General features: G+C 37.2%; 5 protein-coding genes and 1 pseudogene across 20 annotated transcripts in view; 3 read left to right on the top strand and 3 right to left on the bottom strand.

Moving 5' to 3' along the window:
• Nucleotides 1-4604, top strand: part of LOC112197799 (sulfate transporter 3.1) — a 6635-nt gene extending 2031 nt beyond the window's left edge. The window contains exons 2-12 of the mRNA XM_024338655.2: nt 97-812; nt 918-1125; nt 1372-1543; nt 1694-1759; nt 2382-2495; nt 2591-2713; nt 2829-2955; nt 3061-3538; nt 3640-3725; nt 3811-3887; nt 3983-4604. Coding sequence (XP_024194423.1) covers nt 488-812; nt 918-1125; nt 1372-1543; nt 1694-1759; nt 2382-2495; nt 2591-2713; nt 2829-2955; nt 3061-3538; nt 3640-3725; nt 3811-3887; nt 3983-4171 — 1965 coding nt within the window. The 5' untranslated portion in view covers nt 97-487 and the 3' untranslated portion in view covers nt 4172-4604. The remainder of the gene's footprint in view (nt 1-96; nt 813-917; nt 1126-1371; nt 1544-1693; nt 1760-2381; nt 2496-2590; nt 2714-2828; nt 2956-3060; nt 3539-3639; nt 3726-3810; nt 3888-3982) is intronic.
• Nucleotides 4605-5334: 730 nt separating this feature from the next.
• Nucleotides 5335-10510, bottom strand: LOC112197800 (stress-induced-phosphoprotein 1). Its single transcript, XM_024338659.2, has 8 exons — nt 10218-10510; nt 8752-8845; nt 8560-8610; nt 8273-8446; nt 7741-7917; nt 7373-7492; nt 6500-6633; nt 5335-5875 (listed from the first exon to the last, which is right to left on the bottom strand). Exons 1-8 carry the CDS (start codon nt 10367-10369, stop codon nt 5800-5802), a joined length of 978 nt encoding a protein of 325 aa, XP_024194427.1. The 5' UTR covers nt 10370-10510; the 3' UTR covers nt 5335-5799.
• A 6049-nt stretch (nt 10511-16559) lies between these two features.
• LOC112200512 (leucine-rich repeat extensin-like protein 6) lies at nt 16560-17846 on the top strand. The gene has a single exon (XM_024341551.2). The coding sequence runs from the start codon at nt 16598-16600 to the stop codon at nt 17678-17680; it is 1083 nt and encodes a 360-aa protein (XP_024197319.1). The 5' UTR covers nt 16560-16597; the 3' UTR covers nt 17681-17846.
• A 6014-nt stretch (nt 17847-23860) lies between these two features.
• On the top strand, nt 23861-26139 carry LOC112200662 (40S ribosomal protein S3a). Its single transcript, XM_024341678.2, has 7 exons — nt 23861-23973; nt 24061-24108; nt 24221-24326; nt 24920-25057; nt 25153-25338; nt 25467-25667; nt 25860-26139. Exons 1-7 carry the CDS (start codon nt 23963-23965, stop codon nt 25947-25949), a joined length of 780 nt encoding a protein of 259 aa, XP_024197446.1. The 5' UTR covers nt 23861-23962; the 3' UTR covers nt 25950-26139.
• Nucleotides 26140-28987: 2848 nt separating this feature from the next.
• Nucleotides 28988-38483, bottom strand: LOC112196975 (disease resistance protein RUN1). Of its 16 annotated transcripts, none has more exons than XM_040518473.1 (13): nt 37689-38483; nt 36459-37560; nt 35960-36247; nt 34695-35835; nt 34366-34649; nt 34127-34171; nt 33727-33905; nt 33096-33218; nt 32708-32836; nt 31309-31412; nt 30774-30988; nt 30630-30695; nt 28988-29471 (listed from the first exon to the last, which is right to left on the bottom strand). In XM_040518473.1, the coding sequence occupies exons 1-5, from the start codon at nt 38234-38236 to the stop codon at nt 34531-34533; spliced, it is 3198 nt and encodes a 1065-aa protein (XP_040374407.1). In that variant the 5' UTR covers nt 38237-38483; the 3' UTR covers nt 28988-29471; nt 30630-30695; nt 30774-30988; nt 31309-31412; nt 32708-32836; nt 33096-33218; nt 33727-33905; nt 34127-34171; nt 34366-34530. The 16 variants fall into 16 exon arrangements, with proteins under 16 accessions (XP_040374407.1, XP_040374395.1, XP_040374398.1 ...); XM_040518461.1 differs by adding an exon at nt 33483-33593 and having other exon boundaries at nt 34366-35835; nt 37689-38481; XM_040518464.1 differs by adding an exon at nt 32155-32228 and having other exon boundaries at nt 31309-31432; nt 34366-35835; nt 37689-38481.
• A 245-nt stretch (nt 38484-38728) lies between these two features.
• Nucleotides 38729-50596, bottom strand: LOC112198613 (annotated as a pseudogene).
• Nucleotides 50597-71925: the final 21329 nt, after the last annotated feature.

Here is a 71925-nt window from a genome sequence, read left to right as displayed (position 1 = left end):
TGGGTCCATATGCTTGTGATAATAGTATCGTCGACTACGAAAAGTGCTAATTATATAAACCCAAACTAATTTTCGAATCTTCTTCCCTAAATCCAGGTCACAACTTCTCGCAGGTGCCCCAGACCATTGACCTAACACATGTCTTGTTGCTGTTGCTGTCTCTTCCGCTAGCTCTCTGTAGTCTGTACATATATGGTTTCTATCAATTAGTGTTGTTGAAGATATACAATTACGTGTGAGTCCACTTGTGGGTTCCACTACCCACTCAAAGATCCTTTCCTCTATCCTTCCCCTCTAATCATCTTCAACTTCGCCTTCACCCCTTATATACACCCAGCCCTCCAATATTGAGTTTCATTGCAGAGCTTGAGTACGCCATAGTTGTCTCCGAAGAAAGCTTAAGCTATCTCCTGCTATCTTCTAGTCCATAGCTTTAAAACCAAAGAGCTTTAGTACTATATATATTTCCTACTGAAGTGACTCGAAAATGGGAAACGCAGATTATGATCATCAGTATAATCCTCAACGAGTTGAGATTCCGCCTCCGAAGCCACTTTTAACTGCTGTGAAGTCGTCAGTGAGAGAGACTTTCTTTCCTGACGACCCTTTTAGGCAATTTAAGAACCAACCCGCCACCAAAAAAGCAGTTCTGGGTTTGCAATACTTCTTTACGATCCTCGAGTGGGCTCCTCGCTACAATTTGGGTTACCTCAAGTCTGATCTCATCGCCGGAATCACCATTGCCAGTCTGGCAGTTCCTCAGGGGATCAGCTATGCGAGCTTGGCTAACGTACCCCCAATCGTTGGCATATGTAAGTAACCAAACATAGTTGTGACATTTTACATGTTATGTTATCACACTATCTACGTGATTATTGTACAAGAATGTGATGGTGTATTTTGGTAAATGAGTGTAGATGGGAGCTTTGTACCTCCGATTATTTATGCGATTTTCGGAAGCTCAAGGGATATTGCAATCGGACCGGTGGCTGTTGCATCGCTTCTGTTAGCTAGTATCTTGGCGAAGGAAGTTAGCCCTACTGACAACCCTAAACTCTATTTCCAGATGGCTCTCACCTCCGGCTTATTTTCTGGAATTCTTCAGGCTTCGCTTGGCTTCTTAAGGTATGAATAAAAAGGACTGTATATTATGACGTTATATGACAAGTGGTTGATATTATCTCTCCAGGCTAGGACCGGAACTTCTTGTTTCTGAGACTCTTTCTATTAGTTAAAGCAGAATCAAAGACTTTCTATGACGGGCAAAGAATTCCAAGGAATCTTTTGAAGAAGAAACAACTTTAATTAACTAAGTAATATGTATGAAACCCCTGATCTTTGTATTGTTTGTATGTAAATTGGTGCATGCAGACTTGGTTTTGTGGTGGACCTTCTTTCCCATGCAACAATATTGGGTTTCATGGGGGGAGCAGCGACTACTGTGATTCTTCAGCAGCTTAAAGGGGTGTTAGGGATAAAACATTTCACTCATAAATCAGATGTTGTCAATGTCCTCAAAGCGGTCTTTTCCCAATACCACGAGGTATATATTTCTCTATCTTTCAATCTGGAAAATTCTACAGCACATACCCTGTTCGAACTGTCTCTCTTTTTATATATCTCTTTGGACATCAATTTATATAGAATTAATGGAGTGGTGTTGACCCGGTTCTTACGTGGTTATATATTGCAGTGGAAATGGGAACCTGCTGTGATGGGAATCGGTTTCCTCGTCTTTCTCTTAGTTACTAAATACTTTGTAAGTAGATGTCATCATTCGAAGCTCTAAGTTTTGCCTCAGTACTTTTTATTTTATTTTATTTTATTTTCCCAACGATATTGGGAGGAGGGAAATTAGAATACAAAAGTGTGTGCGCGTGCGATACTGTTATTAAGAGAAGAAGATTTGTTAGCCAAAACAGAAGAAATGTACCAAAATGACCTTAAAATATTAAAAAATTATAAAACTCATAAAACAGATAGGGGTAATATAGTCAAATTACAAAATAAACAGAAAATATAAAAAAAAGTGAAAATAATAAACAGATAATCAAACTACCCACTTCTATCATTCCATGAAAATCTACCTATTCCTGTAAATAACTTCCCACTCCCTATTAATAAAAAAAATTCAATTTTCACACACATAGTGTGTGGGGCTATCTAGTATACATAAAAGAAAAGGTACTGTAGCACATGAAGTTTGAATCATCCAAAGAAAATAGCTTATCCATCTATTCATGTACATAAAGCGGTGCTTTGTTAAAAAGTTGGAAGAATTTTCTGTCCAAATATCCATGTATGGCCTTCTCAAACAAATTAAGTTTAGGTAATTGTATGTATGGTGATGATTGTTTATGTTTGGTCATGACAATGAACAGGGCAAGAAAAGACCATCTTTCTTTTGGATAAGTGCACTGTCGCCATTGTTCTGCGTGATCATTGGGAGCCTTATGGCTTACCTAACGCATGCCGAAAAACACCACATCGGAGTGGTAAACACTTCGCTAACTATTCACTGATTAAGAAGATAACAGTATTAATTGCATGCGTGTTTAGTTCAACTCTACTTATCTGTTTGTTTTTGTAGATTGGGCACCTTAAAAAGGGGCTGAACCCTGTAACCGTGTCTGACCTGACAGCGGTTTTTAATTCGCGTCATCTTGCCGTCTCCATTAAAGCTGGGTTCATCTCTGGTATTATTGGCCTTGCTGTAAGTCGTGAGCTCCTCGCAAATATCTAACAACAATTTAATAACATAACATATCATATTTTTGAAAAATTTAACGTTTTAATTCAATCGGCCTGGCATGGTGGTGATTCTACAGGAAGGAATAGCTGTTGGAAGAAGTTTTGCCACAGTCAAGAACTATCACATCGATGGAAACAAAGAAATGATTGCTTTTGGATTGATGAACATTATAGGCTCTTTCTTTTCTTGCTTCTTGTCGGCAGGTACAAGCCACTTTCAACGCCGTACCCGACTCTGCCTACATAAATAACAGTCTTCAAATATAATCCATTCGTTAATTGTTATTATTACTTAATGTATACTCGTAGGACCATTTTCGAGAAGTGCGGTGAACTTCAATGCCGGATGCAAAACTCAAGTCTCCAACATAGTCATGGCGTTTATTATGATGCTGACACTGCTATTTATGACACCATTGTTCCAGTATACACCACATGTGGTCCTCTGTTCCATTATAATGATGGCCATGATCGGCATCATGGACGTCCCAGCCGCCATCCACCTCTGGAAGGTAGATAAGATCGACTGTATGATATGCCTGGGTGCATTTTTGGGTGTTAGCTTTGGCAGTGTTGAGATTGGCTTATCCATTGCGGTCGTAATTTCATTGCTAAGACTGATCCTGTTCATAGCGAGACCCAGGACTCTCAATTTAGGCAACCTTCCAAACACATCGACTTATAGAAGCATTGATCAATACACAGCTGCAAAGAATGTTCCAGGAGTTCTCATTCTTCAGATCGATTCACCCATCTACTTCGCCAATTCTAACTATTTGAGGGAAAGGTAAAATGTGTACGTGGTTGAATATGTAGAAGAATGTTATATCAACATGAGCTATATATGTAGAGTACTAATATGGGATTTGCTTCTAATTTTGTGCTCAGGATCTCAAGGTGGGTATATGAAGAGGAAGACAGGATAAAATCTTCTGGAGAAACAAGCTTACAATACATTATACTAGACATTAGCAGTAAGTATGAAGCTGCAGCAGTCTCAAATTAACATCTAGCTATCTCACCTTGCAATTAGTTGCTAACATTAACATCAAATTACAGCTGTCGGAGGCATTGATACGAGTGGGATCAGCATGCTAGAAGAGGTCAAGAGAAATTTAGACAGAAAGAGTATCCAGGTATGATGTTGTATTCATTTTTAACTTTTTCTTGTTGTACATTCATACATTTTGATACAAGCTAATTAGTTTCCTTCTTTCTTTGGATCCATTAGCTTGTATTAGCAAACCCAAGAAGCGAAGTGATTAAGAAGCTGGATACGTCAAAGTATATTGAAACAATTGGTCGGGAATGGATGTTTGTTACTGTTGGAGAAGCTGTAGAAGCATGCAACTTTCTACTGCACAGCAGCAAACTCAGTCCAGGAGAAGAAAAGGCCAAGACACCGGAGGACAATGTCTAATCTATAAGGAATTAAGGACCAATCAAGCCAGATGAAACTTTTTTAGTTTGTCTAACCATTCAAAAAAAGGTTTTGAATGTAGATGACTAGATGGAAGAGAGTGCTAATAAGTATTGGGCTTTGGAATTTAAAGTACACAACTGTGGCTGAACATGTAGGTGATGTTTGGTAGGTGGTGCGTTTTTCTGTACCGCCTGAGGGCCTTGGGTGCATCTTCAACTATCAGTGAGCTACATAGTTTACACTGAAATGCAGTCATATTCCCCTAAGAATCTCTAGTCTTAAATCTTACTGTAAATCTAGGGTACGTTCATAACCAAGTTTATGAAGCTATGTTTCTAGTGCTCTGCCGGTTCTCTTCGGCCCTTTTCTTATGTGCACTGTTGTCCGGTATACTTGCTTTACATATAAGGCTGTGCTTGGTTTTTCTTTACCTTTGTGTTACACATTTTGGTATATATCGCAAGTAGAAGTATCCCATTTTGCAGCTGCTCAGAGAAGAGTTGATCGGTATAACACTAGATAAACTAGCTTCCTGTGAAAAGAGATAAGTTTCAATTACACTCACATGACTTTGGCAAATAATCCAGCACTGAAATGGACTGGTAGTCATATTCACCACTACACAAAAAGCAAACTTGACTATTTGGCATTACCAAAAAAAAAAAAAAAAACATTGAGCATTTGGTAAAAGCTCAAAACAATCTTCTATGTAACAGTAAATGTTCCACGATAACCGCAACATAGGTTCAAGACTCCTATGAGGTTTCTAGATAATTAGAAAGAAAATGAATTTCTCTAGTGCTCCAACTGCTCCTCCTAATCATTCCCTCACCTCAAATCACCCCGGGCAGGTACGTCTGCTAACATTAAACTAGATACCGTATTGGGTATGTGTGTGTATGCAGTTTGCAGTTTTGCACAGCCAAATAAAGGGCCAAATCTTCAATCCAACAGGAATTGAAACAATTTACAGTTTTTCAACAGGAGACATCATATAACAAAATGTGATCCTGTTTACCCACACGATGATTTATCTAGTTTGTAAATGATGTGCAACTAGTGCGGATAGAATGTCATTAATGCTGGATCATGCATCCATCACCAGAACTCATTACATCATAAGAACAGTATAGATCTTCATGCTTGATAAAAACTATTACTGCAGTCTAGAATGACCTTTTCAACAGTTATATATTGCTATTTAGACGATTACAGAGGAAATATAGCACCAAGTTTCAAGTCTTTGCAGCACCATACAAGCAACATATTAGCGTATATATATTGGAAACAACCCAGCAAAATGCTACGGACAAAATCAGGATAGGCAATCTCACAATAAGGAACCTCTGTAAAGGTGCAACATCCTTTGAAAAAAAATAAAAGGAGAAAAATAGAGAGAGAAAACCGCCACAATATTCTTAGGGGAAAAGAAAAACAAAACAGAACCTCTGGTAAATGCACGGAATGATTAGGTAAAGCAACTTCCTTCAAATCACCAGGGCCAAAGCAGACCTTACATCTGAGATTCTGAGTAAGGCAAAAGCTGGAATCAGTGCTGTCTGCTCTTTAGAATACCACTAAAGTGGCCCTGAGATTTCTGTCCAACAACATGCAAATGAAGGTGCCTATGAATTGGAGGACTTCACTTTGAATAGGCGCGGAATTAATTCATGGGCACTGATGTCTAAATCTTCCGGATCCCTGAAAGCGGCACAAATATTCAGATTTACCTAGCTCCAAAAGAAATATTATATCATACAAAGACTTATGTTAAGAACCATAGGCATGCTTAAATGAATTTCTAATGAAGAACCCTACGATTTCTTACTGGCATCCCGCAATATTCTAAGAAAATCTGCTGCTATAATTTAAACAGAGTATCCTTCTCCATAGCTGTATAAAGTGTGATATTTTCACCTTGATGTGTTTTGAAAACTTTCCATTTCTTCATTCTCTTAAACAAATGAGGGCCATGCTTGTTCACACTTTTAAGAGAAAACATAACATCATAGCTAAAGTTTCAATTTTGGAAGATATGCAGATACCAAATATAACCCAAGTACGGATACAGGGTAGAGTATATTACAAGTGATACAAGTGATAGCACTGATGCCCCAGACTTTGCAATATATTCTTGGTATATATATGTTTATAGAAGATAGAAAAAACAATAAAGAACCAATTTGAAAGGAAAAGAACAAAAGCTTTTAGTCTTCCACACTTGAACTTGCATCTAATGCAATACCTCATGGATATTGCATGCATCCATGGGTTTGGTGGGGATGTGTGTGAGTGAGTGAGTGAGTGAGAGAGAGAGAGAGATACCTGCACAATGTCTGGCCCAATTCATTGGAACTAGGAATAAACCACAACTTTCGCAAGAAAGGTGTCTCAAACTGAACAAAGAAACCATCCTGTTGCCCATGTTTCCATTTCCTTGATCCTTGACCTTTCCAAACCTGCAAAAAGCAATTGATCACTGAAACCTCTTTTTTAACTACAAATTCCATTTCTTATTAAGTCATTATCCACCCTCTATTTAGATCATAGATTAGGCCCCACAAATATTAGTTGGATTTAGCAATTTGTAAGAACAGCTGGAGCTAGTGATTCTGTGATAGATCAATAACCATACACAAACTGCACAAAAAGAATCAACTTGTTGATTATGTCCATGCTAGGCAACTTATTGGCCCATATGCAGTCTGAAACCAGTGCAACATTTATATTAGGAAAGAAAATGCAACAACATTTATATCAGACAAGGACAACTTGAATTCTTGAACCCTCATAGAGGTAAACTGTCCACAGAGGCTACATGGAAGACTTTGGCACGTGCTACCAAACTTAAATGTTCATAAACTTCTTAACAATAAGCGACTTAAACAGATAATGATAAAAAATCCATGACAGAAACTTGTTGGCACACCTCAAAAGCATCTGTGAGCTACATTATTCTGGGCCGTTGCAAGCATACAAGTTGGTAAATTACAAATGAAACAGAGACAGGTGCATTTTAGGAAAGCATTCAAAAACTATCATCTATCCAAAGTTTTATCATGTCACACATGATTTTTTTTTTCACCTCAGATGATTGAATTTACGCCATTGTAAAACACAAGTGAAGGTATTTAAAAAAAAAAAAAAAAAAAAAAAACCACCCACACACACACACACACAAGTGAAGGTAAAAAATACCTGTGGGTAAGACATGATACTCTTGGGGGTCACCAAGCAAGCTGCTCTGGAGAAAGAATCCTCAGCATACTGCCTAAGAAAAGGAAAACAATTTCTGTGCGTATCGGGTGATTCAAAGGCCTGAAACAACAGGCAAGCATTGATTAGGTAAGACGTTTTCACGTGTTAGTATGGTTAACAACAGCAGAGAACAATGGCTCATGGCTTGAAGAGCATTTACTTAACATATGAGACAAAAATCTTAGTTGGAATAACAAATTTGTCGTAACAGGGAAAAAAAAAAGGCTCGTAAGACCTAATACTTAGAAATTATTTTTCAATCAACAAGCAAAAGGTTATATTTGCAATGACAACCTAACACTCAGTACCTTATCAATATTCACAACTGGAGCATATTTTTCAGTGTCTGTTTTTTCGTTATCAAGGAGAAAGTAAACTCTAGCCTCCACTTTCGAAGTTTCGTGCCACGATTTTACAGCCGCCTCCATTGTCTCAACCAGAAAAGAAAAAACATCTTCATGTTCTTCAGACCCACACTTTCCAGACTGCAAAGAGAAAGAGACTTAATCCTTCTTATTAGCAGTGATTGAAACAATCCAACCGCAGGTGATCCATTTAGAATCTCTATATAAGCTGCTGAGATTTAATGAGTTAATTCTTACCTGCAGTACACAGTTCAGGGAGCTAAGAAAGTTTACAAGTGTGATTAAATGAAAGTCAGAAAGTCCTACATTTAGGCAAAGAATAAAAAAGCTAACAGAAACAGAGACTGACATATATAAATGACTGAGGAGTTGCATATCTTAATTTGAGATGATATATAGCATATGACAATGCACAACATTATGGAGGAGAAGTGATACAGAAAATCATGACTCCTGGCTTCATGAATAGACTCACCATTTCAGATTTCAGTTTATCCAAATGTTTTGCCATATCAATATTTGATCTCATTGTCTCCACCTCTTCAGCACGTTTTTTATCTCTCGCCAACTGAAAAATTCTCTTCATCTTTCGTGATACTTCTACACTTTTTGGGTTATATTGCAAAGCTGTCTGGAAAGCAGTCAGAGCCTACACGACATGTGATGAACACTAGGAATATCAGCAGTGGACCAAAAATCATGTGGTCTTGCCCAGAATGCCACTAGAAACAATGGAAAGAGTGAAAAAACTTCAGGACATACATCATCATATTGCTCCATGGCCTCTAATATGCATCCTTTCCTGAAATATCCCTGGAGGTGAATCAAAATGGTACATTTAGAAACCTCTATACTTCTTTGGGGGGAGATAACAATTAAAGAAAATGAGAGTATCAATTCTCAGTAACGTTTGCTGACACCAAATGAAATTTGTTTGAAGACAGAGAACAATACCTTTTCCCACTTGGGGTTCAATGTAATTGTTGTTTCTGCATCAGCAAGGGCTTTGTTAAGCTTAACCAATTGCAGAAACGCAGCAGCACGGTTGCTGAAAATTGGAACAATTAATAAGAAAGAAGATTCATCATATGGCATGCATGCTTTGTTACACGTAGAAATTGAACATATATAGCTTATTCTTTTGACAGTGCTAGTTTGTTTAGTACAAGCATTTTACTTCATATGAAGACTATTCTATGTTTTGCATGAACATCCTTAAAATTCAGCCAACAAGAGAAAAAATCCTAGCATATTACGGAAAAATAAGAATACATAAAGAAGGTCGAATATTTGTCATTCTGCAACTATCCCAAAACAACAACAACGACAACCAGAGAGAGAGAGAGAGTGTGTGTCCACCTATTGGCTACCATAAACCCCCTCCACGTTTTTAACAGAGCAGCTCATTTTCTTAACTAATGCTAAAATGAAAAAAATGTGATAGCAGTTGTTGAAGCAGAAACTGTATATAACAGAACCTGAAACCTCCTATAGCAGTCGACATAAGGGAGCAGGTCTATCCAAACACATTGCATGAAAATAAAAAGGCCATATTCACAATTTGACAGTTCGATTGTGGTAGCAAGGTGGATATTCTTGCCCCAACAAAAAAAAAATTATACTTACAAATGCATTTATTCCCCATGGCCCCTTTTTTCTTTCATAAACTTTGCCTCACAATACTTCCACCCAATAAGTAAAATTGATGCCAAAACCTGACCTTCTACAAGGAAACAGTACAATTTCTTAGATCAAATACCAAGATTGTACAGTCTGGGTTTCCCCCCTAAGTATATGTCAACTGAGGCACCTAACTCCAGTTTTTGATGCACTTACATCCCATACTATTTCAGTTAGAAAAATTTATCCCCACAAAAGAATCCCTCAAACCTGTATCTTCTTCACCTAGGTGCCTAATTTTCTATCGGTAAGGTTGAAGGGGTGACCCTTTTGCTCTCAATTTCTTATAAGCATAACTAATGTAAAATCTAAACTACCAACAATAGATTTGTACATCAACTCTCGACCCCTCCAAGTTCATAAAGTAACAAAATGCCAGAAGCAGCAGTCTGAAAAGCAAAACTAATCCGGCACAATGCATTATAATAAACAACGGTGCAAATTAAGAACGAAAATGCCGCCTTTCTCCTCAGAGGATTCAAAAGAGCATTCATAAACAACATCAACAACACAAAAACAAATCAAATGAGTTTCTACATAAGCAAAGCATACAACTTTAAACTCCCTAGGACATTAAACTCCACAACATGAGATATAGATCACCAAAATGTTCATAAAAAAACACAACCCATGTGAATAAACCAAGTGAACTGCGTACTAAACCAATCAAGATGGCATTTTGATTAATATGCCAAACTTAAAAACCAAAAAAGCTGAGAACTTTGAAGTGGGCAAAGTACCTATAGAGAGTGGGGTTTTGAGGGTCTTGCTTGATGGCCTGAGTGTAGAGAGCGGCGGCTTTGAGGTAATTCCCAGCTTTGAATTGCTCATTTCCTTTGTCTTTCAGAGACTCACCAGACTTCTTATCTGATCCTCCTTCTGCTTCTGCCATTATTAATGCTTGGTTTTACTGACTCTTGGTATCAGTAGGGTTTATGAGAGGGGGAGAGAGAGAGAGAGGAACAACAAGTACTGTTTACTACAATGTAAGCTTGTGTGCCTCTAGAAAAGCCCCTTTGTTTCTTTGAACCGTTTCGTCCAGACTCAAACCACGAAACGAAACGTGATTCTGAGCCATGGTATTGGTTAATGAGTGTGAATTGGGTCGGGCCATTTTATCCAAATTTAGTCAAATTTGGATTCGAATCAAATTAAGCCTTTCTAGGGCACCTCCAACCCTTTAATCAAGATGCATAGTCATTTGTAGAAAATCATTACTATTCATTTAAATTTTGGATCTCCAACCTCCTTTAGTTAAAAGCTATAGCCCAATTCAGAATTTTAATCATTTTAGATAACTATTTAACTACAATATGAATTTATATATATCATACACAATTATCTATTTATACTATTATTAAGATAAGAGAGTAAACTCTCTTATAATTGATTTTTTTACCAATTTACCCCATATAATAAAATACTTTGAATTAGAAATAAGCAATAAGGATAATAAAGTCAATTAACAAAATAAAAAAATAAAAACAAAAATTAAATTAGTGGTGGGTGGAAAATTCCACTATTTTTAAATACCTCCACCACACACTCTTAAAAACAAAAATAAAAAACCAACATTCTTACAGACACCATGTGTATGCCAATACTAGTTTTATACTTTTATATAATATATCGTCATTAATTGAACTTTAAAATATTTTTTTTATTTTTTTCCTTTAGAACTTAATTACTTTATTATTAACCGTTGATTTTGATCCATCACATTTTTCTGACCGTTAGATTAGAAATTGAGTAATTTTATTTTTTTATTTTTTTATTTTTGGTACTACTTAATCTGGACCTTCCATTTTAAATCGAATTAATAAGAGTGAATCTCAACCATTGATTTTCTTAGTGGACCATGGGACCCATCTCATCTCCCTTCTTCTCCATTTTGGCTTTCATTCTACAAAGCTTAGTCATTTTGATTAAGCTCTTGACTCAGGGGTCATTTTGACTATCTTTTCTATTGGGTTGGAGATGCTGGACTTAGATTGGGGAAGCCAAAATGGCTTTTGATACTAGGGTTGGAGATGCCGTAAGACCATCTGCCATCGTAGAGCATAACTCCATATATGGGGTATCATCACCTCCCACCGTAAGGCATCTCACGTTTTTCCAGAAAAAAAATTTACCGTTTGGCAATAGGTTCAAGCCATATATGGCATTCAACTTGGTAAGGTATAGCCATATAGCACTTCAATTTTTTATTATTTCTTATTTTGTTCCGGTTTTGTCACTCTACATTGAACTCACCTTATTTTTATTCCATGTGTATCCTTTATTAATTTTAATTACACTTCTTTTTTCTTCTAAAATTTTATGCTTATAAATTTGTTAGTAATAAAATTTATACCATTATGAAGATCACAATGAGATCTTTGATTTGAGTCTAATATTGAATATATTTGGACTAAATTATCTTAATACAAAATAATGAATTATACCACTTTTTTCAATTATGCCTTATGGCTTTTGGCTTACCGTGGGAAACTTTTGCTATGCTATTTAAAGGTTTCAAGGAATATTCCTTGATGGTAAGCCATATAAGGTGATATAGCAGGCCAATTATAGCTTGTTGTGGCAGATGCTCTAAGAGGTAAATGGTTAGCCCAAAAAATTGGGCTGTTTTTAGCCGAACCAAACCGAATCACCTCAGTTTCATGATTTCCGACATTGTAACAGTAGAAAGGCCAAAAATTAGCCAGAATCCAACCAGTAGTTGTCGCCTAAATCAATTATCATTACTTGAGAACTAGTTGCATCCATAACAAATTAATGTAATATGATTGATAGTAGACGTGTTTTTCATAATTTTCAGCGTTGAAACTCACGCATATGACGTGATCAAAATCCACATATTATAGGGCTACATGTCATATGGTTGAACTTCAAGGCATGGTTAAAGATCCCACGGATGAATGCAGTATAACTAATGATGTCTGAGGTCTAAGAATTGGTTACATCCATAGCATAGGAATGTAATACAATTGACAGGTAAGTAAACTTTCATCTGTATGTTTCTACGTTGGTCATGTTCACTAAACTCTTCCTCTGAAAGTAGCATTTTCGCATCCAACTCTCACATCTACTACTTTATGCAACATGGACTGGCCTTTACGAAGAGCCTCTCTTTTCTTTTCCTTTTGGTAGAGAAGTAACCTATAGCTTAACAACATAATTTTGAACTTAAGTATTCGTACGTGTACGTGTGTCGGGATTGTAACTCTGTTACAATATTCAATATTGTCTCTACAACTTAAGGTTTCCTATAAACTTTGATCAATCAAGCTTTCCTAAACTCTCGGTTATGTCGCGCGTTTCGGAGATGAGTGTTTTCACTTGTCATTTGAGTCGATTACTCAATGAATTATCAGGTAAGATCCAATCACAATAAATCACATACTGCTGTATGGATTGTTTTTTTAGACATAACTCTTTACCAGTGCTATTGATCCGTAGACTCATGAGCACCCTATTCACACCCATAAAGGAAATAAGGAAACGACTACATGTGACCAAGGTCCTCTGGGCTCCAGGCGCGTGAAGTCTTGTTGTCGCTACTAACTATTGACATGTCACCACAACATGCATGGACTTGTATAGCATAAACTATTTTGACTAGTTGGTTTTAAAATACATCTCTATCTCTATTAAGTCTATTTTAGCTAGCTAAGAATTTATATCATATTTTTAATAATAAAAAATGATTTTAATGTATGAAAAAATTAGGGGTCCTGGATGCAAAAGGATAAACGTAGAGTCTTTTATTTTATTTTTTATTTTTAAATGTTATTCTTCATTTTTGTTCTCCTCATCGGTTCACTTAAATGAATAGTAAGTATGAGAATTTCCTTTTCAGTTTTTTTATTAAATCTCTATAAAACTCAATAAAACGATTATTGTCCCCAATAACTCTCAATAAATACTTTACTGACATTCAATAATAGTTTACTGACCTCAATAAATACTTTTTTGACCCTCAACTAACCCACAACAAACATTTTACTAACCCGAGTTAAAAAAATGAGGAGACCTAGCGCTCTGTTAGGGTTGGGAGAGCGCCGTCTTTGGCCTCTCTGTATCTTACTCTATCAACGATGGAGCAAAATTCAGGCATCGTTCTCGGCGCCGAGACCTTGGCGCACGGATCATACCATGTCGCCTGATAGATCGTGGCTCGCAATCTTACCGGCGACGACCTCTTTTTCTCATATGCTCTCTGATCTTGGCTGTTCTTTTCTGAGGAGGGAAGTGGAGGTGGGGTATCCCTGGATTGGGATGGCACCGAGAGTTCGTCGTCTTCGTCCAATCCGGGCTAGCCTGAAATCGGAGGAAAGTGGTTCCGCTGTGGCAGCGCTGACGCTGTGGCAGCAGTTGGTGGGCCAATTGTGGCCTGGGGTACCCTCTTCCCTTCGGATCCATTCTGATCGTGCTCAATGGGGAGAAGCAATGGCGACATTGCCTTTTCGGATCAGGATGGCCACGAGAATCGGGCGTCTTCTGCTATCTTGGGCACGGTTCAAGTCGACGGTGAGGGGTCGGATTTCGATCCAGCTTCCTAGAGCGTTGGAGCGGCGATCGAGGTGGTGCAGCGCCTGGGTTTTGGGCTGGACCTGCTCTACTTCTGGTGGAGGCTGGTGGAGTTCCGTTGGTGGGAGAGGGGTGTGCCTGCTCCGACAACGGACGGTGGAGCACCGGTCAGAGCCGCGATCAAGGTGGGTGCCCAAAGAGGCTTTGGGTGCCCAAAGTAGATCCTGGTGGGCCTGGGCTTCTATTCTGCTGGGTTGCCCAACTAGGGATTTGGGCTGGGTTTTCCTTATTGGGGCTTGGCAGGTGGTGAATGAACCCGAAGCTGTTAGAGTTCGCATTTGGGATCCGGGAGATTTCTTTTGGGCCCTACATTTATCTGCATGCCGGAATTACTTATTCGGTTACTTAGGTAGAAAATTGCTCTCTATTCAGCGCATTATTTTGTGTGGAGTAGGCAAGGTCGGTCACACTACCGGCGGTTCTCTTGATAGAAGGTTACCCTCTATTCGACGCATATCTTTGCGTGGAAGTATGGTTGACCATACTATTGGTCCCGTTTTACATAGCCCGGACTCGGTCCGGTGCTTCATCAAATGCTTAATTGCATCCCTCCGCACCCTTGTTAGGTTTTATTTCTGATGCTTTGTTGCATCTAGTATTTCTTTTGTTATTTTATATTTTGATGTAGTTTCTACATCTATCAGTTGTAATTTTTATTCTGTTTCTTATTAATAAAATTGAGTTGACAGTTTCTCAAAAAAAAAAAAAACATTTTATTAACCCTCAATCAACCCTTTTTTTGTCTTTATCGAGAGAAGATTACAAGAAAAACATTCTTATTGGAAAATCCAGGGATTATGTACAATGACGAAAAAAACTAAGAGAGATATTAGGTCTTTTAGTGTTAAAAAAAAATAAAATAAAAAATAATAATAATTATTTAGCAACCTTGGAAAGCTGAGAAGTGTAGACAGAATTTAGCACCCTTATTATTGCACACCCTTACGCGCACTAGTTGAGACCCTTACATGCCTAAGTTGGTGAGTGTTTTAGTACTTGTGAGTGTAGGCAGAATTAATTGTTTTTCTCGAATGTTCACCTCACCAAGTATTTATAGGTTAGCTTGAGCGCATCTCAACTAGTGCGCGTAAGGGTGTGCAAAGTCGCAAGTCATGCGTTAGTGAATCCATTACGCCACTCTCAAGGCAATGTGAGGAACTGCTTCCCACTTGCTACGGATTCGACTGAGTTGACTAATTCCACTGACCGGTTTTCACCTTATCCAGATCCACCTCGAGGCTCAAAGTTCCCTAAATAGATTAGCCGTCTCTCTTGATCCATCTCTTGACTAGAACATGATTTCATCTCACCTAGATCTCCATTAAGAGGATTTCACCTCATCTAGACCATCTTGAATGGATTTCACCTCACCTAGATCTGCCTTGAAGAGATCTCGCCTCCAGAATCTCCAAAACACGTCGAGATACTTCTCCTTCAGCCCATTTCTTGATGATTGAGGACCCATTATTTCTCATTTCTTGATTAGAAACCTATTCTAAAATTGTACACCCACAAAGCTAGAACAAAGAATCCACAAGAATTATATTTCATATGGACAACCAGTTCATGGTTACATGGATGGGAATAGGCTCTGTGGTGAGTGCTAACTAAAATTTAGGATCATAGTCTGATATAGCTGAATAATTTGGACTTCACCCATTATTTGCATGGTTGTTCTATCCAATTTTGTGTTCAATAAACTTGTCATTGTGTTGCTCAAGAATTTTCCATTTCCTGTACAAGCAAACTCTAATAATCAATCAGAATCTATGCAACTTTTTACCTGATGTCCTGAAGAACAAGCTAGAACTATATATATATATATATATATATATATATATATATATATATCCTCTTGCAAGTGGCTTTAAAATTAATCAAACTTCTAATCACAAGTAAATCGAATGCCAAAAGAAATTGAAGAATCAAAACTCAAGCATGCTCGAATTGACCATGCAACTACAAGCTCTATATATCTCTACCTGCTCTGCCGTGTGAGGGTGTGTGACTTTAATATCTGACTTCTCAAATAAAGGAGGAACAAAGAGATACAATGGTGACATTCAATATACAACTAGCAATCTACTTGAATTGTTCTGCATCAAGACCAATTTTTGTTTAACAATATCCATGTTAAATAACTTGAAAAAAATGCAAAAGAATATGTATCTTTATCTCCGTTCAACAGTGTATCTCTATACATATATTAATTTAAAGATTGACAATGGAACTGGTAAAAACCGTGTGTTTGGTAGGATCAGCTGCCAAATTTCCTTCCAACCCTCTTTAGATGTCTACAAGAAAGAAGCACCTCTATCCTTTCCATGGAATTATCATGCATGCCGGTGCATCTTGCATGAAGAACATTCTTGTCACCTACTAATTATCAAAAAGTCAATTAAATTTAATTAAAGAGATTTTAGGTAGCAATGTGGGTTTAATTATTTAAGAAGACTCAAAACCCATATATAAACTCCAATCCTAAACTTCATATGAGCATACTTAATTGTGTAGCACTACATTCTTTAAAATGAAATCTCCAAATCTCACTCTATCCATTTTGATCATTCTCTCTATCACCTTCATCTCCAAACCCTCGCACCAAGTTTCTCATTCCCCTCAAACCTTTCCCGTTAATGCTAGACTTCAAAAGGCTTACCAAGCTCTCCAAGCATGGAAACATGCCATCACCTCAGACCCGAACAACTTCACCGCCAACTGGTGCGGCCCAAACGTATGCAGCTACACCGGAGTCTACTGTGCACAGGCCCTTGATGACCCTCACATCACTACCGTGGCTGGAGTAGACCTAAACCACGCCAACATAGCTGGTTCATTGCCTGAAGAACTCGGCCTCTTAGTCGACATAGCTGTCGTGCACATAAACTCAAACAAGTTCTGTGGCACCATTCCTTCTAGCTTTCGTGGTCTTTATCTTCTTTATGAGCTTGATATTAGTAATAACCAATTCTCAGGTCCATTTCCTTCATCTGTTCTTTGCCTTCCTTCGCTCAAGTACTTAGATATTAGATACAACAACTTTGAAGGTCGAATTCCTCCTGCCCTTTTCGATTTAAAACTCGATGCCTTGTTCCTTAACAACAACAAGTTCCAATGTTCATTGCCTCAAAACATCGGCAACTCCTCAGTCTCCGTGATCGTGTTAGCAAACAACGACTTCAAAGGTGGATTTCCTTCAAGTCTGGCCAAAATGAAGGATACATTAAACGAAGTTATACTCACGAATAGTGGACTAGAAGGGTGTTTGCCTTCGAATATTGGGTGCTTGGACAAATTGACAGTATTTGATGTAAGCAACAATAAGTTGGACGGTTCATTGCCGGAGTCAATGGGTGGGATGAAGAGCTTGGAGCAACTGAATGTGGCAAATAACGGATTTTCTGGGCAGATTCCGGCAAGTGTTTGCTCTTTGCATAAGTTGGAGAGCTTTAACTCTTCAAATAACTACTTCTGTGGTCAACCAGAGATGTGTGTGAGGTTGAAAGAAACAGATGATAGGAGGAATTGCATACCATATAGGCCACTCCAGAGATCAGCAAAAGAATGTGCCGCATTTCATTCCCATAATAATTTGGCCAACTGTGGAGCGTAACCACCAGTCCACCACCCCACCTCGGTCGACAAAGAATGAAGTTCGATTACTAGTTTTCTTGTTGAGCAGTACAATATGAAACTGAAACACAATATTTGTTCAAATATATTGCTTAATTACAAAGGAATTCTCTTTTTAAATATAATAGTTATGAACTTATGACCAGTATTATTACATATCTTTGTTCTTAATTTCGTTGTTGTGGGATAGAATGTGAATTAGTCTTTAGCCTAATGATTTAGAGAGATGCTGCTCGACCTTGAGCTAGTTGGTATTTCATACTTTGGTAGTTTGGTGGAGCACCGAGCGCCCGACTAGTAGTATAAATGTATTATTTGTCACAACTCACAAGCTTGTAATGACTAGTGACCACTAATTTGATAATACTATTGACATATCAAATTAATTACATGTAAGGTCATTTTGTTAATAGATCAATAATCAAGTATAATCTTCTATGAGAGAATCAACCAAAATAGACGAAGCAATAAAAGAACTTTATCCTACATAACCACGCAAATCCAATATAATATGTTAGTACCAAAAAATTCATTAGAAGTTCTTCTCACCTATTTTTGGTGACTGGAGTGAGAGTAAAGGCTTCTTAATCAAGAAGTTGTTTCTATTCCATCGGAATTTCAATCGGCACTGGCAAGTCAAGTTGAAAGAGGGAGTACATGCAAAAAGTTTATGGAGCGAGTGTTTAAGTTGTAATAAGTGGAGTAGAGGTTGATTGCTTTACCTCGATTGTTCACCTTACTAAGTGTTTATAGGTGATCGAGCTTAAGCGGATATCATAGTTAATGCGCATAGTGATGTGCAACTTCCACAAGTAGGCATTAGTAGGTCCATAACATCACCCTTAAGATGAAGTAGGTGAGTGTTTCTCGCTTGTTACAGATTTGGTCGAGCTGACTTGATCCGCCTTGTTCAGAGATACACCTTGAGGGGATTTTGTCCTGAGGAATTTCTCAGATAGGATAAGCCACCTCCCTCTTAGTCAATTTCTTGACTGGAGCCTGATTCCACATGACTTGGATCCGCTTTATCGAGATCTACTCGAGGGGATTTCTGTTAGCGTGAGTCATAGCTTAACATTAGAAATATAATATATTGTAATTATATCGTAGTTAGTACTTACCTTTTCTATGTGTGGTAGAGAGTAGAGACGCAAGTCAATTGTATTCCTGTAATTCTCTTTATATACCTCCACTGTGAGATGAATAAGATATCTGAAAATTCATTCTCAACCTTGCTTTATTTGACTTGGTATCAGAGCAAAGATCCGAAAATGACTTTGTCTCGTCTTTTCCTTTAGTCTTCTCTCAATCCAAAGAAGATAGTTATATTTTGAACCCATTTATTTGGGTCGGTCTCTGTACGATGTCGCTCTCCACCTTGGCAGACGTCAATCTCTCTTCCAGGTCGGCTTCGTCTTCAACCAAGAGACCGCTGGTGCTCTCCGCCTGTCCAGGTTGACTTTGTCGTTCATCCAAGGACGACCGTCCAACCATCTTTGCACACAACCATCTTCATCGTCCAGTTGCTCACCTGCCAAGACCGGCGATCTTTTCAATACAGATCGCCTTCGTCTTCAGCCTAGACTCTCCAAGCCGCTCCAATCCCAGTCGCAGTTCTCGTCCCATCGCTTTGCCCAGACCAGACCCAGCAAGTTACTTTGGGCACCCACCTAAAGATCGATTCTCCAGATCTGTTTTTTCTAGATCGTGATCCTCTTCTCCGCCACGTTCTTTTCGTCAGCCTTCACACCGGCCGTGCCCAGACGACCCACCTTTGGTTGTCTGCTCCAATCTTCGGGCTAGAACAGCAGTAAGCAAATCGCAACCCAAATCGATCGGACTCAACTCGGTCAACTCAACCCAGTCGACTCAACTCGGTCAACTCGACCCAGTCGACTCAACCTGGTCAAACTCCAACAGGTTCCAAAAAAAAAAAAAAAAAGGAAAATAAGAATCTGTTATTATTTTTGGAGCCGTTTCTGTTCTTATTTCCGCTACATACTTTGGGTTTTGTGTGTTTTTTGCTATTGTACTATTGCAATGGGTGGTGATGACAGTCAAAGTTCTAAGGCCAATGAGATGCAAAAGGTTGAGGTCTCTGTCAAGAGCTCAGAAGGTGGTTCTTTCAGGGGTACCAAACTCACTGGTACCAATTTCCGAACATGGAAGAAGATTATGTCAGTTTATCTCCGTGGAATTCACAAAATGGGGCATGTGACTGGAACAATCAAGGCTCCTAGGGAAGATGATGGGGAGGCCTATGCTAAGTGGGAAGATGATGATGGGTTTGTAATGTCAATTCTATTTCGAGCGATGACTGATGATGTGCTACAGATGGTGGAAGAATGTGAAACTGCTGAGGCGATATGGAAGACATTGGGGGATTTGTATACCAACGAGTCTGATTTTATACAGGTTCATGAATTGATGTGTAAAGCTGCTAGTATGCAACAGAATGGGCAACCAGTAGCTATGTATTTCACCAAGCTGAAGAATGTATGGGCTGAAATTGATCAGAAGCGTCCTTGCAAGATCAAGAATCAAGAAGATTTTGTGTGGTACCAGAAGGAGAAAGAGCTAGAAAGGGTTCATGTATTCCTGAGAGGGCTTGATGAGTAGCATAGCAGTGCCAAGGGAGAATTGCTTAGAATGACAGACCTGCCTAGTTTGAACACGGCTTTTACATACATCCATAAAGATGAGTCTCAGCAGGAGAGTGTCAAACATGCACAGGTTGAAGTATCTAGCCTAGCCATTCAGGCCCAGTCATCGGCACCGTTCCTTCATCAGCAGAGTTTAGCCCCACTTCTTCAGCAAGGTTTCCACAAGGCTTCACCAACCGCACTCGTCCTCAATGTTCTTATTGCAACGACCTTGGGCATGGTCGGGAGACTTGTTGGAAGTTGAACCCACACCTTAAACCTAAAAAGCAAGGCTATCGTCCTAAGGCGAAAGCAGCTGCTATTCAATTGGTCCAAGAACCAGATTTCTATGGCGTGGTTGGCCAAGATCATCATACAGCAGGTGGAGTTACTCCTACAGCCTCTATAGCTGGTCGAGGTAAAATTGGGATGGCTTTAAAGGTTTCTAACTTTGTTGGTTCTGATACATGGATTATTGATTCTGGTGCCTCCGATCATATGACTTATGACAAATCATATTTTACTGAATTGTTTTCCCCACCAGTGTCCTATGTAACCAATGCCAATGGTGAGGCCTTTCCTGTGTTAGGGTTAGGGTCAGTTCGTATTACTCTCACTTTAGAACTTCATAATGTGTTATATGTGCCTGACTTGTCTCCACCTCTTGAAGAAGTAGCTCTAAACATCCACGCACCAGTTTATATGGCTAAAAATGAAGTTGAAGACACAACTGCCCCTCCTGCCATCGCTTCTACCCCTGACCCACAGCTTCTTGGTACTGAAGATCACTCATTTGAGGTATGTCCACCCACTAGTACTAGCAGTAGTGAGGCTAATGTTGAGTAATATGTGTTACCAAATGGGACCACTCGGGGTCAATCAACCAAAAGATATGAACCTACTCTTGCTGCCAAATCAAAATACCCAGTAGCCAATTATATGTCCACTAGGAAGTTGTCTAAGTCATATGAATCATTTTTGAATCAAATATCTGCTGTGCCAGTACCTAACAAAGTGCAGGATGCGTTGGGGAATCCAAAGTGGAGGAAGGCAATTGCAAAAGAACAATACTTGGCAGCTTGTGCCTCCACCACAAGGCAAGAAGGCTGTAGGTTGTCGTTGGGTGTTTACCGTGAAGCATAATGCAGATGGATCAGTGAATCGGTACAAAGCACCCCTTATAGCAAAGGGGTTTACTCAGATGTATGGTATAGACTATGATGAAACGTTTGTCCCTGTTGCCAAGATGAACACTATTCGGGTTCTGCTCTCATTTGCTGCTAGTTTAAACAGGCCACTCCGACAGTTTGATGTCAAGAATGCATTTCTTCATGGAGAGTTAGCCGAGGAAGTGTACATGAGCCTTCCACCTGGGTATGTAGTTGCTTCTCCTGGTGATTTTGTCTGCAGATTGAGAAAATCTCTGTATGGTCTCAAACAGTCACCTCGTGCTTGGTTTGGAAGATTTTCACAATTCATGCGGAAGGTTGGTTACAGACATAGCAATTCAGACCATACCTTGGATCTCAAGCATCAACAAAGGAAGGTAACAGCTCTAATTATTTATGTGGATGATATGGTAATCACTAGCAATAATACTGTTGAGATGGATAGGCTACAGAGACAGCTAGCCTCTGAATTTGAGATGAAGGACTTGGGTGAACTTAAGTACTTCTTAGGAATTGAGGTAGCCAGGGGGAGAGAAGGGATCTACTTGTGCCAAAGGAAGTACGTTCTTGACTTGCTAGCAGAGACAGGTTTGTTGGATTGCAGACCTATTGATACTCCTATTGAGCAGAATCATTGTTTAGCTGAGTATCTAGATCAGGTTCCTACTAATTGAGCTCGCTATCAGAGGTTGGTTGGGCGCTTGATTTATTTAGCTCATACTAGACTAGATGTTGCATATGCAGTAAGTGTGGTGAGTCAGTTCATGCATAACCCGAGTGAGAGTCACATGGATGCTGTTATGAGGATTTTGAAATACTTTAAGTCAGCTCCAGGAAGGGGAGTACTGTTTTCTAAACACAACAATGTTCTTGAGGTTTGTGGCTTCACAGATGCAGATTTGGCTGGAAATATTACAGACAAGAGGTCGACATCTGGTTACTTTACCTTTGTGGGAGGTAATTTGGTTACATGGAAGAGTAAGAAACAGAAAGTTGTGGCATGTTCTAGTGTTGAGGCTGAGTATAGAGGTATGGCTCACGGAGTGTGTGAATTGCTGTGGCTGAGGAATCTGTTACGCGATCTGGGTTTCAAACTCAAAAGTACCATGCAGTTGTATTGCGACAACAAGGCAGCTATTGACATATCACAGAATCCAGTACAGCATGATCGTACTAAGCACATGGAGGTTGATCGTCACTTTATAAAGGAGAAGCTAGATGCCAAAATGATTAGCTTTCCTTTTGTTCCAACTGAAGAGCAACTTGCAGATATACTTACCAAAGGAGTTTCCAAGAAGGTGTTTTATGACTCACTAAGCAAGTTGGGCATGGTTGATGTGTATACGCCAACTTGAGGGGGAGTGTTAGCGTGAGTCATAGCTTAACATTAGGAATATAATATATTGTAATTATATCGTAGTTAGTACTTACCTTTTCTATGTGTGGTAAAGAGTAGAGCTGTAAGTTAATTGTATTCCTGTAATCCTCTTTATATACCTCCACTGTGAGATGAATAGGATATCTGAAAATTCATTCTCAACCTTGCTTTATTTGACTATTTCATCTTGAGGAATTTCTTAGATAGGTTGAGCCACCTCCCTTTCGACTAATTTCTTGACTAGAACTCGATTCCGTGCATTTGCCTCAAGGGGTTTCACTTCGAGGAATTTTCCAAATAGATTGAGCTACCTTTGTCTCGACCCATTTTTTTTTACGAGAACCTGATTCCGCTTTATCCAGATTCATCCTAAATGGATCCATCCTCGAGGGAATTTATTAAATAAGTCGGGTTGCTTCTCCAGTTCTCCTCCGACTCATTTCTTAACTAGGAACCTATTTTAAAATTTTACACCTCACACCATAATGCGTGACAACGATTAGAGCCTAAAACGTTTAAGAAAAGTTGTCCCATGTTCTCATAAAATAGCCCCACTGCCCACTGTGCCATGATTGACAAGAGAGGAAGAGAAAGAGCCCGGACCTAGCCGAGGCAATCCAATTAGAAAGAAATCGAACTCAAACCCTACTCAATAGCAAGCCAAGCCTCTTAACCCGTGAGTGCCTTGGATCATGCAGTGCTTAGTAGACAAGGAAATTACAAAAAAAAAAAAAAAAATCTATTGTAATACTGCACCAACCTATACCGAATGTAATTTGCTAGCTTAAAATAATATATATAGATATATATATTTTTTAAAGTCATATTGATTCTTTAGATTAAAAAAAAAAAAAAATTTGAAAAAAAAGAAATAAGATAGTTGGGCCTGTCTGGGGCTACGGACGTGAACGAATTAAACCTAGGCCCGGCCCAGTAATGCGAGGGATCCCATCCTTACATATATCTAAGAATTAGGGTTTCTGTGTCATCGCGCAAAGAGAGAGCTCAGAGCCGCTTCGCTTACTTAGGTCTCTCCCAGTCGCCTCTCTCCGCCACTCCCAACTCTTCCAACCATGGCCGTCGGGTACTCCCTCTCTCTCTCTGTCTATCTCTCTCTCGCTATTCACTGTGACTCCTCATCTCTCTAACAATCCAACTTTGTGTGAAACAGGAAGAACAAGAGAATCTCCAAGGGCAAGAAGGGAGGAAAGAAGAAAGCGTAAGCACAGATCTGACCTTTTTCTTTCTTTCTTTGATTTCTCTCTCTCTCAGTGTATTTGTGTTTTGGATTTCAATCTCTCTTACTTCGATTTTGTTTTGTGAACGAACAGAGCTGATCCTTTTGCCAAGAAGGACTGGTATGACATCAAGGCTCCTTCAATCTTCAACGTCAAGCAGGTCGGAAAGACTCTTGTCACCCGTACTCAGGGTACCAAGGTATTTCTACCTCCCTCTCTATATATCTCTCTATGCTTTTTTCGCTGATTTACGTGTTTCGCTTTTGATAATTTGTTTGATTAAGAAAGCTGGAATGTTTGAGTTGGGTTTTTCATTTCGGCATTTGGAACTGCTTGGGATATTGTTAAACAATACACTGTTATTCCGTGGATTGGATCTGTTCTGCTGTTATTAGCGTTGTTGAAGAGTTTTGTGGTCTCCGTATCGGTTTTGTTTTGGAAAAATGTTATTCATGCTGGTAGTTTTTAAAAGCACGAAGCTCTTTTTGGGATGTTAGTTTAAGAATGAGATTGTTGAAATGGTTTTGGGAGCTTTAAAATCCTTGTTGCTATCAGTTTGAGAGTTTAGTTTTCGTGCTTTTTGTATGATAAAATAGAAGCGAAAGCTGTGTTTTCATGTATGAATAAATTGCTTTGTGTTTGCTATGACTTGGAAGTTGTAAAGCTTATACATTTACGGGAAGTGTGCATAAGCATAACCCCTGCTGAGAACAATTTGTAATAAGCATGTTACTTTGGTATTGACTTGGTTCGTACTTGTTAACAACTGTTTGGATTTTTTTTTTCTTACAGATTGCTTCCGAAGGACTCAAGCACAGAGTCTTTGAGACATCACTTGCTGACCTTCAGGGTGATGAGGAGCATGCTTTCAGAAAGATGCGATTGAGAGCTGAAGATGTTCAAGGAAGGACTGTTCTGACAAACTTCTGGGTATGATCATTTGTCTGCCCGCTTGTATAATGTTTGTGTGGTTTAATTTTAATCTAAATGCCTCTTTATCTTTTATGTGATCTGTTGAATTGCAGGGAATGAACTTCACAACTGACAAGTTGAGATCTTTGGTGCGCAAATGGCAAACCTTGATTGAAGCTCATGTGGATGTGAAGACCACAGACAACTACACACTGAGGATGTTCTGCATTGGATTCACGAAGAGACGTCCTAATCAAGTCAAGAGGACCTGTTATGCTCAGTCTAGCCAGATTAGACAGGTTTTTTTTTTCCTTCTCATTTCTACACTTAAACCATGTGAAAGTTAGATTGTGAATCTTAGTGTTCATGTATTATAGGGTTTTGTATTTGTGGCTGCGATTGACAATGTTTCCTTTGTTTTTGTCAGATCCGCCGCAAGATGACCGAGATCATGGTTGCCCAGGCAACATCTTGTGATCTCAAGGATTTGGTCCGCAAGTTCATTGCTGAGAGTATTGGTAAAGATATTGAGAAGGCAACTACAAGCATCTATCCTCTACAAAATGTCTTCATCAGGAAGGTCAAGATCTTAAAGGCACCCAAGTTCGATCTTGGAAAGCTTATGGAGGTATGTACTTTTATGCTTTCTCTCTTGGTATCAGCATAATATTTATATTCATTGCCCATTCAAAAGCCAGTTTGTATATCCCCACTATACTTAGTTTCACATCAGTTCTATATCACAATTGTTTTAGTACTAGTGTCTGATGAAGACTGTAATCAATACTGATTCATTGCATTGTCCATCTGTTGAATGTAGGTTCATGGTGATGAAGATGTTGGGACCAAGGTTGAGAGGCCTGCTGAAGAAGCAGTCCCTGAGGCACCAGTTGAGATTGTTGGAGCTTAGAAATTGCATGTGTTTAGAGTTTTTCCATTATGTCCCGTGAACCTGAATACCGTGTTACTTGTTGCTTTATGTTCTAGCTTGCGAACTAGAATGTCGTTTTGACTTAAATTTTGTGCTTTAATTCTAAATACCTGAATTTTATTAAATTTTAATTCTAGATCGGCTTTAACTGGTCTTATGTTTTGCATTATTGGTTTGTGACCAAGTTTGGCTGTCACATAATGGTTAAAAAGGTGCTTCCCCTCCGCCACAGTTATTGAAATGGGACCGTAATGAGTTTTTCTTCAAGAGTGGAATACATAAATGTGTTGACAAATGCTGTAGCGCGCTTGCCTTGCAGCATGTGTTTGCATTAGCTGTTCATTTGTTCTGTCTCTTCATCCCAGCATGCATTTACTAAAAGAAAATTGAGATTTCAAAACAGGATGCTTGTTTAAGTCCTGAACACAATCGTAGTAATGCCAGACGTTGCAAAGGATGGAATATCTGTCTTAATATCTAAGTAGATGTGGAACTACAAAACGATCTACGCAGACAGCCGGTCAGTCTCACCCCATTTAAGTCAGGTGGTGCACAACTGGTAATGAAAAGTGTCTTGCACTGCTGAGACTATCAGGATTAATACATAATTGCAATTACAAATTGCCTTGTTTGCACCACGTTTGCCATGTCTTCGTTACTAGTTTCTCTTCTAAAAGCACTGAAAGCATGATTTTGAAGCACCGAACTTCTGCGTCGAACCAAGAAATGCTACCACTACCATCTGCAATGCATATGGGAAAACTCCATAACAGTATGATATTGATACCTTGATCAATTACTAACAGGAACATGTAAAGGAGTGATTGGCAACTGGATTTCAGCATATCAGAGATACCAATTAAGAACACGAGAAAATGGTTGATGTATGAGAAGACTGTTCTCAAGAACTTCTCTGTTTTCACCAATTAAGGGTATGTGAGAATTATACACTTTGAAAAAGTTCTACTACCGAGTTTCTCCATCAATGACTTGGCTTTTATTGTTATTATGGGATAGAAAGAGTGAACGAAGAAGCAGCTTATTATGGTTAGGTAAAACCTAATTCTTACACAGCATCAAAAAGCTAATACAGTTCGATTTTCACCAACAGTCCAAGAAATGATCCACTGAACATAAAACATTGAAGAAAGCATACCAACCATTGACCAGACCAAAAGAAATCCCTTCTATTTAATAAGGTGGACTTATCTTAAAGCTGATGCATTCTGATTGGTTTCCTGCAAATTCTGAGAAAAATTCTCTTCAAGTGTGTACTACTTTATAGTGGTTTACAAATTACAGGCCAGCTCTCTCGGTCACTAGTACCCAAGGATGAAAATCTATTAACAGAATCCCGAAAATCACATCCACGAGGCATTATTTTTTACTGTCATCAACTGGGGTGTAAATCCACTTGAAAATAATATTTTCCATGAATTAGAGAGAGAAACTGGGGCGTAGCATCCAAGGAAAATATTTATTTGAGGATGAGAGAGAGAGAGAGAGTCTTGTCCAATGGTCCAGTGAGTCACAGTAACTTGATAAATAATTACTTTGAGTGGCTTGGATTTATTTCATCACTACATAAGTTAATTAGAGACTACTATTACAAATATGAAAGTAGTTTAATTCAGTCTAAAGTTAAGCTTTTCCTCGCATAATATCCCTATATTTTAAAAGATAGAGACACCATATCGATTTTGCTTTTTTCTCTACAACAGAAGAGAAAAAGAACGAAGAAAGGGGAAAATGTAGGTATATGCTCTTTGCCCACTATATTGTTCCTAGAAATCTCGATTTTGATCTCTTGCTGTAAAATTGAAGTTTAAACCTAGTTTTCATTGAACAAGAAACATATTCTATCAAATGTTTGTACTAGGTCGAATATAATGATCAGATCAGATCATAACTACTCTATACCACGCCTCTTCTCTCTGCATATTAGTGCCATATATTTTTTACAAACTATGATTATATATAGCATGATATTATTGTCTTACAATAATCATGTAAATTTTTGTTTGGCTATAATCAAACTCTTTCTTACAGTTTAGCATGAAATCAAACATATTTTGTTTATCATAACTTGTAAGCTTGCAGGAAGCCTCAACAAACATGCACACAAAAAACATCACAAATGGATGTTCATGATAATAGAACGCGACTCAATTATGTTATTGTGTGAGCTTTGAAGCCAGCTTCTGAAGCAGATTTTCGATTTGGGAAAGGTGATTGTATAGGTACATGTTATGTAGTTATGCATCATCTACACCATGTGCTACCGCAGTCTTAAGGATTTTAGGAAGACTTGGCCAATCTTTCTTTGATGTTGTAGAAAGACAGGGAAGTTAAATCACATATTAATTGTATGTGATCAACAGAGTACTGAAATACAGAGCGTTTGCAGAAGGGAAAAGTGGAGCTAGTAATCACAATTCAATCTACCTCAAAATCGTATTGATCATCATCATGAGCTAAACTCGAGTAATCTTCTGCTTGCTCAAGTACAAATTTATCATGAGTGTGACATCATAACAGTATCAAAATTTACATCTTTGAACTCTTTTTGCAGTGAATCCACCACAGCCAGCACTCTTGTGGCTTAGGTTGGAGATGATTGGCACAAATTATGAGGCTTCCCATTGAAAGAGCAAAACTAGTTGTTAGTTTACTATTTTCTATTGTTTGCTTCACTTTGGGAGCTCCTTCATGAAAATGTTCAAGGTAGAAGTCCTTGCTAGATTGTTTGCATTTGGATACCAGACTGTTCAAATCAGTGGATTTTAGTTTTGTTTCATATAGAAAGGGCAAGCTTCCTGGGCTTCGCTTCTGGTAGGAATATCAAGTCCCAGGCAAGGATCGAATATTGTACCATCTCGAAATAAGCTTCCCCATTGCTTTCTTTGAATGTCATCAATCTAATCTCAGAAAATTGTAGAGAAAATTGAGCTAGTGCTAAGCAAGGCTTGGATTTGTAGTTGGTTCTGTATATTCAGCTATACATGTGTTGCATATAGTTTTGCAAGTCAAGATAATATTTCGAGCGACTTGGTCTTGTACAAAGTCTTGCAGAATGTAGAATATGTAAAGGTTAATGAAGTTATAGATAAACGTACATTGCGAAACCACAAGCTGTAGCTTGGCTACAATTAAAGTTCCACTAGTTGTCCCGTCTTTTCTGCCACATAAATCAACAAGACATTATTCAAATGCACAAGAATCTTGGATTTTTTTTTTTTGGCCCTCTTAACAGTTCACTCCATGATCATCAACAGCTAGCTAAATTTGGAGTTTAAAGGGCTCAAGTACAACTTCGGTGTTGCCCTCCTTCATTAGGTAGTTGGAAAGGAACTCTTTGTATTGGAAGCCTTTATAGACTTGGGGATTGCTTGCGGTGATAAGAGCTGTTGCAGGTTGTATATGGCAATCTTGGGAAGGTGCAATGAAAAATGCAGCAGATGTCCGAGCAGTTTTTATTCTAGCTGTAAATATAGTTAATGCCTGCATTGTAACAGCAGTTTATTACTGCTATATATGTGTACAATTGTAAACATCAACTCAATGAAAATCACTTTCTACAAACTGCATGATATTAATCACCTAGCACAGAGTAATTACAAAATGAAAGTAAAGAAAATGAACCAGAATACAAATGTTACTAATGGATCATATCAACCAAGTTGTATGAACAAATGTTACTAATGGATCATATCAACCAAGTTGTATGAACTACCATAATTTGCATGTCCTGGCTAGCTGATTACCACCAATATTCTCCTACAACAATGGAATCAACTGAGGACGATAACAAACAATTTTGATACCATTATTTCACGAAGCCAATCTCAGGCTCCTACCAGATCCAAAGCATCATGCTACTAGCCATTATATTATGCTAACTATTATATTATGGAAAATTGGAGGAGTTTGCAGACAGTACACAGGTAAGTTTTAGTTACTAATAGCCATTAGTTGGCTTGAAAGAATCTCCATGATCATGGGCTTCTGCATTTTCTCATATCATGTGCTAGCATCACTACATTCTTAAAGATTCACTAAGTTTTGTTCATTGTTTCTTAAATGTCTGAGTTCTAGCTAGGAAATTGTAAAGTTTATTGACACAATTAAAGTCTGATACAGGGATTAATTCATATCAAGGGTTTGGAGCATGCATATTCCAGAAAGAAAGAAAAAGAAAAAAAGATAGAGAGAGATACATGGAAAGACATTTTGTTCCCTTCTGAATGAGTTAGTCACATAGTTTAAGGATGAATTTAATTTTCTTCTCTTTTTCCTTATATTAGCAGTTTCGGAGTATTAAAATCAATGACAATGCTTTGTGTGCTGTAACCACTAGTCACTGCCTAAAAAGAGTGCATGGACTATACATGTTTCTGAGTTCTGACTGCCAATGCATACATCACTTTGAATGTACTATGTAGTGCTTATAGTGACTGACTTGACTGGGCCATTTGTTCAATTCTGGAATAATAATTGCTAGGCTGAAAATGTGAGACTTGGCCTTAATCCACCTCAAAATAGGCCATACTTAATTGTACATGATATACATGATTACAAAGTATCAAATATTAATGCAGTAACAAACAACATAGATCTGCCCATGTGCGCTAAAAGGAAAAGATGAATATATGAACTTACGGATTGATGAGTAAATAGCAGATGAGGACAGCGTGCAACAGCCTCAAAACAGGCTCATACCCAAACCTGAAAAATGTTGAAATCTTATTAGTTCTTGCACACTCTGAAGCTTCAAGTCTAATAAATAGCAGGAAGATTTCAAACCTCTCTGTCTCACTAATAAATAGCTAAATGATGTGAATGGTAGTGTTGGTTGCTAAGACAAAGACAGCCACTGGTCTTGATCACCTTTAACTGGGCCACGAGGTTTGTTGGTTCTGAAGACAGAGAAAGCCTTAACAAGTCAGTTGGTTCCTCTTGACAAAGTCTATTGACAAAGTCTTTTTCTCTCTTTGCCTGCTGCATCACCAGACTCTGAGCTGATACCAAAAAATGATGTGTATGATCCAATCAGATCATTGGCCAAATTTGTTTATGTATTTAGAATATAGTCTATAGATGACAACTTAATCTGCCTCTGGAATGTAAATGTGCCAGGAATATTTTTCTTAATGTGACAGCTTCACATTCCATTGGCATAACAGAATGACCATGTGGACAATGCAACATCATGCCTCTTAATGTGATATGTTTCAAAAACAAGTAAACAATGAGATAAAGGTACTTGAGCATAGATCGAAGTACTAGGAAAAGTATATGGGCACATGTACAACACAAGTACTAGGGAAATAGCACATACCCTGACTTCTAGCTTTCTGCAGTCGTCTCAAAGTCAGTCAGATCAGCATGTACCCAACTTTGCCCGAATCTGCAACCATTCAAGTGGAGAGTTTATAGTTCCCCCTGTAAACAGAAGCAACAATCTAAATGTATAACATTAATAAGTTAATCACCCAGAAACATTTATAGTAGTAAATAACAAGTGAAACCAAAGAAATGAACTAGAAGCCAAATATTAATACTGGATCATTTGTATGCACTACCTTAAATGCAGTGCCTAACTGATTGCCATCAATATTCTCCACAATAACACAAAGAAACTCATAAAACGCCTTTAGGTTCTTCCAAATATTATATTATGCTTGTTATTTTTGTCATTTGAAATTTTTGTTAAATTCTCACACTGGTTCAGATTATAATATTCTTGTATTTCTGGATATGAACAAAATATACAAGGCTTTTTACAAATCCTACAGATTGGTATTTAAGAAGCAGCCTCATCAAACATTCCCATATAGTACAGCAATGTCTGTCTTACAACCAGAACCAAAGAAGGCATATTCTTTACTACTTGCAAAGTTGGTCAAGTATACCAATTATATAGTACAATCCTTAGATTTGAAAATCAAACTACTGATATAAAGATAAACATGAAAATAAATATATGTTTGTCATCGAATACATAAATAAAAACAAATGACACAGAGAATAAAGGGGTCGAAAAACCAAATGTCTACAATTTTTTTTTTTTGGGAGAAAAAAAACAAATGTCTACAAATGTCAACCCTAGTAAGCAAAATATCTGCAGATTTTAGAACAAAGAGAAAACCCTAAACTGGAAAATCTTCAAGGAAGGAAGACTCACAAAATCCTTGATTCTCACACTTTAAAACTCGAAGTTGAAACTCCAGCAGCGTTTCAAGTGGTTGCTTCAAACCACTGTAAAAGAACAAATCTAAGCGAAATTTGCTTCCCTTAATGTAGACTACCACAGGCACAAGCATTACACAGGGTGAAACAACATTTGGGATTTAATTGAAGCAGTGGGTGGGATTTATTAAGGGAATTGGCTGAAAAATATAGAAAATCCATGTAATTAAGATAATGGCAAAGATGAGATACTTGAGAACTCAGTGCAGGTCTTTAAATTGAGGATACTCCAATACTTCCAACTGTTTTTCTAAATTTACAGAGCAACCTATGAGAATGAGAATTCTTTCATTTTTCTATTTATTTCATTAAACTGGTTTCTAATTGTAGGTTTATGATCAATTAAAGTCAAAATACTAACATTAATATGTACGCACTATTCTGAAACTGAATATTTTTAGAACTTCCTCTAAGTTACAAAATTTGAAAAGGGAAATGATACACGTAATAAATTATTTATTCTAACATTATTACGTATATACACTTACATCTCATTGATCAGTCTTGATGAATAGAAACGCTTTTCGGATAGAGCCTGATCCTGCAGCAACCTCTAAAGAGACTCACGCTACTTTTTAATGAATTAGAAGACTCTCATCAACAACCACATATGATCACTGCAATGCAATACACGCAATCAGACTCTTTCAAGAATGCATTAGAAATCAAAATTGCCATCAATCAACAGAATATTAAGATCCGAGTTTTTCATAATATAAGTATTAAGCAGAATTAGTTGCTCCTCTTTCTTAAAGTGCCACTATACCAGATTGATGTTAACTACTGAATATATGCTGCTCGATTATAGCAAGTAATTAATGCTTGCTTGCATGAATCTACAACAGAGGCAAACTCCAAGAAGGAGTAACTACGTACCTGTAACATCAACACCATCCTTAGAAACAATGAAAACCAATTCCTTCTTCCCCAAGAAAGTCAGCATATGCCTGCCACATCATCTTGACGGAAGATATTTAGCCAAAGCCAGGCTAGAACTTCCTATATCAAGAAATTGATGTATATGAGTTTGATAAATCTTTGGCCATACTTATTTATGAATTTCCAAGTTGTAATCTGTAGAATAAAATTGAATATGCTTGTGGCATGTGCTAGGAAGATTTTGCTTAAAATAATAAGTTTCATATTCCACGTGCTTAATCCATGGACCATGTGGTTAATGCAACATCATGCTCTTTAAATATAATATGTTTTGATAAAATCGTGAACAATAACATATAGGCACTAGAGCATAGAAGTACGTACTAGGAAAAGAGTATAGGCAAGAGTACAACTATGGAGACATAGCATATATCAGTATGTACCCCACTTGGCCAGAACATGTAACCTTTCAGAGTGGAAAGTCTACAGTCCCCACTACAAATGGAAAAGCAACCAAAATGCATGATATCAATGGACTAGCAACATAGTGACAAAGTGAAAGCAAAGAAAATGAACCAGAAACCAAATATTAATAACGGGATCATATCAACCAATATGTATGGACTACCTTAATTTGCATTTCCTAGTTAGCTGATACCACCAATGTTCTGCTACAACAATTGAATCAATTGAGGATGAACAATGTGGAGGACTACAAAGCAGCTTTGATACCATTATTCCCCATCATCATGTAGCCAATCTCAAGCACCTACCAGATCCAAAGCACCATGCCTTCATTGATTCCATCTGTCCACAATAAATACAAAGCAACTCATAAAAGCCCTTTAGGTTTTGCTACTATTGATTCCATCATCATGCCTTCATTGATTCCATCATCATGGAAATGTTTTTATCAGAGAAGTTTGTAGACAGTACACAGGTACAAAGTATCAAATTCTAATGCAGTAACAGACAACATAGATCTGCCCATATGGGCTAAAAGTAAAAAGATGAATACATGAACTTACAGATTGATGAGTAAATAGCAGATGAAGACAGCCTCATACCCAAACCTGAAAAACGTAGAAATCTTATTAGCTGTGGCACACCCTGAAGCTTCAAGTACATATATGTATATATATATATATATATATATGTATATATATATGTGTATATATATATATATGTAAGCTTCAAGTACATATATGTATATATATATATATATATATATATATATATAAAATAAATCGCAGGTGGGATTTCAAACCTCTCTGTCTCGACTAAACTCTGAAGTGGATGGTTCAGAGTTCAGAGTTCTGAAGTGGATGGCAGTGTTGGCAGCACAGACAGAGACAGCCACTGGTCTTGATCACCTTTAACTGGGCCACCAGGTTTTGTTGGTTCTGAAGAGTTCAGAGAAAGCCTTAACAAGTCAGTTGGTTCCTCTGCTTGGTGTTGAAGCTGTTGAGTGTAGGTCAGGGAACATGGGGACCATCGATTCTTGCCCCCCGACGGCAGTGCGTTGTCGTTTCGGAGGATTCACTGGTGTTGGTTCCGTAGAGAGAGAAAGAGAGAGCCATGACGACTCAGCCAGTGATGCCAGTGATGGTTCTTCCGCGCTGCGATGTCGTTTTGGATGAATCGGTATCGGTTCGGAAGACAGAGAAAGCCATGACGACGGAGTTGGCTCTTCAATTGACGGATTTGTCAATGTCGAGAATCTCTCCTCCAGTAAAGGGGTCGAGGATCTGTGCAGTGATTCACAACCCATGGTGGATACTTCAACGTTTGGTGGAAGCTCCGGAATTCCTCGGAGTCTCTTGCAACCCTCCAAGTCAAGCCACTGTAAGTTGACAAATTTGGTGAGGCAAGCAGGAAGACTAACAAAATTGTTCATTGCCAGCCGAAGATACCTTAATGTTTCCCAGCAATCAAGAGTCATCAGGAAATCACAATCTGATAAACTGCATCCTACGGTACTTAACTTCCATAGCTTGGGAAGTGATAGTGAGCAACCATCGACATTCAAAATTTTGGTATTTGTTGGAAATCTAGCGAGTTTTGAGCATCCACCAAGATGAAGCTCCCCTAAATTTTGCAACCCATAAATGCTGCATGGTAAAGTCGTGAGATTTTTGCAATCAGTAAGATTCAAATATTCAAGCCCAATGAGATTTTCAATTGACTCATCCAATTCTCTTATGTCACTGCCTTCAAGAGAGAGCCATCCCAAGAAATCCATCTTTACTGGAATTTTTGGAAATGTAGCCAGTTTTGAGCATCCACTCGCGTTAAGACTCACTAGATTGTGCAACTCATAAATATCATACGGCAGGGTTGTAAGATTTTGAATGCCCTCTAGGTCCAACTCTTCCAGCCTAATAAGCCTTGTAATGGACGGATGCAATTCTTTAATGTAAGTGCGACTTAGCATCAAACTTCTCAAGGAAACCATCTCTTCCCCAACTTCTGAAAATTCCTCAAGCTTGCAATAGCTAATAGAGATTGTTTCTACAGATTTCAAGTTGATTTTTCTTGGAAACATAATAAGGTTAGAGCAACAGTCAACATTCAAGGTAATGAGCTTATCAAGCAATCCAACAGAATCAGGAACCTTAACTAAACTGGTACACTCAGATAGATCCAACTCTTTCAAGTTAGGGATTCCACTGAAGTCTGGGAGTTCCTTTAGGGATGTACAACCATTTAAATTCATATGTATTAGACTTGAAAAATTCTGTATGGCAAAAGAAAAATGAAAAGATCAACCAAGTGGATGCAGTAGTTTACAACACAGTTATCTATTACTTATTTTTAATTAAAGAAGTCTTGAAATAAAATGAATTATTAGATTATAGTACCTTACGTCCCTCCCATAGTTGTGTGATTCTGTAACTCCCAGAAATATCGAGATTTACAAGTCTGTTTGCATGAAAATCGGATGGAAAAGATTGCAACGGACATTTTGGCCAATCCAGCCACCTCAACTGCTTGGAAAGATAATCAATATCTCCAGAAAAACATTCATATTTCATATACTCGCTAATAGAAATATATCTAAGCTTCTTCATCTCTGAAAAGCTTTTAGCATTCAAAGATATCATAGATGATGGCCACTGGTGTTGAATGCCTCTAACTTTATTTGTTCCCTACAGTAAAAGAAAGCAAGCTTATTAACCTAGCAACATTTATGGTTGCAATTTCTATTCAGACCAACAACAACAAAAAAAACATAGCAATTTCTATTGGAAGCACAAGTACTGTTTCAATACAGTTTTCTTCAAGGTCTCAATAAGAAATTATATTCAATATAAAATGCTTTCCGAATTGAAAAACACAAAACATCATTATTATACTTACTGTATTATTTGTTAGAACTTCGTTGACATCTTCTTTACTCCACAGTCTGCTGCGTTCCCCCGATTCATCAGGTGACTCTTGATACACTATGTTTTTACCCATTTCTTCTATCAAGTCATGCATCCAAATCCTATCACCAAAGTAATTATTCTCATCGTCAATTCTTATTAAGGCCTTTTCTTGGAGTTGTTTAATACCAATCACTGATTTGAGGTCGTAGCAAGCTTCTAGTATTGGTTTCACATCGTCTACAAGCTTCCCTTTAAAGAAACAAGCGATATCAAGAAAATATCCTTTTAAATCTACTCCCAGAGCATCATAACTTATTTTGAGAATGTCTCTTATCTCTTTGTGGGGATCTTCTCCCCTACAACTATATAATGTAGCTTCCCACTCCTCTCTGCTTCTACGAAATAGATGAGAGCCTAAAACTATCAAAGCTAATGGAAGGCCCTGGGCATAGCGTACTGCATGTTGTGCAAGTTCCAGATAATCGCTTGGAGGTCTATTTCTTTTGAATGCATTCAAGCTAAACAACTCCAAAGCATGACGATCATTTAACATCTTGACCTCGTATACTTCATCAACTTGATGAGCAATTAGCCAACGTTTATCTCTTGTTGTTATGAGAATTTTACTGCCCGACCCAAAACAATCAGGGGATGGAACTAAGTTCTGTAATTGGCTAGAATGACTCACGTCATCAATGATTAAGAGAACTTTTTTATGTCGCATCCTTATCTTTATAAAACTGAGTCCTTCATCAACACTGTGCACATTCAAAGATATTAAACTCAAATGAGACAAAAGTGTCTCTTGCAGATGGGTTATGCCTTTTGATCTAACATCGGCCAAGAAACAGCTACCTTCAAACTTATGGCGAATTGAATTAAACACATCCTTTACAATTGTGGTTTTTCCTATTCCACCAGGCCCCCATATGCCAACCATGTTATTCTCCTTGGCATCTAAAAGTTTGTTGACCTCTTGTCTACAAGACCCCAAGCCAATTGGACGTTCAGCAACGTGCAACTCACATGAAGGGTTTATTACTTGGGCGAACAAATCCTCAACAATTTCTTTGATAAATTCAGTCTCGTACCTATGAAATTAAAAGCACGTACATATAGGAAATCGAATAAAGTAGAAGATTAATATATGGATTTTTCAATATAAATAAAAAATAGGCTAACTAATCAACTAGCTAGTGGGGTTGGGTTAAAAACATACCGGCCCTCCTCGAAAGTCCATCCAGACAAATTTGCTGCTTCCTCAAGAGCCTCGCTCCATTTGCCGATGCTATCCTTGTATTTGCATTGATCAATTTTAGCAAATGCGTCACCGAAAGCACCTGTTTGGTGTCGTACATCTGAGGGAGCCACCTTGTAGAAAACAGCTCTAAACTTCTGTCCTTTGGATTTTCTGCAGTCAAGTATCTTGACCAGTTCATCTAAGCACCACCTTGAGGAAGCATAGTTTTGAGAGAAGACGACGATTGAAACTCTGGACTCCTCAATTGCTTTGAGGAGCTCTTGTGATACGTCTTCTCCTCTTGGAAGCTTATCATCATCTCTGAAGGTCTCAATTCCCCTCTGACACAGGGCAGTATACAAATGATCTGTAAAATTAAAGCGTGTATCCTCGCCTCGAAAACTCAGGAAGACCTCGTATGTGTAATGCTTTTGGTGATCAGTAGGAGAAAGTGGGAGAGAAGAAGATGAAGAACTGGCTGCTGCTTCATAGTTCAGAGAAGCCATATTCTGCTTGCTTTGCTGCATCTGTTGAATGTTGCCTTCCTCGAGTGCTTTTGTATTGTAGATCTGAGTTCTCAACTCTCAAGAAGATAGTTTCTTGGTGCCTGCTGCAATGTGAATGTGAGGTTGAAAATGGACTGAATCAGAACCTCTTTTACTGTACACTCACGAGGCGCACTTGCCAAGGACTATCTCCTCACTTTTTCTTTTTAGACTAGGACGAAAATTTTCTAGGAAGACTGTTTCTTTTTCTTTTTCTTTTTTCAGAGGTGATGACTTGGAAGACTTGAATTGTTTCTTTTTCTTCTTCTTTTTTGAGAGGGTGATGACTTAGAAGACTTGGAAAATCATTACTTTGATGCTAGATGGAACAAGGAAATTATCTAGAAACTGCGTATACTTTGTTTGGGTTCCATGTATGTTCTATGGAGGAGATTGCATTTAAAATCGTATGGCAATCTCAAAGATACACTACGAAATGCTAATGAAATTTAACTTTAAAAGGTAACAAAAACACTGTTATTCGATGTGAAACAACCTCACCAGTCACCATACAACAGCAGCACCATGGTGATAGTAATTTGCTACTTCCTTAGAGTTACAAAACAAGGAAATCAAAAAGACACATGCCCTTAGTCTTAGCATCGGTTACAAGTATTTACATCTCATTTTTAGAACTCAACTAAGCATCGTTAACTGCAGAAGACTTGTTAGAAAGAGCCTTTGATATTGCCCTTATGGTATTTGGAGTTGTCCTGCAGCAGCCTCCAAACAGGGAAGCCCCAGCCTCACGCCACTTCTCTATGACTATTTCTGCAAACTCTTCATCAACCCGCCCAGTCGATGGCTGCAATGAAAAGCACATGCGGTCAAGACTTCTTCACAAACATGTCAATTCAACATTATTTTCATCCATGGAACAGTTCATCATATACAAGGAAGATCGGTTTCATATTTTTACCAACAAATGGTACAAGATTCACCATCTGGTAATATAACATTAAATCTGACAAAAAAACATTACTTTGTGAATTATACCATGAATAAAAAGATCCAAACCCGGATGCTATAGCTGAAAGAGTAGGGCAAGCACTGTGCATTCATATAGAAGGACACTTACCACCCATTGCTTGCTCCGACCAACAAATGGTCTCACCACTGTTTCTGTATATCACGATTGGTTCGCTTGTTACCTGCAAATTTGATAGACAAGGAACATTAATTATGTGAAAATGTTAAGGGGCTAACTTACAAATGCTAATTTATTCCAATTAACCTAAGAAAATGAGCTATTCATCCAATGTCCTGTTCATTTCATTGAACTGGTTTCTGATTGTAGAATTATGATCAATTAAAACCTAAATAAAAACTTAATACGAATACTACACTACTAATCTGAAACTGAATAGTTGTTATACTTCCTCTAAGTTACAAAACAATGAAGAAGGAAATGTATTTATTCTAAGAGGATTACACATACACACTTATGGATCTGTTTTGATGAATAGACATACTTGTTGGAGAGAGCTTGATCCTGCAGCAGCCTCTAAATACACTCCTGCCACTTGCTTACGACTGTGAAAACCCTCATCAACCACCACATAAGTTTGCTGCATTGGAATACAGGCAGTCAGACTGTTTGAAGAACACCTTAGAAATCAAAATTGCCATGAGTTAAAGGAACCGTATATTAAGATCCAAGTTTTTCATAATATAAGTATTAAGTAGTAGTTGCTTCTCTTTCTTATGGTGCCACTAGAGCTTGTGAATGGTAATCCAGATTGGTGCTAGATACTGAATATGTGCTGCTGAATTGATGCAAATAATTAATGCTTGCTTGCATGAATCTACAACAGAGGCAAACTGCCAAACCCAAGAAGAAGTAACTACTCACAGCATCAATTCCATCCTTAGAAACAATAACCTCAGCATACAACACCAGCACCATATATGCTTATAGCTCCAGCATCATGCCACTTCCTATGGGTACCTTTGCTGCAAACTCTTGATCAACCACCCCATTAGATCTCACTGCAATCAGTGCAATGAAAAAGAAATGCAGTCAGACTTTTTTAAGAACAGATGTTTTCATGTGCTCGAAGTACCAAGCATTGATTTGAATCATATCTTATTTTGGCAGAAAGGTGTTGGAGGAAAAGAATGAACAGAATATCATTTATATAAAGCAGGGGACTCACCGTCCCTTGCTTGCTCTGACCATCAGAAGAGTCTCGCCACTATCAAGGTATATCAGTGTATGTTTTCTGGTAACCTTCCAACTACATAAGCAAAGGAACATTATACGAAAATGTTTAAGAGCTAATCATGCATGTTCAATTTAAACTACTTGACTAGAGATCATACCTTTTAAATAGGTAAAATCTACCGGTGAACAGAAAGAACAATACTTTGTGAATTATACCATGAATCAAATGATTTATATCCAGATGCTATAGCTAAAAGAGTAGGGCAACAAGCACTGTGTATTCACATAGAAGGACATTTACCACCCATTGCTTGCTCTGACCATCATAGGTCTCACCACTGTTGGGGTATATCATTATTGGTTTGCTTGTTACCTGAAAATTGATAGGCAAAGAAATACCAATTATATGAAAATGTTGAGGGGCTAGGTTATGTATGCTGATTTATTCCAATTAACCAAAGATCTGACCTTCCGAATATATGAAATCAGCCCCTGGACAAATCAAGGCAGTGTACAGTAGATTCCAACAACAACAACTTGCTTCCACACATTAGCAATAGAGGCACACTCAAAGATGGAATCACCACTCACCACACTGATTCCAACTTTAGAAGCAAAAGTAAACCATGCTGGAATATCTAATGCTTCCTCCTCAAGAAGTTCAGCATATGCCTGCGCCATAACATTTAAGCAAGGTATTTAGCCAAAGCATAGTGGAAGCAGTTGGCCCAATTGATCTAAATAAAAGATGACCGAAACACCCTCATCTTAGGTTTTCTGACATTGAGCTCAGCATTATGTATAGTCCTAACACTTTCCGATACTCATGGCATGCAAATCATATCTGTCATATATGCTAGGAAGATTCTCCCTAAGGTAATGAACTTCATTCCATTTTCTTAATCCATGTTCACAATAGGGCACAAGGCCTTATACATTAAGGCGAATAAAGCATATTACCTTTGCCTCTAATTTATTGGGTGTCGTCTCATATGCAATTAGATGAGCAACAGAGTTGGCCAGAATCTGAACCCTTTCCCTGTGGAAATCTTTCAATGCTTCTAGAGTCACTGCATCGCCACAGTTGCCACTACAGAGAAATAATCCATCAAGAATCAGAACCCAAGATCAATGATCCTTATATAAAGTTATAAACAATGTACAATAAATTAATATGCAGAGATATCACCATTTTCGTGTTCCATGTCCAAATCATATACAGTAAACATACACAAGTCATATGTTGATTTAACTCACCTATACTCGGAACCATCAGCCAAATAGGCTCCACAGCTTCCCACAGATGCCGCAACTAGAACTGGATGTCTTGAAGGCTTTCCTGTGTCCACAATTTCCCAAGAACCTTTGGTGCATTTGTCATAGTAAATTTCGCATGCCTCGATTGCAATTCTACAATTTTCCTGAACAGAGATCAATAACATAATCATAATCAGGAAAGTGCGCTAATCTAAAGAGCAATACTATTTGCTTCACGGTAAATATTTTGAACCTAAATAAAATCAAAAGCCTGCATATAATCCTTACAACCATCCAGTATTCGACTAACCTCAGAGTTATGTAAAGCCTTATTAGAACTAGACATCAGCATTGTCTAATTAAGCTGATATTTTTGAGAAGTTTAGAGTTCAAATAAATACTAACACGTTGTATATATAAACTTGTAATCGAAAATAGTTTTATATATATTGAAATCTGTTTGAATTTGAATTTCAAATGGTGTGGTTATCAATATCAATCCAATCTGACAAGGATAAGGAGGTTATGCAGCAGTTCCTTAATGGATGGAACTGCATAACTGTTTTGTCTGATATAGAGGATAAACAACGCCTGCATTGATCCCTGCTAGAGCACCACACCTCAATCAATTGTCCCATTAACAATCTGAGATCAAGGGTGAATCTAGGAGAAGAACAGTGGATGGAGGCAATCGACTTTTATTTCTATAATCCCTTTATTTTTTATTTCAATTTATATTGCTTGCTGCGATATATATATGTACTTACTGTTTCATAGGATTGCAATATCTCACGCATCCTTACTTAGGATCAGAGCAACATATCAATCCTATATTTGTCATAGTTGATCTTTTGTTCATGTTAATTTGCAGACATTAGGATAGACAGAGGGTTGCAATCCTAAATTAGGATGCGACTACAACAGCAATCCTAATCTGCAATCTTCAATATATGTGTTTACATGTGCTTATTCTGAGATAGTTTATAGTACTCATATTGTGTAACTTCTAACAATTGGTATCAGAGCTCACTATCTTCAGATGAGTTACATGTTACTGATATTCAATTAAACTTACTTTACAACCGATTTCTGGGGATTTCATGTTCCTATAATCCGCATGCAGTTATCTATATATATATTGCATATCTGATGCATTTATCCACATATGCACACTCTCACATTTGCAAATCCAATTTGCTCTGGATTGATGCAAGTGAAATTGGGTTCTCCCAAATTTATTATCCATTACCTTCATTCTTTGAGAGGAGGAGAAAATGGGAGAGCAATTAAGGCAATCACCGACTTCTATCACTTCTGTTGATCACTAAATAGTGCCTTCTACCAAGTTGGTGCATGTCGATCCAGGCCTTGCTTTATGAGCAGATAAGATATGTATCCAAATTATCAGTCTTCGATTTGGTGAGTTCCCTTGAGGCATTATAGTGAAACTATAATTTTATTTGGTTGTTTGATATTAATGTATGCTACTTACATTGTTGTTGTGTGGCTAGTTTAGTTGGTATGTGTTTATGTATTACTTGGATTATAACTGATGAGTAGATCTTGGAGAAGCATCAATGGATTTTGAAACTGCATCATGTTGGTATTGGTATCACATACTCGATCTTATCAGTTTTGGCTTTAATATTTAATTTGCTGCAGATTATATTTTGGCTTTGAATCATGTTGTTGTTGATTTACAATCTTATATTTGGCATAGTCATCTTAATTATCTAGCAGGTGTTGATCTGTATAATGTCATACTCAGAATTAACCAAAATTCATAGTCAATTATATTTGCATGATTTGCATGATAGATCTTGACAATTGCTGTTGCTTTTTTAATTGTCTTAGTTGCTATATATGTCCAAGTGTTTATATGGTTAGAGATAACTGTTGACTTAATGGTCAGCAACAAGATCAATTATGGCTTTGACATTTCTACATTACATATTGAGCAATATTGTATCATTGATGTACTTTCAATCTGAGCAATAGCCTTAGAACATTGCTTAGAAATCACAATACTTTTCTTGGTTAGAAAATTGAGTGATGAAAAGGTTTTTGGCCAAAGAAAGAGATTTTAGCCACTTTCAGATTTTCTGGAATTTCAACCCAGTCACTTACTTTTGCAAAACTGTACAGATCCACTGAGAATTTGAGGTTGGTTTCTTCTAAAGAGTTTTAGTAGACATCTTAAAGAGCCATTGGGAGCTGGAATCACCCAAAACGGAATTTTTTAGGATTAGTTATGAATTTCCAAGTTCAGGAGTCAGTCACAGAAATTATCTGATATCAGCTTATTAAGTTTAGTCAAAGGTACGTAACTCTTATAGCACCCTTAATTGATTCAATACAGGATCTCTATTTCATATGAAGATTACATTACATTCATCTGAGTGCATATTTATGTATTTCATATTATTTTGAAATGCTAAATGATGGATATGCATGTTTAAAGGTTCTGATATTAAATTTGAAAACTTCATATGTGGTGTGCTGCCAAAGTGGTCTCATATATGAAGATTCTAAAGGATCAGATACAATGATGAAATGTGTAGAATGAAGTCAGTTGCATTTTGCATATGAAAAATGCTATCAAGATAGTTTCACATAGATAGCAATGAAACTGTCTTCAATTTCATCAGAAAAGAGATTATGAAACTTAAAATTAAATTTGATCCTAATTTTCAAAGAAATTTTGCATCAAACATTTGGTTTCATAATCTTGTAAATATCAGGTGAATGAACATTCAGAACTATTAGAGAATAGTACTCCACAAATCTCGAAAATAAAAGAGTTCATTTTCTGCATATATACATACATATTTCAGTGAATGACTTTCAGATAGGTCATGATCACATTGTTGATATAAAGTCAATTAAATCTTCTTAAATGCTAAATGCTGTCAAAATGGCTTAGTGTAAAGGAGATTAATTGTCTTGTTTGGTTTTCAACAATAAAATCAAGCAACTTAAAAGAAATCTGGTATCAAACATTTGGTTCTTGATTTTGTATATGATGAAAATTGAACATTCAGATACCATTAAAGATGAGTACACCCCAAAGGATGTCAAAATCTTGAAAATGGTTGAGTTCTATTTTCTGAACATATGCATTTGGTGTGAAATGAATGTTCAAATCAGGGATATTTTCATTTTATTTGGGATATACATATAATTCTAGTATTGTGGTCAACTAGAATGATTTTATTGATCAACTTCATATACACCTGTGTATTTTCCTTTGAGCATCAATCAAGTTGCACTACAGAATGACTCAAATTTCGGAAAATGGTAAAGTGACATTGAGTTGAACTTGAGAGTACAAGACTAAGATGAATGATTCAAGTGCATCATGTAAGACTCCTTCACATATGTACAGTTTATATACATTGCCGATATCAGGATAGATATGATGTTTTAGTCCTATATTAGGATATGACTAGTATATCAGTCCTAAATAGTTCTTTCAAATATTAGGATAGATATGTTTCTGCAATCCTAATATACTATGTGTTTACTACTGCAATCCTAAATATAGTTCACGTATATAAGTCTGTTATGTTTGTATTATGTTATTTATGTATTCTGCAGATACAGGATTGATATAGCGACTTCAATCCGAAGCCTGAATACATAATCTAATGATGCACGTGATTTCATTTATATTGCTTTATATATCATAAAGTTTATACAATATGCATACATAGGATATTTATGATATTTCAATCCTAAATGCTAATTACAATCACTGCTGCACTCCTACATATTTTTACATAGAAATCTTTGTTTACATGTGTTCATGCTAAGATAGATTTATAGCAGTAGAACAGTGTAATTTCTGACAATTGGTAATGTACATATAGGAGAGCAATGCAGTAGACTTCAATGTCTTAGTATTGATATTGTTTATATTTGTTTTGTCATGTGAGATATAGTTTAGACTACTCTCATCTATGGGTCATCATTTTAAATTCTTGTTCAATAAATAATAAAAACAAGGGGGAAATATACATGTATATGTGTTTTTATTATCATAGTTATTTTCTTCTTGTGCTTGATTTTGATTGTCCCAAATTGTATATTTATCGAGTTCTCTTAAATTGTATATTTATCGAGTTCTCTTAAAATCTGCTTCTCATATTTTATCATAAAAGGTAAAGTGAGGAACAGTGGGAGTAAGTTCTTGGTGAATTACTTATTCTCTTAGTAACTTTTGAGTCTTATATTGGTGCATTCAGTTTACACTTTTTGCTGCAAATTATATTTGTGTGATTTACGAATGCATGTTACATTATGGATGATCAAAGTTTTGAGTTATGATTATATCTCAATAGCATTTGGATCATTATGTTTATTCATAACATATATCTATAGAGTATATATTACTGTATTTCATTATGCTACCAAAGTATACGTGTTTGTGACTTGGACTATCTTACAATTGGTCAATCTTAAGTGTAAGACCAGAAACTGCTGCATTTACATTGTATTACATTATGCTGCCAAAGTAGCCGTGTATGCAAAGTTATATGCAAACTAAAGGTGTTTTCTTGATTATTTCATGCATCTTATACTTCCTGCCATCAAAGTGGTTGTTGTGTAAATGCATGAATTGATTCATTTGTTAACAGAAAACTATAACTCAAATTAGCTTAAAATTTAATTTGACTCTGATTTCCAAAGATGTCAGTGATCAAACATTTGGCTATTTGAGTTTGCATGTATACATCAATAAACATTCAGATGATATCAGAGATAAGTGTATCACAAATGATACCAATTTCTTGAAAATATCATAGTTAGTTGATCTGAGTATGTGCATTTATTATGATGTTGTTCAAAACTGAACTAACATTTGGGACATACATTTCTGGTGGATAGTTTAGTCACCATAAAAGAAATGACTGGTTGCTAAACTGCGTAGGCAGTTGATAGCATGCAACAGTGACACTTTTGGCCTAAGGTTGAAATCTCAAGTTTTTTGGTTATTTTCATTTGTTTATCAGTGATTCTGATTTTGATGGTATATTAGGATTCAAATAATGCTGCACTCGTATATTAGGATTGAAACAATACTGCTCTCCTTTTGTACCTTATCTATATATTGTTGTTTATTTTTGTTTATATATGCTGTGATTATATGTTATATTCAGTGACCCTTCAGATTGATTTAGGCATAACAATTTTATCACTTTTATGATGCTCTGCTTCAATAGCATAGCTGTAATTCTCTCTTATAGATCTATTTTCTTCAATGATGCCATATGTCTCGATCATGAATTAAATTGTGCATTCTGTAGTATTCTAAACTCATAGCAAGCTTATTGCTTCCCTTTACTATATCATACCAAGAAGATATGGTTATTCAGAACAAACAAATGTGATGCATCATAAATTGGTCTTAAACTATTAAGTTATGCATCAATACTTTATTCAGAATTAAGCAGTCAAGTTTAAGTCTTTTGAGACAAGATTTCTGAACTTAGCAACTATAGGCATGAGAGCATGGATGTGACAGATCGTTTGTATAATGTTGTTTAAATATCTCATCCTTTTGTTTATTCCAATTCATCATTGGATGTTGATGTGAATAGATTATGTCAATATGTGATACATTTGTATGAACATATTGTGTGTTTAGTATTATTTGGTAATGTGTCTATTTCAGTTAATCAGTCATTTGTGAATTTATCATCTGGCTTTTGTCATTTGAATAAAATTAGTTTTCAACATTTTGTTGCTATATAGGTAGAACATGTACATATGCAGAACCATGTACATATAAGGAACTTGATACTGATATACAAAATCAGTGAATATGTACATATGCAGAAGAACCTGATACTGATATGCCAAATCAGTAAGATAATACAGCTCTTCATCTAGTTGAAAATAATTTTGGATCAAATATGTTACAAATCGATTACTGTAAATATTAAACAGGTACAAATCACACTTGAGGTAGTTCCTGTAATTTTGCTTGCTATATTGTGATTGCAGAAGATCAATGTTTTGCTAATTCATTATAGTCTTCTGTAGTTCAGTATAGTTCAGGAAAATTGACAGAACTTTGAGGACAGATAGTGTTTTTGAACTCTGGTGCACACTTAAGAAACAACTCATTAATACAATAGATTCTGTGTAATGTCTAGTTCAGTGGGAGATTGTAAAGCCTTATTAGAACTAGACATCAGCATTGTCTAATTAAGCTGATATTTTTGAGAAGTTTAGAGTTCAAATAAATACTAATACGTTGTATATATAAACTTGTAATCGAAAATAGTTTTATATATATTGAAATCTGTTTGAATTTGAATTTCAAATGGTGTGGTTATCAATATCAATCCAATCTGACAAGGATAAGGAAGTTATGCAGCAGTTCCTTAATGGATGGAACTGCATAACTGTTTTGTCTGATATAGAGGATAAACAACGCCTGCATTGATCCCTGCTAGAGCACCACACCTCAATCAATTGTCCCATTAACAATCTGAGATCAAGGGTGAATCTAGGAGAAGAACAGTGGATGGAGGCAATCGACTTTTATTTCTATAATCCCTTTATTTTTTATTTCAATTTATATTGCTTGCTGCGATATATATATGTACTTACTGTTTCATAGGATTGCAATATCTCACGCATCCTTACTTAGGATCAGAGCAACATATCAATCCTATATTTGTCATAGTTGATCTTTTGTTCATGTTAATTTGCAGACATTAGGATAGACAGAGGGTTGCAATCCTAAATTAGGATGCGACTACAACAGCAATCCTAATCTGCAATCTTCAATATATGTGTTTACATGTGCTTATTCTGAGATAGTTTATAGTACTCATATTGTGTAACTTCTAACAAGTTATCCTCCCCTTGAAGATTCAGCACAGCAAGCAACTGAGCACAATCACTTTCTACCTCAACATGTCTCCAACTCTGGTGAATAGCCACAAGCAAGCCTGCTCTACAAGCTTCTGCCTCGCTTTGGATTGCAGGAAGATGCCTAGAGAAGGCGCCCTTCAAGCCTCCTGAAGAGTCAGAAAATCACCCCCACTCCTCCATCTCATTCTCTCTAGCATAGGCACCATCAATATTCAATTTAAGACAGCTTCTTGGTGGAGCACCCCACTGCACTACCCTGGCATGACCGTGATTAATCTTAGTATCACTGCATTCATTAGGATTCACAAAGATTCGTTCATTGTTTCTGTAACGTCTGAGTTTAAGCTAGGAGACATGAAAGTTTAATCACATAATCAAAGTCTAATACAGAGAATACTTCATACAAAGGGTTTGGAGCATATCTAGAAAGAAAGAAAAAAGAGAGAAAGTACAGAGCGTCATTATGTTCCCTACTGAACGATTTAACCACAAGCTATGTGATCAAATAGAAGTACTAAGTAGAATTGGTTGCTTCTCTTTCTTACAATGCCACTAGAGCTTGTGAATGGTAGTCCAGATTGGTGCTAGCTACTGAATATGTGCCGCTGAATTTATGTAAATAATTAATGTGCTAGCTACTGAATATGTGCCGCTGAATTTATGTAAATAATTAATTCTTATTTGCATGAATCTACAACAGAGGCAAACTCCAAGAAAAAGTAACTACTCACAGTATCAATTCCATCCTAAGACACAATGAAAAACAATTCTTCTTCCTCACGAAGGTCAGAACACATCTGCCGCATCACCTTGAAGCAAGATACTTAGCCAAAGCCAGGCTAGAACTTCTGATCCAAAAATTGTTGTCAGTGAGTTTGACAAATTATTGACAATACTTATTTATGAAATTCCAAGTTGTACTCTGTAGAGGAAAATTTAATGTGCTTGTGGCATGCACATATACCAGGAAGATTTTTCTTAAAGTGATACATTTCATATTCCATGTGCTTAATCCACGGACCATGTGGATGATGCAACATCATGCCTTTTAAACATGGTATGTTTCGATAAAATTGTAAACAATAACATATGGGAGGTTGATCCTAGGAAAAGAGCATAGGCAAGAGTACAACTAGAGAAGAATAGCATATACCTTTGCTTCTAGCTCATTGGCGGTCATCTCAAATTCAGTTAGATCAGCAATCAGCATGTAGCCAACTTGGCCAGATTGTGTAACCTTTCTAAATGGAAAATCTATAGTCCCCACTGCAAATGGAAAAGACAAACAAATTGCATGATATCAATCACCTAGCAGCATAGTAACAAAATGAAAGCAGAGAAAAAGAACCATAATACAAACATTAATAATGGATCATATCAACCAAGTTGTATGAACTAATCTGCATGTCCTAGCTAGCTGATTACCACCATTATTCTCCTACAACAAAGGAATCAATTGAGGGCTGCTACAAACAATTTTGATACCATTATTTCACGTAGCCAATCTCAGGCTCCTACCAGATCCAAAGCACCATGCTACTATAGGATTATTATGGTAACTATTAGTCTCATAGATTAATAGAGAGAGAGAGAGAGAGAGAGAGAGAGAGAGAGAGAGAGAGAGAGAGAGAGAGAGAGAGACATGGAGAGCCATGATGTTCCCTTCTGAATTGAGTCTCATAGATTAAGGATGAATTTAATTTTCTCTAGTCTCATTGCCCCTGAAGTATGGCTCAATGATAATGGAGGCATACTAGGGATTGGGTTTAATCCCGGCAACCACCATCTCGAAAAACAAAGAAAACAGCCTCCTTTGGCATGTTCCTTGAACCATAACCACAAATCAAACTAGTCCACGACACATTGTTTCTCTCAAGCATTTCATCAAACACCTTCCGGGCATAATCCAAGTCCCCGCATTCTGCATAGAAAATCAGAGTATTATTCCCAATAAACAATACACCCTTTGTTTCTTCTTCTTCAAGGAACAAGTTGAAGGCTTTTCGAGCAAGGTGTAAGCTTTCGAAGGTGCCCATTTTGGCGCATGTGCTTATGAGGTTGGGTGACATAGGCCTTTCTCAGCGATGTAACGGTGAAGAGGCTTCTGTTTTATGAGGGGAGTGAGAAGAGAGCTGAGGTGGAGGTCCAGCACTCTGCACTCCTATCCGTTAGCACAAAATGACATTTTTAACCTTTTAAGTGGCTTTAATGAACTACTTTTAGTACAGCATCACACAACTACAAAAGATCGTTCTTTATCAAGAGTTACACTTCAGAATGTTAGGGTGTAGGAAAAGCCTCGACAAGCATTCTTCACGGAGAATTAGAACAAAGAACTACGAATTGCAATTACAAATTGCCCCGTTTGCACCACGTTTGCCATGTCTTCGTTACATGTTTCTCTTCTAAAAGCACTGAAAGCATGATTTTGAAGCACCGAACTTCTGCGTCGAACCAAGATATGCTACCACTACCATCTGCAATGCATGCAGGGAAACCCCATAACCAGTATGATTCGCTCAATCACCAATTGATACCTTGACCAATTACTAACAGGAACATATGTAACGGAGTAATTGGCAACTGGATTTCAGCATATCAGAGATACCAATTAAGAACACGAGAAAATGGTTGATGTATGAGAAGACTGTTCTCAAGAACTTCTCTGTTTTCACCATTAATTAAGGGTATGTGAGAATTATAAACTCTCCGAATTATAAAACCATTAAAAAGTTCTACTACCGAGTTTCTGCATCAATGACTTGGCTTTTATTGTTATTATGGGATAGAAACTTTGAAAGAGTGAACGAAAAAGCAGCTTATTAGCCGGAGCTTTGTTGAATTTGGCTCTGTCTCCGATGACCATCTTGATTTGTATATCTATCTTCATCTCATGGTCTATTTGCTCAATTCCAGAATGGGTTTTTTCTACTAGCAAACTTGATTGAGTCATTATGGCCTTTGCATTTAGGTTAGTCGACCTCGATTCATTTAAATTGGCTTTGTCGATCTCTAGTGACCATGTTGACATGCATAATTTCTTTGATTGAATTAATGGTCGTTGAAACCAACTACATAATGATCATTTTTCAGAGAAATCGGCTTCTTGATCTCGTCTTCAAAGTTTACTTCAGTCGACCGAGCCTTCTCTTGGTTGGCTTTGTTTTCCATAATCATGTCAATATGTCTGGTGTCTTCAAGTGTAGGAATTTCATGTTTCCTCAGATGGTGGTCAGTGAGCCCCCCAAGTTCAAGATCATTGTAGTCATAATTTGGCCTTCATATGCATTGTGGAATGGCTTTATGTTGAAGACAAAATTTGGTTCATCAAACCTTCCCCAAAAGATTGGCGAAAGTTCTTTCTGACATATCTCTTTTACTTCAAATTCTTCTTCATTGACTAGGCTCTATTTTATCGAAATTTCCTACTTCTTGGTCTACTAGGCTTATCACTTCCACTTGTTTTGGAACTTCTTTGGGAGACAGAAAATGTTGCCAGCTGGTAGGTCTTGTAGCGGGGGGCTGATAAGGGTGGGTTGGCCAATTAGCCCAAACTTTAGCCACAATTCCCTTGGCAACTTCTCTAAAGTCTTGACACTACAAGAATAAGTTAATCACACGACACTCATCACACGACACATGAGTTTTTGCTGTTGTCTGAGTTAGTCAAACGACAGATTTTTTAAATCAGTCGTCTCATCTCTACTCAGCCAACACATCGTCATTTGGTAAATTTAAGAGATTTTAGACAACACCGACAAGAAGATCTGTTGTCTGAAAAAAAAAAAAAAAAAAAAAAAACAAACAAACAAACGAAAAATTAATTTACATTTATTTGAGTGAAAACACTCACAACCTAGCCCATCTGAAAGTGTTCCCTCCTTAGCTAAAAAAATTAGGTCACTCTCCCTCCCAAATCGATCTCAGCCTCTCTCTCAATAGAATTATTTATATAGTATCTATCTAAAAGAGTTTCCCTTGGTGCTTGTTTGTTTGCAATGTTATGAGCATTCACCTGACGAGTGCAAAGTCTTTGGTTGGCGTAGTTGGAGTTGCACAAAAGGAAAAGAAGGTATTTACTTCTCAGTTTATGTGCATCTGCATTTTTGAAATAACATTAAATTGACCAAAGCCATTCAAACTAAGTTCTTTGACTGTTTTTGGTGCCAAGGGCGGGATGTGTATGTTGTGGGGAGCTTCTTAATGGGAATTCTGGAAGTTTACTTAGTATTGAGTATGTGGTTTTGTCAAGTGAATTTAACACTTTCAGATGAATAATTTTTTACTCAATGCCACTGCTTTTGGAGTGTATAGTTTTTATGAACTGCTGTGAATTTTATTGATTCTCAATATATGACTTCACATTTTAGATTTTAACTCGTTGACTAAATTGGTAATCTAAGATGGTGTCTGTTTGATTTGTAATATTTGGTTCGATTGAGTGTGTTGAATTAGTTTCTAAGTTCACTTGGTTGGAATTGGATCTTTAGGAATTGGAATTGAGTGTATTGAACTAGTTTCTGAGTGTATATATAGGTGCTCATTATAGTTGCAAAGTGTGCTGGATTGAATGTGTTCTCTGATTTAAATTGGACTGAATGTGTTTTTTGTAGGCAGCAAATCCAGACTCCAGCTAATTTAAAAAAGGGCACACACCAAATGCTTTCACAAGCAATATAGTGCTTTTAATAGATCATACAGTTTTGCTTTTCTGGGTAAGCTTGAATGTCACTGCCATCATATTTAGATCTGAACACAATTTGATTCGATACCATTTGATTTTATGGATATTTATGGCTTATCTTTCAGCTTTTGGTTTGAATGAAAGTTGAATCGTAGACTCAATGTTAGTAGTCTTAAGTTTGATATTTGGTTCTTGAGTCTATTTAGTTAGAAGTGTCATGCAACATTTAGCATTTTTACTGCTGTGGTTATCTTACCTATATTGACTAATGATCTATTCTGTCAGTTTAAATAATTTCAAGTAGTGGCTTGGGTAAGATCGGGGTTTTATTTTTGTCGCTGCTTCGTATTGCTTGGAATGCTAGAAGATTTCTATTTGAACTATTCCGTATGAGTTTTTTGATTCAAGAGCACAACATTTTTATTGCAGGCCATGCAAATACTGAAAGGCACTTTGCATTGTGTCTTCATCAAGATTGGGTATCAAGGTGGGCTTTGCTTAAAAATTAGGATCAAGAAGGTTGGTATACAGAGATAATAATAAAGGCATACGGAGGAAGCTTGCCTTGACCACACTGCTGGCTTAGTTGCTGTGCGTAAATAGTACTATCGTATCTAGTAGTTGGTGACTTATTTTGGTAACCTCCTTGATTGTGTAAGATAGACAATATTACTTGCTGGATTTGATCATATCTGGATATAGATATGTATTTTTGGAAATGTTTTGGATTGGCAATGTAAGAGACAAATGACATTGATATATGATGTCTTATTTTAGATTTATTTGGGATATGAATGTTAATACTTGCAACAATTATGCAAAGTCAATTTAGTTAAGATAACTGTAGTTTCCAAACACAACAGAAGAGTTCACAAAACCATTGTCTGAGACCCACTTACATATCACATCTAAAAACAACAAATAATACATGTCTGAACTTGATTTCAGACAACAGAAATAACAAATTGACGTTGTGTGATCTCCATTCCGGTAACATGTATAATAAAATTACTGTCATCTGATACTGAAATCAGACAACAGATATAACAATAATATGTTGACTAAGATTCATAAACCACAACTAAATATAATAAAAACTGTGGTCTGAGTTCCTATTAGACGACATATCCCATCAGTGGACTGTTATACCTTATGCAAATCCTACAACACAAATAGATTACTAACTGTTGTCTGAGTTCCTATCAGACGATAGATTCCTAAATCTTCTGATGTTTTATTTGCATAAGACACAACTAAAACAACAATGACGCTTGTTGGATATTCATTTCAGACAACAGTGTCATTATAACTGTGTGGTGTGAAATTCATTTCAGACATCATGTAGTTGTGTTGCTGTTGTTTGAGATTCATCACGCACAACACAGTTTTCCTAAAACTGTTGATGTAATATAACTTTTCTCAACAGTTAATAAACGAACTGTCGTGTGAGTTTGTAACAGACAATAGTTAAACCTAATTATTTTAATTTGGAAATATTCAGACGACACATACTTAGCTATATATGTTGTGTGAATTTTGAACAGACAATGGTTTTTAACTGTCATCTGAATGAGGTCAATCAGACGACAGACTACTAGACAACAGCAGCTTTTTCATTCAGACGACGGTTAATGAATTGTCGTTTGTTTAACTTTGTGGTATAGTGTGAGGTGTCTCAACCTTCAGTTTGGTTTGATCAGTTCTACCATTCAAACTAGCATAAGCATTTTGATATCTTGAAACTTGGTTGTGAACGATTCCGTTATAAGCTTGTGGCTTAACTTGGAATTGGTTGAAGCCATAACTTTGTCCATTACAACCATATGCCAAAGTATAACCATATTGGTTTCCATTGATGTATTGCCCATTGTAACCATATGTAGGGTTAGACAAACCGTTCCCATGTTGACTATCTTGGTTATATTGACCATAAATGAAACCATTGGTATACCTTGGCTCATGATAATTTTTATCGGCTAATTGAGAGTGACAATTTTGGCCAATAGAATTGTTAGTTGGCTCATACATACGTATATTAGAATTATAACCTTACCAATTACCATTGCCCAATTGGCCATTAATATTTTGGCCGAAAGTTTGGTAGTAACCTCGGCCGATATTAAGTTGCTCCAAACCATAATTTTGATAATTATAGCCATGTTGGCTGACACTTGAGTCAGCCGTATTCAGTTCATACAAATTATTTTGTGATCCATTGAATTGCATGCTACGAACAACGCCTAAAAATATTTAGTGTCCCACTGGGCGTGACAAAAGATGTTGCCTCTAAAAATCACTTCAGCCAAGAAAGCCGAGGGATTAAGGAACAAACGTCCTTCTTGGTGAATAGATTGTGGAGCATGCCAGCACATGGCCAGAAGGCCAAGTGTGCAATTGGAGATGTAGTGCGCGTGTTCTGACTTATCAAACAATTGTAAGCCGAGGAAGGAACATATTCTCGGCCTATAGTTCGCTGCCTCTAGATTAAGGACTTGGTGGCTGAAGGTCGGGTGAGTTAGGTGTGGTCGTGAGAGTATGAGTAAATATGAACTGTCTGGTCACAGGGCTTAGGTCAATTGGATCCAAGTAATAACAAGTAACAGTAAAAGTGAACTCGTAACGAATAAAATCTTCAAGATTAATAGCTACTATGCGACTACGAACAGTAAATAACATGATCGATCAAACAAATAAAGCATAAAGACAATAAGGAGCAAATAAAAGATAATAACAATGAAATTGAAATCTCGAATGGTTGAAAATTATTAACTATTGTTCGAATGAAACAAAGAAAACAATTCAAAAATCGATTCTAGGCTACAAGGAAAGTAAAGCAACTGAAATTGTAACTAGCAGAGCAAACTAACTAATGGACAAACGGAAATTCTACCTAAGCAAAAAGGTAAGACGAAAACAAGAAAAGCTTGATGGCTTGAGTTTCTGGAGTTGTGTCTCATGTCTTCTGTCGATGCTTCTATTTATATTGGCTGCTTTGTGACTTGAACTGATCACTTGGCACTTTGAAGTTGAGTAGATTTTGGCCTCCTCTTGGCTCAATGATTCTATCTTGATTTGGCTCCAATACTTATCGTTGGCTTACTTGACGCTGGATTCTATCTTGATCAGCTCTTACGGTAGTCATCAACGGCTGTAATTAATCTTGAAGTAGACTATCTTGGATTGAACTCTCCTTATCAGCTGACAAACTTCAATTCGATTGAAATACTAACTTGATCAAATTTCATCTTTATCGCTTATCGGCCTCTCTGACTATTGATGACTATGGGTCGGCTGATAACCAAAGGCCTAGCTTCGTCTGACTCGTCTTGGACCAATTGAACTGTCCAATTATTCATTGGCCAACATTTTTGGCTATCGGCCCCCAATTACTTGTTGAGCGGCTCATTGTAATTTGAAATCATTCAATAACTATTTGCACATTGGCTATGTCTGAGTGGACATGCAAATGTGGGTACAAACAATTTCAAAAGACAGACACACCATGTCTACTTTGCTTTTTTTTTTTCTACAACAGGAGAGAAAAAGAATGAAGAAAGGGGAAAATTGTAGGTATATGCTCTTTGCCCACTATATTGTTACTAGAAATCTCGATTTTGATCTCTTGCTGTAAAATTGAAGTTTAAACCTAGTTTCATTGAACAAGAAACATATTCTATCAAATAGTACAAACTAAGTCGAATATAATGATCAGATCAGATCATAACTACTCTATACCACGCCTCTTCTCTCTGCATATCAGTGCCATATATTTTTTACAAACTATGATTATATATAGCATGATATTATTGTCTTACAGTATTTTGTTGCTTTTTGTGTCATGGAAAGGCGTTGCACTTCAATCCTCTGTATCTGCATTTTGCAATGCCTTCTCTAGTTATCTCAAAGCTGTTCGTTTAGGTTAAGCATAACAATTCATATAGGGCTACCCTAGTCATGATACATGCATAGTCTCAGTCATAGCATGATGCAGGTAATGATAAAAGTCATACAAAATATAAATGGAACAGATGAGAAGGATATTGCTTCAGGCTTAGGCAACTCTAGGGCATCAAACACCTTGCAGCCACGCTGTTCCCCTTTGCCTTTTCTAAAGATGAGCTTTGTGGTCGCTGCATGGGCAAGCACATGACCTCCTGCTGGTTTCTTTGGATCAGAAATGAATAATACTCCGCCATGGTCAGCTATAACTGCACAGTCATGAGATTCACCATGAGCCTCTAACTTGCATCAAATTACTATATAATCCACTCCAAGAATTACAATTAAAAAAATTATCCCTGATTGAGATCAAAAGGGTCTTTGAGTTTGGTCACTGATTTACCTTCGTTGGTAATGTAGACAACAACATCAAATTCCTCAGCAATCTTTAGTAATCGGAAAAGCATCTGTGCAAGTTTTTGCTAAAGAAAAAGAATAGAGAGGAAGGCATAAGATTTAAATTACTTATATTTTATTTGGTCTGAAAGATCTAAAATGATAGTGCCTGAGCCTATATATTGCAGGGAATGAGTGAAACTGACCTGGCAATCTGCAGGCTCTCTCCCAGCATAATTAACGCAAAAAAGAGAAATAACTGAGTCCACAATCTGAAAAACATGAACACGTAGCGATCAATCTTCAAGGCCTCTTTATACTTGCACCATAACAGATTTCTGGCAAGTACTGAAGTCCTTACCAGCTAGACCAAGAAGCATATTATACTGATGCTCATGAGGATACACAACGATCTTTTTGTTAAACAGCGACAAGCGTGGCCCGTGGCCCACCATTGTACTGATACTGTCCCAACTTAACCACCCGATATGTGTTGAGTTTTAATCACAAAAGGCCTCAGTATAATTGGGTGAGATCCACCCACTTATAAGTTATATTTTATTTGTCACTTTTCCAATGTGGAATCTTTCCTCTCCAACACGCCCCCTCACGTGCAACCTAGCTCTACGTCTGCACATAAAATTAATTAATCCAATTCCCACATTGAAAATTGGGACACAAGTCTCATACCGGAGACTTGGTCAATACAATCCAAGGTCCACATTGGACACTTGGTAACAATCCAATCGGAATATTCCGAAGGCAATATAAGCCCAAATTCGGGCCTATGATAATTGGAGAGGGGCCCGCTTTGATACCATGTTAAAGTAATCTGAGGTTCACATCCAAAACCAATTGGCAATTAATGAAGTGGCCCAAACCCTTATAAACTCATAGACAAGGTTTCATTTTCCCCATGTGGGATTGTATAATCTCAACACGCCCCCGCACGTGTGTCGAATTTTCAAGCCATACACGTGGACAATTTATATTGGGTGACGTGGAGCCCGTGTGGCGGTTAAGCATTCACACGTGGGATAACCATCCACGTGGGTGGGATGCAGTTTGGACCACTTCACCCCATAGATATTTGGGCATATGGGCACCAAATAATAATGCTCGGGCTATGTCTAAGAGATGACTGTTTTTACGCTCTGACACACCATTTTGTTCTGGTGTGTGGGGACAAGTAGTTTGATGAATTATGCCTTGTTCTTGGAAGTGCTCCTGGAAAACACTATTGGCAAACTCCCCCCCCCCCCCTCCCCCCCAATTATCAGAACGAAAAACTTTGATAAGGCCATTAAATTGTGTTTGAATAATTTTTTGAAATGCTTGAAATGCAGGAAATACAACATCCTTAGACCTAAGCAATGCAACCCATGACAATCGAGTACAATCGTCAATAAATAGAACAAAATAACGCATTCCAGAAATAGTGGGTTCTTTGAAAGGTCCCCACACGTCAGAGTGAATAATTTCAAAGGGAATGGAACTTTTATTAGAAAGACTCAATGGGTAAATGACTCGATGACTTTTTGCCAAAACACAAGTTTCACAATGTAAGGAAGACTCATTAATGCCAACAAATAAAGAGGGCATAGTTTTACGCATTACACTGAAAAAAGGATGCCCTAAGCGTCTATGTCATAACCACACTTCATTCAATTCTCTAGAATTCAAAGTCAAAGCGACTGATTCAGTCTTCCTTGGCTTCTCCCCGGCATATGCTTGGTCCAGATGAAACAGTCTTCCCCTTAGATACCCCCTGCCGATTACCTCCCTGGTCAGAAGATCCTGAAAAAGAACATACATAGGAAAGAATGTTACAGAGCACATGGATTGAGTATTAAGCTGGGGAACCGAGATTAGATGATGAGACAAGTCAAACACATATAAGACATCATGTAAAACTAAGGTGGGTGTGACTCTTATGGACCCAACGCCTAGGACATGGAAGGACTCACCATTGGCATTTATAACATGTGACACACTAGGAGTGGATAAACTAATGAAGTATTTCCTATCGTACGTCATATGATCAGAAGCACCAGAATCAATAATCCAAGTATCTAAACCTACAAAGTTTGAAACTTTTAAAGCCATACCAATCTTACCAGTACCTTTACCAACCATTAATACTGAAGGATTGTCAACTTTGCCTGTGGTATGATCTTTCCCTGCAATACCAAGGTACTCCGAATTCTGAACTAGATAGACAACTGCCTTTCCTTTCCCTCGAGGTCCTGTTGGCTTAGGCTTGCTGAAATATCCAGCTGGATACCCAACCAGCTTATAGAAAGTCTCCTTGGCATGTCCAGGTAGATTGGAATGCTGACATACCAACCCAGAATTGGCTACTGATGAAGAAGCCTGAGTCATGGGACGAAGTCCTGAATGTGGTACAGTGAAGCCAGGAGGTGGACCTTGAGCCCTTGAAGGCTTAGCTTGGACTGTCAGGTTAGAGATTTCAGAAATAACTCCCCTTGCGCTATTCTGCTGAGACTCATCCTTACGGATGTAGTTGAACGCCTCAATAAGGGAAGGAGACTCTTGCCGAAGTAGCAGCTCTCCCTTGGCACTGTCATGTCTAGCATCTAATCCACTGAGAAACTGGTGCACACGCTCCAACTCCTTCTCCTTGACATACTAGGCTATATCCTCAGCATCCTTCAATTTGTTTGGTTGCCACTGATCAATCTCAGCCCAAACATTCTTCAGCTGAGTGTAGAACACTGGAACCACTAGTCCATCCTACTTCATCCTTGTTGCCTTGCACAACAACTCATAGATCTGAGAGAAGTCAGATTCATTTAGATAGAGATCATTGAGCGTCTTCCAAACTTCTGCAGCCGTATCACACTCAATGATCAATTGGACCACCTCATCAGTCATGGCCTTGTACAGAATTAACAGTACAAGTCCATCAACATCTTCCCACTTGACATATTCTTCACTCTGATCATTCATCGGCGCCTTAATGGTACCAGTGACATGACCCATCTTGTGGATTCCACGAAGGTAGGCTGAAATCATCTTCTTCCATGTTCTGTAATTTCCAAGTCCATTCAATTTTGCTCCTCCGAATGAACCTGAGGAAGAATCCGGATTTTGAACGGAAACTTCAACTTTCTGAATATTGGAATTGCTGGTATTGCCTCCTTCTAAAAGTGGAGTATCAGGGCCAGCCATTAGAATACCAACAGAAACAATCGTGCAACGGAATTGAGATAGAAGGTAAGTTGACAAGTCGAGAGGGGTTAATCGACTAGTCAAGAAACAACAGTAAACCTTCTAAAAACCAGAAAACAATCCTAACCCCCAAATTTGAGGAAGGAACAATCTTACCCCAGAGTGTGAGGAAAGAAGAATGAGGAATGACAACAAAGTCCTCTCGGATCTTTGCTCTGATACCATGTTAAACAGCAACAAGCGTGGCCCGTGGCCCACCATTGTACCGATACTGTCCCAACTTAATCACCCGATAGGTGTTGGGTTTTAATCACAAAATGCCTCGGTACAATTGGGTGAGAACCACCCACTTATAAGTTATATTTTATTTGTCATTTTTCCAATGTGAGATCTTTCCTCTCCAACATGCCCCCTTACGTGCAACCTAGCTCTAGGTCTGCACGTGAAATTAATTAATCCAATTCCCACATTGGAAATTGGGACACAAGTCTCATACCGGAGACTTGGTCAATACAATCCAAGGCCCATATTGGGCACTTGGTAACAATCCAATCGGAATATTCCGATGGCAATATAAGCCCAAATTCAGGCCTATGATAATTGGAGACGTAATTGGAGAGGGACCCGCTCTGATACCATGTTAAAGTAATCTGGGGTTCACATCCAAAACCAATTGGCAATGAATGAAGTGGCCCAAACCCTTATAAACTCATAGGCAATGTTTCATTTTCCCCATGTGGGATTGTATAATCTCAACACTTTTGAGTCACAGAAAATGTCAAGGTTAGTTCACATCATGTATCAACATTGTCATTTGTTCTAGCGAAAGTATGTGTATAGTTTGAGTATTACATTGTCGAGGACAGCTTCTAGGTCCAACTTGAATCTTACAGCAATAGGTCTAATTTGCTCACGGCAGCTGCAACTGCAGTTGGTTAAGAACAAACATTGTTATATTGGTGGTATTTGATGAAGATAAAAGCTACATGAAACTTTAGGTGGGATGGACACAGAAAAAAGATACCAAGTTCCCTCAGTATCAATGTAAGCAACCTTTCCATTCCCTCCATGCATATATGTTAGTAGGAAGTGGAAAAATAGCAAACAAGCTTGATCAGTAAGCAAGGCTTCATGTAAATTATCTGATATTTGAATCAAACTGCATGTTTAAGTATGGAAATCTTAGGCTAGCTACTAGTTGAAAGTACCATATATGAGATGCACAGTTGTAAAAGCAGTAGTGGCGATAAGCTTTACTTGGCATGGCATTGCAGCAGTCCAAAAATTAAAACTTTCGGTAACCATTCTTCTTAATGGACTATGTATAGTTTCTATGTTAATGAAACTGAATGATATGCAAGATGACTGAAAATCATAGTCAATGTAAACTTAGCATTTCACTACTAAAATGCCACAACAAAATTTTGGACATTGGTGACATAATTCCCGGTATGCTTAGATAGTGATAACTTAAGGACAGAGACAAACTTGTGTAATTACACTGAGTGTGTGGCAAGCTCCATTTTCCCAGACCTGAAATCAGTGTTTAGGTTGAATAAAAGCAATTAATTGGCACCAGTGATACTCTGGTGAAAAATTTCAGATTTTAGACACAAAGTATACTCAAACAAACACTGCTCACCCAAATTCTCCAATGACTTTAGTGATTGAACGAGTTTCAACCCCACCTGCAATTTATTAACAAAAGAATCAAATGCAAACAAATTATTGAGCATAATAAACGTTAAGAGTGAATAACTAATAGCACAATATTACCGCCTAATAGATCATCAATTGCTTTGCTCCCAGTCGTTATGCGAAGTATGGACCTCCTCTATACAAAAAAATAAAATAAAAAAACAAAAACAAAAACAAAAACAAAAATCAGATAATTAGATTCACAATAATTATTCATATAACTATGAACTTCAAGTAATATATGCACAATTCTGAAAAGAATAAAAAGTTTCACTTTTGTAATAAGCAAGTTAACTATCTAAATCCACACTTCCCACTATCTTTTGAACAGGGTGACCGGCTTTAATTTCCAAGCAAGCCTTTTTTCCTCTAAAAGATGCTTCACAGATGAGCTTCAGTCCATACATCTTTTTTAGCTCCAGAAGAACATGAGATAGAGGAAAGGCTTGATCACCAAAATGTTTGAACAACTGTATTTTCACAGATACTCTTCCAAATAAATCCTTGTACTTGAGTTCCCTGTTGGTCTGGTTGAAATGATCCAATGCATTGTGCACAAACTTCAAGCCAACCACTGCATTAGATTCATTATCATGCATATCTTTCTGGTTCTTGTAGATCTTAACAAGTGTTTGTCTAATTCCGCGCTTCAGGTTTGCTGAATTCACTCTAGCGCCTACTTGATGAGAGCAATATTTGCTAAGTTTTAAACGTTATTCTCTCTACATTTTACTTAGTTATTCGCTTAACGTCATCATTTCTAACTTAGTTTTTATTTTTAGGTACTTTGGGGTCTAAAAAGGCAGGCAAGGAGGAAATGATGCAGAAATGAGAAAGAAATGGAGAAATGATATTTTCCCAATCTTACTAGGAAAAGGAATCCCAGTTGGAGTAGGAATTCTGAGTCAACTAGGAGTCAAGCTCATGGAAATGACGGAAATGACAGAAATGACAAATGACAGAATCCTAGTTGGATAAGGAAACTCATTCCTGCTTGGAAAGGAAACCTAACATGACTAGGAATCCCTGTTACACAATGAGATCGAGCTTCGGAAGGTTACAAAACATCTCGGAAATGAAGAGTCCTAATTGAACTAGGAAAACTTGTTGGCATTAGGAGTCCTAATGATACTAGGATACCTAGGAAGGCTAGGAGATGTTGTGGCTTTAAGATGACTTAAGAATGTTCTAGAATATCAAAAATGGCATCATATATATGAAGATGGGCTTTGAAACGTCCAAGTAGAGAAGCTTGACCCAAAGATTGAAGCATGTGACATCCATGTGACTTTTTAGAATGATCTTGACGTCATAAGAGGAGATAATTTTCGTGATATACATAGAATATTCAAGAAGATTTTGGCATTGGTTGAAAAAGGAGAGTTTGGAAGAATATCTACTTCGTGTGCAATTTGGAAAAGAAAATGAAAGAGGATATTTATGAATTAAGGTTTCCTAATTACATACGAGTTGAATGAAGACCAATTTGAGGGAAGATTCATTATAGGATTTCAGCAAAGATATTATTAGAAGACTCAAGATTGTTCTTTACTTCTCACGGAATATTTCTATTGGTCATATGATGCAGAAGAAGTACCACTACTAGAATTTTCCTCATATACATCGGCCAGAAACCGATGTAAAAAAAAATTTGTACCCATGTGTTAGTGGGTGATGTAAAAGATCGCAAAAAAATAGACATCGGTTAAAAACCGATGTCCCATATAATAATAAACATCGGATTATGTTCCAGAATCGATGTTAAACTGCTATTATGATCACAAATTGGTGTTTTTAGATATTGTTAAACCTTCATATTTATGCATTTAATGCTTAACGAAATATAGGTCCAACAACACTAGTATTCATTTTAACATCGTTACTCATTCTAGAAATGATGTGTTATATTCTCTTACACATCGGTGTTTTTGAAATTTGCCTGCTGTTTATAAGCTTTATGGGTACTTGCCATATATCACACTATTTAAGATTGAATCTACATTCTTTTGTATTATGCGACTGATGTTTGTTATTCTATTAAACATCGTTTCCTTTTATGAAGTGACGTCTATTTTTCTATTAAACATCAGTTTTTGAGGTTGGCACCAATATTCATACTTATACTAGACATCGTGTTTCATTTAATAAATTGATGTCCATTGATTTGTTTTACATCGTTTCTTACACAATGTTAATGTCTATTACGTTGTTTTACATCGTTTCTTACTAAATAACTCAATGTCCATTGGGTTGTTTTACATCGTTTCTTACTTAATAAATCGATGTTCATTGGGTTGTGTTACATCGTTTCTTACTTAATATTTTGTTATCCACTGGCTAATGAGACATCAATTTTTTCTTTTAGAACTGATGTATTAGTTCTTATATGACTTCATTTTTATAGTTATAAATTGATTTGTAACTATTGAGAATACATATCGTAAGTAAATAAATTTTGATTAATATTGATGCTCAAAGTACATAACAACATCCCAAGTATTTCTATGCATAACATGTCAAAATAAAACAAAATTTAAGTCTAAATGATACATAATACTAGAAACATAAACGAAAGCAAGCCTTGCCATACTTATATCCCATTTGTTCTTCTGTTTTCACCTGCAAATAAAATGAAATGAACAATTAGCTATAACAAGAAAAACAGAAGGAAAGAAAGGAAAGGAAAAGGGAAAGACAAAAAGATATTGAGCTTACAAGACATTCCTATCCTAGCATCCATAACACAATCTGTTGGTTAACTAATTAACTATACCTTTCTGGGATATTTAAGTCTATAGCAAAGTCTGCAAATAGTCAGCCACCTCAATGCGCACCTCGTCAAGTTGTTGTTAGTCAGCCACCTCAATACGCACCTCGTCAAGTTGCTGTTGGGTGTATCCTTTCCGAGTCTTTGCTGCCCACTAGGAATGTATTTCATAACGTAATTCATAATCATCGGGTAAACACGCTATTTATAATTAAACTAAAGTTTATATCAACTATAATGCATATACCTTAGTCGGAAACGAAAATGTGTCATCTTTTTGTATTTAGAGAATATGTTTCATCAGACCACAGCTACTTTATTTGGTTTTCTACAGACTACAGTAAAAGAACAGACGTGTTTAGAAGCAAATCGAAGAAGCCATACCCTTTATAGCATGTAGTAACTCTATAAAAGTGATGCAATGACAAAAGGTTTCTTTCATTGCGATGCAATATGACCCAATAACTCCAGCCAAACAACATAAATGGCTATGAGCCTATGACACCTAATTACTCTCCATAATATAAAACTATACTTTTAAACACTCAGCAGAGGGAGCAAAAGTAATAATTAAAAAATTAAAAACAACTTAAGTAAAGGTATCAGAAAATTTCACGACAAAAAAAAAAAAAAGATATCAAACTTTCCTAATAGATACTAAACCATGCAAACCATGTGCTCAACATACGACTGCTTGCTACTGCTGTACTCATCATATTATAATGCAAACCAAGTTTCTCACTATGCCTGCTATCTGTTGTGGTAGTATGGTTACAAAATATAACCAAGGAGAAGCTACAAAGATTGGCGAGTAGCTGACATATTAGTTGGCTGTTTATAAAAGTACATAGCAGAAACTAATACCATTATGGTATAAACTCAGTTTGTTTCCAGAGATGACTAATTGGGCATCATACCCACTTCTGATTGCTCCTAATTATTTGAAGTTTTGTATTAATTTAATTACACCGAAAGAAAGAAGATGAAATTATACTAACCACTATATCCATGAAAGCACCGACATTGTCCCAATTCACGATTACAAAAACCTCAACCACTGCAGTCATTTTTGCAGCCACTCCCACCTATTAACTGCCAACAGAAAATTAGTTAACATGAATACTCTTCCCATAAAAATTGATATTCACCTCACATATCTCCAAGGGCTTATAAAAACAGAAGAATAATAATAACATTTTTGTGTCATCTAGTTTCATAGATTAACTAAGTAAACACCCATTCACTCCCACTTCTCTTCCCATCTCCTAATTCAAACTTGCAAGGTATTCATCTCTATGTTTCTAATTTTCTTTATTCCTTCTGTACATGAATTAACTCCATTATAAGAAATCTACTTCACTCATTCAGAAAAAAAAATTATGTTACATCATGTAAAAGGTTGTTCTTATTACCTCCACAATGTTGACTTTATTAGAAATTGAGCCACAACCAGCAAGCCACCGGCCAATCTCTGCCTTCCATGGTGCTCCACGAAAAACAACTGCCTTGTGCAAGTCAGCTGGAAAATGATTTTCTAAGTCAATATTAGGTTCTAAATTTCCCCTAAAATGATCCGTAATTGCTTCAGTGGAAGCATTGATTGGGACACAAGAGTTCTGAGTTTGACTAAAGTACTCGAAAGAAGGAACTAATGGAAAGAAGAACAGATGAACTATTGAAGCCAACATTAGTGAAACCAATCCCACAATAGAAGCAATCGCCGGTATCATAGACCATGAGCATTTCCATTTCAGAATAGAAAATATTATCTCAGAAGACTCTTCAGAGAGAAACCCACAACTATATCTCCATCTTCTTGACCCTGAGCCCCTCTATATGCACTTGAAAAATCAACACTTTAGTCTATGACAAAGCCATATAACACTTGAAAAATCAACACTTTAGTCTATGACAAAGCCATATAACATAAGTCAAAGAGAACCTACGCAAATGAATCATATCAAGCACCATTCCTTTTACCTTCTCCTTTTCGATAATCATATCAACCACCATTCTTTAAAGGATAAGATAAATTATAATAAAAAAACTTTCTTTAGAATCTATCATCAAACTATTAAGATAATGTGTGCAGAAAATTAACATATGTAAATCAATTGGAGTAAACAATCTTTACAGGAAATACTACTAAGTCACTATATGTTTAGTGGTTTTTCTCATCCATTATGTTCGATAAGGTCCCAAGTTCAAATCCCCACTTGCCCGCAACATCAAAAAAGAATGTATGATACAAGAATTAGCAGGAAAACCTTACTAAACAAAGAGCAGCAAAGAAAGCAAATAGTAAACAAGTTTAAACTCCACACAGAACTAGAAAAAAAGTTTCACCTGGAAACCCACTGATTACACAAAATTAACAAAAACCACCACTAGTTTGTAATCAAAATAATTCAGAAAACACCTTCAAACTTCTAATGGGTTGCTGTGGTAAAGCTCAACAACAGTTCCTAATATGTAAACTCCAAAATTCTATCAGCTCTACACTGATCAAACATTTTCTGCTTCCCACAAAATAACATACCTCAGTAAAATGAGTTCCAACAATCAGAGAGCATTGGCGGTTTTGGATTCTGAATTAGAGACATTAGTTCTTGAACTAACTTGCCTTGTTCAATGAAACACAATGAAATATATTTATATATATATATATATATATGGGTATATATGGGTCCTGTTCTTTCCTATTGTTCTTGCTGTTGGGGAGATTGAGTTCAAGGACATTGAAAACCAACTATTCATAAAAACATTCAGATCATTATGCTTTTTCATAAAGATAGTTTTCACAATCTTTATGAAAACTATCAGAGGTTTCATTTACAGCTGGACAGCTTGATCGTTTCATTTACAACTCTGAGGTTTCCACAATCTGTGCAAAAGAAAGTTTTGTTGACAGCTTGATCAGTGATGCAAAAATGATGAAAAGAAACTTTATCAGAGAAGTTTTTGGTTAAGAATTTTTACTTTAAACTGTTGGATTGCCAGTTTATGACAAGGCAACATCATAGTGAAGTTCAAGCAGATTCTAGCAAATATAACATTATAGCAAAGAATCCGGATCCAGATTTCTTAGCAACCAAAAGCTAACTTTGGAAAAAATTAAAATAATAACCCAGTGATTAGAGAAACAGAAACAAACTATCATTATAAATAATGACACCATGACACCATCAACAGCTACAATGGCGTAAAAAGACACACACATACTGCCACAAGTAAAAGTAAATTATTTACCTTTGCTTCTTTCTGAGCTTCTTTCTGTGCCTCTTTTTGTGCAGAATCATCCTCCACAGGGTTCTGAGCTTTTCTCCTCAGAAGATACATGTTGCCAATAAATCGATTTCACCTCAACCTATAACACTGATCAAAGGCAAAACCTTTTTCAATCACAACAACTGAATCTGCAGACAATGTAAATAACTATTTCAAGAAACAGCAAACCACAATTTAAAGGTATTCAAGCAGAGATATGTTGAGGTGGTCAACTCACGACACCACAAATTTCTAACACATCAAACAATCAATCAAGATCCATTTTTTCGTTAAATGACCCAAAGGGTTTTCACCTAATATTGTTCATGTTCATTTAAGAGTGACAGATCTAGTTAAATTTCAGAAAAACAAAAGCATGCCCAGAAAAAAAAAAAAAAAACAGAGATCATGCAAAAACAATAACCCAGCTCTAAAAATGTCTTCCTTTCATTTTTTTTCCCCATAAACTGAAATGAATAACGTATTTAACGTACCTGGGTTGTGAATGTGAGAACTGTTTAGTGAAGTTGCCTCTGCCTTTTATGGAAAATAAAAGTGCAGGAGAGAAAAGGGTGTGCTTTTGATAAGTTAATTGACATGACGAGGGTGTCGTTTAGTTGGGTTCACAGGACACCAGAGAAGAGGGAAAGGGGTCTTGATTGAAATGGTGGAGTCCCCATTGTAGGGGATGTGCGTCTAATTTATAGTGGGAAATAGAGCGAGGGACTCGATGGACTGAGGGACACAAACAGCTGCAACATCAGAGAACATGAATTGATTAAAATGAAGTAACAAGCATAAGGAGTAGTTACTGTTTTCGCTTCTTGGCCCAAGCTTAAAACTTCCAAGCTACAGAAACCTTCATGACTAGAAAACACAGTTCGAAGTCTCCTCTGCAAAACCCAAAGCTATAACTCAACAAAAGCGCAAAAATTTCCCAAAATCAATCACAAACAATGAGAAGAATCGAGAGAGAGCAAACCAGATATGGAGAATGCCCAGAAAGCTCAGAACATGAATGCCCAGAAAGCTCAAATGTAGCCCACAAAGCTTTGGTAGATGAAACACAAATCCTTGGAGGCAAAATAAGAAACAAAATCAGATCGGTGAATTAAGGACTCACAAATCCTTTGAAGACATGCATTGAACAAATTCGTCAATTACCTATGACACAAAAGCTCAAATTTTCTCCAAAAGGCCGGCCTCGATCTCTGATTCTCTTCACCGTCTTTGAGCAGAGGAGCTGGTCTGAGACGAAAAAGGAGGAGGACGAGGTGGGCCGGGTATGTGATTGTAGCAGGAGAACGAAGACGAGGAGGAGGGTTGTGGTCGGAGGTGGAGAACGAAGAGGAGGATGGCTTTTGTCGAAGGCGGAGAACGAAGAGGCTGATTCTCTTCACCGTCTTCGAGCAAAGGAGCTGGACCGAGGCAGAAAAGGAGGAGGACAAGGAGGGTCAGGTTGTGATTGTAGCTGGAGACCGAACGAGGAGGGTTGTGGTCGGAGACGAAGAACAAAGAGGAGAATGGTTTTTGTCGGAGGCGGAGAACGAAGGAGGAAAGGGAGGTTTGGTCGAATAGTGTTAGGGCAAGCTGAAGTCAATGTTAGTCCAAATATGTCTAAGTGTAGGAATGAGCTTTTCCTCCTTGTGCTTCTTTAAAATTTTTTAACTTAGCCGCTCAGCGCGTTTTTCTGAAAATTCAAATGGAAGTTTTATCACTGACTAATTTCAAAACCGATGTCAGTTATATGCATACAAATCGGTTTTTGAGGAATCGATGTTAATGACATTGTTTTACATCGCGTGTATTTCTCACCGATTTAATTGTCATGATGTCTATGAGCATAATTCTAGTAGTGAGTAGAAAGTAACTGTCACGCCCCTGATTTTACACACATGAAAATTGATATATATAATCCCATAATTATACATGCGTGAATGCTCAGTCATCAATACAAATACCTGGAACATCTTTCCTTAATAACGAGTACATACTGATGCCCTGAAACCATCCGAGTTAATATACACTCGCTCCATAGAGTTATATATTACACAAGTTTACGAATTAAATTATCATCACAAGATAAAGCGTAAATGCTCCTCAGAGCTTACTACATAGCGGAAGTCATAACAATGGCAAAGCCAACAAAATTTGCTTCCTACCCGTTCAGCTGCCAACAAGCTATCTCTGCTTCAGCCACGATTCTCCTGACCTGCAGGATTAACCCCTACACCAAAAGAATGGTGCACCGGGTTTCCATACAACAAAACCCGGTAAGCTTATGAAAGCTCGTATGAGTAATTCATGAACATAAATCAACAACTCACATCAATCTACTTAAGGAAACATGCAGCCATGATTCCTTCTAACATTCCATATCCTTTCCAAAGAAAGGACAACATGAATCACCGCTATGACCATGCTCTATTTGCTAACTTAACCATCAAGTAGCAATTCAAGTCTCATCTAGACAATTAAAGAAGAATACCATCGGAACTCTCCTTTAAACTACATACCTATGAGTCTCAAGCAACCTCGACCGTTACTCTCATAAGCTATCATGGCAGATAAACTAAAACTCTATTGAAATCGTAATCACTCGTCCTACTAAGGACGTGATTACCTATTTCCTGCCTTGATCACCATCTGCGACCTGTCACCATCTGTGACATATGATTTCAGACTCCGTCTGATCATGAAATCAACATCAAGGTCGCCATCTGCAACCTGTCACCATCTGTGACATATGATCTTTAGATCCCATCTGGTCTCAGATCAACCATTGGTCACCATCTGTGACTCTTGGTTTTCGGACCCCGTCTGGTCATGGAACCAACTATTGTCACCATCTGTGACCTATGCTTTTCAAACCCCATCTGGTTTCAAGTCAAACGTAAGTAAGTCACACCTGACCTAAAACGTTACAACTATCTAATTTCGGCTTTCCTTATCCCTGCTCACCATCTGTGACCCTTGGTACAAAGACCAATACATCTAAATGAGTCAAACTTGACTCAAAAATATAACATCAAGCTCAATACTTTTCAAACAATAGAAAACATCTTTTTCCACGATATTGTTTCCTGAAAAGTCACATTCAACAATAATATGAACACCATCATGCATATTATTATTCATCACAATTATCCACAAGGATATATATATATATATATATATATATATATTTCATCTAAATATATATATACGTAGTCATTCGCTCAGGAATGCCTACTAATACCAACTATAGTTTGCAGTTAAATAATTAACGCCAAAACAATAATAGTACTTCTGTTCATAAAGAACCTTGTGAGATTACTCACCTCGAACTCCTGCTGCGTCTTCAATAAGGCACAAAGCCACCAATTCACAAATAATCGTCCACTGTACTTCGTCAAGTACCTAATCACATACGATTCCAACTT

This window comes from Rosa chinensis, chromosome 4 (genome assembly GCF_002994745.2).
Source record: "Rosa chinensis cultivar Old Blush chromosome 4, RchiOBHm-V2, whole genome shotgun sequence".
In the NCBI taxonomy this organism is placed as follows: domain Eukaryota; kingdom Viridiplantae; phylum Streptophyta; class Magnoliopsida; order Rosales; family Rosaceae; genus Rosa; species Rosa chinensis.
This window is presented reverse-complemented; position numbering and strand designations above follow the sequence as displayed.

Coding starts and splice junctions, on each gene's coding strand:
- LOC112197800 (XM_024338659.2), bottom strand. CDS start 10,369: ATGGCAGAAGCAGAAGGAGGATCAGATAAGAAGTCTGGTGAGTCTCTG. Junction 8,611..8,751: donor TGAACCCCAAGTGGGAAAAG/GTATTGTTCTCT, acceptor ATTCACCTCCAG/GGATATTTCAGGAAAGGATG. Junction 5,876..6,499: donor TTGGGCCAGACATTGTGCAG/GTATCTCTCTCT, acceptor TGCCGCTTTCAG/GGATCCGGAAGATTTAGACA.
- LOC112196975 (XM_040518461.1), bottom strand. CDS start 38,236: ATGCAGCAAAGCAAGCAGAATATGGCTTCTCTGAACTATGAAGCAGCA. Junction 36,248..36,458: donor AAGTTCTAACAAATAATACA/GTAAGTATAATA, acceptor CTTTTACTGTAG/GGAACAAATAAAGTTAGAGG. Junction 35,836..35,959: donor AACTATGGGAGGGACGTAAG/GTACTATAATCT, acceptor TTTGCCATACAG/AATTTTTCAAGTCTAATACA.
- LOC112200662 (XM_024341678.2), top strand. Junction 24,327..24,919: donor CCCGTACTCAGGGTACCAAG/GTATTTCTACCT, acceptor TTTTTCTTACAG/ATTGCTTCCGAAGGACTCAA. Junction 25,339..25,466: donor AGTCTAGCCAGATTAGACAG/GTTTTTTTTTTC, acceptor TGTTTTTGTCAG/ATCCGCCGCAAGATGACCGA.
- LOC112200512 (XM_024341551.2), top strand. CDS start 16,598: ATGAAATCTCCAAATCTCACTCTATCCATTTTGATCATTCTCTCTATC.